The sequence below is a fragment of the Alligator mississippiensis genome, chromosome 7 (assembly GCF_030867095.1).
Source record: "Alligator mississippiensis isolate rAllMis1 chromosome 7, rAllMis1, whole genome shotgun sequence".
Lineage (NCBI taxonomy): Eukaryota > Metazoa > Chordata > Crocodylia > Alligatoridae > Alligator > Alligator mississippiensis.
This window is the reverse complement of record NC_081830.1, coordinates 6,337,554-6,399,439: the sequence shown is the minus strand read 5'-3', so window position 1 is coordinate 6,399,439 and position 61,886 is coordinate 6,337,554. Positions and strand designations below refer to the sequence as shown.

General features: G+C 52.0%; 1 protein-coding gene, 1 long non-coding RNA gene and 3 gene segments (V, D, J or C); 1 reads left to right on the top strand and 4 right to left on the bottom strand.

Annotated features, from left to right (window-relative positions):
• Positions 1–2,109: 2,109 nt before the first annotated feature.
• Positions 2,110–2,564, bottom strand: LOC132251344 (immunoglobulin heavy variable 4-61-like; the record flags this gene model as incomplete). The annotated part of the segment is given in 2 exon segments: positions 2,110–2,429; positions 2,519–2,564. Coding segments are annotated over 2 exon segments (366 nt in total), but the record flags the coding sequence as incomplete, so codon positions are not given.
• Positions 2,565–27,321: 24,757 nt separating this feature from the next.
• On the bottom strand, positions 27,322–27,774 carry LOC102568048 (Ig heavy chain V region C3-like). The segment is given in 2 exon segments: positions 27,322–27,638; positions 27,729–27,774. Coding segments are annotated over 2 exon segments (363 nt in total).
• Positions 27,775–28,463: 689 nt separating this feature from the next.
• LOC132251342 (syncytin-1-like) lies at positions 28,464–35,148 on the bottom strand. Its single transcript, XM_059730431.1, has 2 exons — positions 34,864–35,148; positions 28,464–31,432 (listed from the first exon to the last, which is right to left on the bottom strand). The coding sequence occupies exon 2, from the start codon at positions 30,377–30,379 to the stop codon at positions 29,321–29,323; it is 1,059 nt and encodes a 352-aa protein (XP_059586414.1). The 5' UTR covers positions 30,380–31,432; positions 34,864–35,148; the 3' UTR covers positions 28,464–29,320.
• LOC132251343 (uncharacterized) lies at positions 29,616–36,428 on the top strand. The gene is made up of 2 exons (XR_009463317.1): positions 29,616–29,705; positions 35,757–36,428. It is a non-coding gene; the product is annotated as an uncharacterized LOC132251343 (long non-coding RNA).
• Positions 36,429–50,124: 13,696 nt separating this feature from the next.
• Positions 50,125–50,622, bottom strand: LOC132251341 (immunoglobulin heavy variable 4-59-like). The segment is given in 2 exon segments: positions 50,125–50,489; positions 50,577–50,622. Coding segments are annotated over 2 exon segments (411 nt in total).
• Positions 50,623–61,886: the final 11,264 nt, after the last annotated feature.

Here is a 61,886-nt window from a genome sequence, read left to right as displayed (position 1 = left end):
ACCCACTCTGTGTCGCTGCTCAGCGTGTTTGGGAGCTTTGAGGCTGAGGGTTGTCCCTCACTTGGGTGTCTGCAGGAGCAGTGAATTAAGCCCAGGGCTTGCATTGCTGCCCCAGGAGTGCAGGTTTAGGCACTGGGGACCATGCTCCCAGGTACCCTGAGCCCCGTGCCCTGCATTGATGACCCCTGTGCTATGAGTGTTGTCTTGGGGTTGGTTGTTAGGTAGGCTGGATGCGACCAGTGGCCCACCTAACACAGGCTCCATCTCTGACCCTGGCCAGTCCCAGAGGCTTCTCCCAGTGCTGTGGGGACGATTCTTCAAGTCTCGCCATTGTGGGAGAGGTTTGGTAAGGAAGGCACCGGATAGGCCCCAGACAGCACTGGTTTGGGTCTTTGCTTCTCCCCTTTTGGGGCACCCAGTACTATGGTGCTGGAGCCCAGCCTGTGCCTCTTGGCATGCACCCATCACTGCCTCCAGACCCACTTTCCTGTTCTCCCACTTGGCAGTTTTCTCCCCGGCCTCCCCCAGGCTTGTGACATGCTGAGATGCTGCAGTGATGGGCTCAGGTGTGTCCCTAGATAACCGTGTCCCAATCTGTGGACATACAGAACAGTGCTGGGGAGAGCAGCGGTATCTCTGTAGGAGAGTCTGGCCTTTTGGTGTGTGCCCAGAGACATGGTGCACAGGGTGGTGCACAGAGCAGGATCTTTGGAGCCGCTTGGGAGGCTCGGGTCCCCAACCTCTGCATGAGGCTGGGAGCTCGGTGCAGGAGGAGCTGCATGGAGGGTGAGAGATCCTGGGAGCTGCTTGAGATGGCTCAGGACTACAGCAGCTGACATGGGGAAGCAGCTCAGTGCAGACAATGCTGCCCAGAGGGTCCAGGAGCAGACGGAGTACCGGTGCTGCACAAGGGTACCCGGGCCTCCAACCCCTAGCACAAGGTGAAGCGCCCACTACACAGAGTGGTGTACGTGGCCCTAAGCCAGGCCGGTGGCAGCAGAGTCGGGTGGCAGGAAAGCCTGGCAGGGAACAGAGCTCGACCTGCAGAATGGGAGGCAACCCTCTGGGCCTGTGGAGTGGTAAGTGACCCTGGAGAGAGGGTCTCCTCAGGACAGAGACCCCCAGGGCTGTGAAGGGACTCCACGTGGGCTACTCCTGGGTGACAGAGGGGTCCTAGGACTTTTTGGGGTCTGCCTCTCCTTTTCTTTCCCCCCACCTCCTTTCCTGTAGTGGTCCTTTGGGAATGGGGCCCCTGCCTTGGAGGGCACCTGGGTAGTCTAAGGATTGCTTCTGATATTTGTAGACTATACCGTAAAGTTTATGTGAATAAGTTGAAGTAATAGTTTGTATATTAATAGAGTTATAAGGTTGCCCCATCAATAGCCTTTGTTCTGGGTTGTTCTGTTGTTCATTTGTATTTTTTAATAATAATTGGGTGTATATAAATGGTATAGGATATATTTTTTTGTAAATTTGTACATATATGTATAATTTATGTCCTTACCCTTTAATGGTTTTATTGCAATAATAAATTTGCATATAGTTCAGTAATTGATTGACTGGGCCTGACACTATAGGGGGCAAAGGCAGCCGCTGGGCTGCTATGTCCCTCCACAGCACACTGCCCTGCCAATAATTCCCTCAATTGGAGAGGGGAGTCCAAACCTGTGTACACCTGGGCTACACTTAGCTGAATATAATGCCAGCAGAAATGTTTCTTGGAAATTCAGGACTTGGACTATCGTGCTGGTCCCCCTTTGGGCAGGCTGGGCTGGACATTGCACAAGGGCCCAAGGGAGTGAGGAGCCCCACTGCCATGGCCGTTCACAGGGATGAGGATCCCAAACACCCGATGATGGGGCTTCTGTGAGGTATGTACTGTTTTATACCGACTGTCTGACACATGCCCGGTGAAGCTCCCAGGCCTTTGCTCTCTGCAGTGTTACAGATCCAGATATAGCAAGTCCTTGGGTGGCCAAGGCTGATCCTGTCTGAGATTCCTCCCATGTGTGTGGGGTTTCTAGGTGGAAACTTCCCTGCCTGAGTTGCAATTCGGCTGCATTAGAAAGAACAGGCTTCCCGTTTTTGTGCAGCCCCTGCTCTGCTCTGTGTCACTGTGTCTCTGGCACAGTAATACGTGGCTGTGTCTGCCGCTGTCAGAGAGCGCAGCTGTAGGGAGAACTGGTTCTTGGAAGTGTCCCTGGAAATGGTGATACGGCTCTGGAGGGATGGGTTGTAGCTTGTGCCACCACTGCTGGTAATGTACCCCATCCACTCCAGCCCTTTCCCAGGAGGCTGCCGGATCCAGTGCCACTCGTAACCACTGCTGGTGATGGAGAAACCTGTGACAGTGCAGGTCAGGGTGAGGGTCTCTGCGGGCTTCACCACCCCTGGGCCAGACTCAACCAGCTGCACAGCAGAGAGCACACCTAAAAGGATAAAGAAAGTAGGTAAAAAAATAAGGTTCAAGGAGAAACCCCAGAGCCCTGGATTCCCCTGAACCTTCCTCATAACCTACATGGGGGAGTAGAGAGAAGCAGCAGGAATAGGAATAAGGAGTTCATTGCTGCTGCCCTATATCACGGGAGACTCAGCAGGCAGCAAGGGGCTGGGTACAGACTGAGGCTCCTGGATACAGGATCTCTATTTAACCAGTAGCCCTGGGCAGGAATTTGCATGCTGCTCCCAGGAGGGTATAAGCAGCCCCAGGCTGGGAGTGCTCAGCACGGGGTCCTGCTCTCTGCATGGGGCTCAGTCTCTGGCACAGGGGAGACAGTGGGGTCAGCACCACAAGAGGAGAAAGGCCGGTCCTGGGCTCCGTGGCCAGGGCCAGGCTGTGGTTCAGGCAGGGGCTCGGTTCCACCCCTGGGGGCAAGGAATGACTTCCTCCCAGGATCCAGGTCTCTATTACCAGGGAAGTTTGGAGCCTGAATGTCTCAGGGCTCTATAAATCTCAGCCTTAGTCCCTCTTGGCCTCCTCTTCTCAGTGGTGATGAGATGTCTGCCTCTGCCTGAGGGACCGGAGGTGCTGGTGCTCTGCGCTGATGAGGTCACATCAAGTCCAGGGAATTGTTTTGGGTGCTCAGCTGCCAGTGCCCTGGGCTGGAGTTGGGGTGCAGGTGCCCATAGGTGATTGCTCTGGACACTTGGGAATTCGGTGAGAAACCAGGGCCAGCTCTGGAGGCCTGAGGTTTTTGGTCCTGAGTCCCCAATGCTGGGGATTCCCCTGGGTGTCTGATACAATGGCTTTGCATGAGCTCCTCCTGAGACCCCTGCCCTGCAGCAGATCTAGCCCTGCCTGTGGATCCATGTGTGCAGCAGGAGATCTAGCCCTGCCTGTGCGCGCTCTGGGTAGCCGTGACAGCTCGTTCCATAAGAGCTGAGGGAGTCATAGTCCTGAAGTGTCAAAATCTAAGTTGGATACAGCTATTTTTGCGGGAAAAGAGAATCCTGGGGTGTGAGAGTTAAATGCCGTGCATTCACTTAGCATCTGGGAAACTGGGTTGAAAGCTAATAAACAGTTGGCATAACCTGGGGAAATGATGGAAATAGGGGAAAATGCAGCATACAAATTGTTCCTGTCCTCACATTCACGGTTAATATTTTGTAGTTCATTCTTTATGGCCATCTGTGCCAGTGGTGCTAAGCATTTTTGACATCTAGGCTGGATGGCCAGTGCAGTGGACCTGATTCTGTGCCCAGGGCAGGGGATGTGGACCCCATCCAACTACATAGCACAGGGCAGTGGGCAGCCTGGCTCCAATCCTGGCATGTAAGAGAAAGGGTCTTGCCCCAGCCTGTACCTCCACGGGGTGGAGAGGGAGCATGGCTGATCCACCTATTTTTTTTTTTTTCCTTCCAAAAATATTTATTTCTCTCTATATATAGAAATATAGATCTGGTGGATAAGGGTCTGTCATAGACTTTTACAGGATTAGCCCTTCTGACGAGGACAGTGGGTGGGGGTATGGATGTAGAGATAGGTGCATGGTCACATGATACGAACTGAGTAATGGATTTCTAGTGTGCTTTGAGCTGCGAAGTGAGCCACAAGGGCCACTTGACTGTGTTGGAGAAGGAGATTATATATCTATATCTATATCGATATGTAGTTATCTGTATAACTGTGTATCTATCTATATATATCTCCACCTCCAGCACGGCCAAGTGGCCCTTGTGGTTCATTCCAACCTTGCAGGACCGGGGGGGAGAGGAAACTGGGAGTGGGGTTGCAACTTCCTCTGCAATGGGGTGGCTGCACCTTCACCCACTTTTGCAAAATCCTGGATCCCGCCCTGGTCCTGCGTGTGGGATCATGGCTGTACCTCTCCTGGGGGACAGTCACTGCTTGCTAGAGAAATCCTCCTTGTTCCCACCACTTCCTTTTAGTCCCTGGGCATTTTCCTGACTATGAGAGTTCATTTCTGGCCCCTGAAAGAGCCTGTCCTGGCTTCTAATGAAGCAGATAAATAACCAACCTTGGTCTCCGAATCCCCCAGTGGGCACTGAACATGTAAAGGTCTGGTTCTAACACCTAGCAACTTTCACTTGCCAACCTGCTGTGGAGCAGCTAAGGTGGAGGGAATTGCCAGGTGGTTTGATCCCCAACCCCCTTGAGTTGCTCTGCAAATGCCAGTATGCAGAAGGGGGAGATTTGCAGAGCAACTCAAGGGGGTTGGGGATCAAACTGTGATGGGCCAGTAAGGGGACCTTCTTCATTGAGCCTCCCACCTCACTATGCCCGTCCACACACAGATGGTGCACAGGGCAGCTGGGGAAGCTGCAGGGCTGGGGCTGAACCTAGAGGAACCAGGGGTGGTGGGGCTCAGCATTGGGATGGGACACCCCATGGAAGGAAAAGGTTGGGGTGGAGGGTAGAAATCCTCCTGCAGGGGCTGCCCTGCTCTACCAGACACCCAGGGGGCCAATGGGGCAGGTCATCCCCACGTCCCCTGGGCAGGTTTGACAACTCCCTGTGGGGCAGCAGAGCTGGACCTGGGGGAGAGGTTACCTCTCTATCCCAGCCCCTCTGCCTGTGCACAGGCGTGTGTGACTGCAGGGAAAGATGAATGTGTTTGAACTGATGTCCTTTGGAGTTCAAATAGAAATCATGGGCACAGACACAGGGGAGCCCTTGGAAGTGGGGTGTGTGTGTATGTATTTGCATGTGTGTGTGTGTGTGCACGTGCATACACACATGCACAGGAGAATTGAATGTCCCTGCTAAACTAGCTCCTTTTGGTGCACAGAACCCACTGCCCCCTTTTTGTACTGGCCTTGCCCTGCTCTGTGTCACTGTGTCCCTGGCACAGTAATATGTGGCGGTGTCTGCAGCTGTCAGGGAGCTGAGCTGCAAGTAAAGCTCATTTTTGGAGGTGTCTCTGGAGAAGCTCAGGCGACTCTGCAAGGCTGTGGCATAGCCTGTGCTCCCTCCACTGCTGATGTACCCCATCCACTGGAGCCCCTCTCCTGGGGGCTGCCGGATCCAGTGCCAGCTGCTGCTGGTGATGGAGTAACCAGACACAGCACAGGTCAGGGACAGGGTTTCTCCAGGCTTCACCACCCCTGGGCCAGACTGGACCAGTGTCACTGAGGAGAGGACACCTGGGTAAAAGAAATACATATGAGAGAGAATTAGCCCCTGAACCACTCTCTCCACCTATTGCTAGTGTTGCCCCTTTTCCTAGAGACACTCACAGGGAAGACAGGAAAGCAAGGCAAGGACAAGCAGGGGAGCCTTCATGCTGATTTTCTTAAGTTAAGAAACCCTCAGCAGTAAGGAGAGGGGAAAGCAGTGTGTGGGCAGGGACTGAGCTCCTGGCATTGGGGCTTGGTACTTAAGGACATGACGCTGGGCAGGGATTTGCATGTGGCTTCTCTAGGGTGTGTACAGGAGGTGCCAGGCTCTGAGCGCTCGGTACATGGTGATGTCCCTTTGGGGCAGCCGAACACTTTGTTGCATCAACTCCAGATGCAGAGGAAACAGTCTGTGATGGGAGTGGGGGCAGCTGTGATGTAGGAGCAGAGAGAAGGGATCAGAAGTAGCCTTTGTTCTCCTTGCTGGAGCTGGCATCTTCCTTGGTGCGTGTGAATGGGCTGGTGTCAGGGGCTGGGGCTGTCAGTTCAGTACCCATGGATTTTGTGTGCAGGGTTTGGGCCTGCACGTAGTATTTTTGCCAATAAAAAAAAAAAAGGAGGATACCTCCCAAAGACTTGGAAACATCTGAAGCCTCAGGTGGGGCTGGTAGTAGGGTCACTTATGGTTCTTGACTGATTCACGGGTTTGGAATTTATTTGGCTTGGAATAAAATAATAATAATAATAAAAAAAATTATGATCCAAGGCATCATTTATCCTCCATGGCTCTTGGCTTCCCACTTGGAGAGCACAGGCAGGGCCTCCGGTGCCCTGGTGGGTTTTTTGTATGAGTAGGGCCCTGCCCTCCATCACTGTGCCCCTGGAGATATTGAATCGCCCCTTCACTGTATCCGAGTAATAATTGCTAATCCCACTGGGATCAGTAATGTTGGCAGCTCGCTCCAGGCCTTTCCCAGGAGGCTGCTGCACCCAGACTGTTTCATTACTGCTGTAGTTGGCTCCAGACCATTTACAGGAGAGTCCACCCGCTGCACCTCAGCCTGGACCCCTGGAAATAAAGGAAAGGACAGAGTTAGGGAAAGCTGGTAAGTCCACAGCGGGGTCAGGGGCTTGTTCTGCCCCAGAGTGTGTGAGATCAGGTTTGAGCTGTGCAGGCTTAGGGTTAAAAAAACTCCGTGGTTTTAAGCGGGAAATAGAGTCATAGCATTGACATGTGCTCGTTTTGTAAAGGTGCATTGCAGATCTCACTGAACACGCTGTTACTCTGTCTATTCACTAATAGGAGCTTTAGAAGCCAAGGGGTTTAGGAGCATGAAAAGGCAGGTAATGGCATAGAGGAATGTGCCTAAAGGGCAGATGTGCTGGGGTTTTTTGTTTTTTTCCAGGTGAATCCTTTCAAAGCTGTGGGCTTTCCCTTCCCTCCAAGGAATGGCCCCTTCCCTGAGATGTTCTCATGAGAGATGCGACAGTGAGGAATGTCTCCATGCTACTTCATGTGGACTAACTAATCCCTGGTACTCTGAGGATATCTTTATTCATTTAAAAGGCCACGATGCTGGGGTAAAAATGGCAGCTCTTTTATAAACGTTAAGTTTATGACACTCTGGATATACCCAAGTCTTTTAATGTAAAAGAGCCAGATGATTGTTCAGAGCTCCAGTATGAAATGGTTGAAAGTCTCTTGGTTAAGCTTAGAGGGGAGAGCAACAAGAGGGATGCCATGGTAGGGGTCAGCTGTAGACCATCACATGAGGGAAAGTGGTGGATGAAGCTTTCTTCAAACACCGAGTGGAAGTTTCCCGATCACAGGCCCTGGTTCTCATGGGGGACTTCAATCACCCTGACATGTGCTGGGAGGGTAATACAGCAGTGCGCAGGCAACCCAGGAAGATTTTGGAGAGTATTGGGCACAACTTTCTGGCGCAAGTGCTGGAGCCACTGACTAGGAGACATGCATGCTCTTCTTGACCTGCTGCTCACCATCAGGGAAGAATTGGTGGGGAATGTAATGAGGATGGCAACCTGGGCACCAGTGACCACAAGGTGATTTGAGTTCAGGATCCTGAGAATCCCAGCGCACAAGCGCAGATGTGCCCACAGGCATGTGCCCCTGCCCTTGGTCTTGGACTCGTGTCCAATGTATTGGAGAAGGCTTCACAATCCTGGCTGTGGTGAAAAGGTAGGCGAGGCACTTAGCAAGCATTGGGCACATAGGTTCCCGGTTCTTGAGCCTGGAACCTGTCCCTGGCCGAGGTGTGTACGTATGGGCCAGGAGGTGCGTGTCTAAGAGTTATATGGATCCAGTGTCATGCTGGGCCCCAGAGGTCTCTAACGAGTCCCTAGGAAGATAGGCGTGCAAGGGAGGAGGGGAAATTGTTGGCAAAAAGCTGGCACAATCATCACAAGTGTGCATCAGAAAGAGGGCTAAGGGAGCAGGGGCTGGTCCAGATGGCTTGGGCTGATGTGACCAAGGAAGGGAGGGAACGGCATTTCCATTTCCAAGCAGAACCTGTAAGGGGCTGGAGAGGAGACAGAGTGAATGCATGAAAGTCATGAGGGATGTGCGACATGTGAGGGACTGGAAAAAACATGCTGTGGTCAAGGTGCCCAAGGGGGAGAAGCAGCCACAGACTCACCCATACAAACCCAGGCAGAGATGAGGCCTGTGGGATCTCCTCATCGATTCCTAAGAAGGCCTGTGGATCCCCCAGAAGGAGTTTGTGAATCCCTGACTGCAAGGAGACGCTCTGCCTGCAGGATTATGTAAGACCTGGGCAAGGTTTTCTAGTATCTTTTTGGTTCACTATGTTACATTTTAAGTCAGGCTAAGGTTTGTGTGTTGTCACTGTGTCTTGCTGGGCTGTGTCTTAAGTGTAGGCAAACCTTTTTAATTGTGCTTGAAATTGCTAATGTCCATGCTCAATAAATGCTCTCTTCAGAGAACGGGCTATTCTTGTTCAAGCATTTCTGAATTCAGTCCACTACCCGACGTGTAATATTAAATCTGGTAACAGCGCAAGATGTTCTTCTGTGGTTGTTTGGGCGTCAATGGCAATAATTATTTTCTGTGACGTGCATGTGAAAACAGACTATTTTCTGTGGGGCATGCGGTGCCCTGGCTGAGGTGTGCGACACTCTGGGACAGATGTGCAGGCTCCGCAGATTCTGATGGGTTTTTTTTCAGGCAATATTATAAGCTGTGCAGAGGGGTGAGAAATTCCTCGATGATCTCAGCTGGTCCCTGCCCAGCCCCAGAGGCAGTGAATTGTCTCTGAAAGTGCAGCCGGGCAGGGAGAGAGACAGAGGCTTCCCTATCAGGATGCTTGGCTGAGACTAGCTCCTTCCTCTGAAGAATGCGACTCTCTTTGCTGTGATGCTGTGCGTGTTCAGCCCCACAGGCAGTGCTGGTCCTTCCTGACCTACCTGGGCCTGAGCAGACAATGCCAGGGCCTCCTTCCTTCCCTGAATTAGATTTGCCCACGTGTCACATGTCTGTGATCAGCTTAGCCCCCGGGCTGTCCCTGGGGGGGATGCAATTCAGGGTGACTGCCCCGTGCTTTGCGGGGCCCTGAGGAGCTGGGCAGAGCAGCGGTGGTGCAGAGCAGCAGCTCCACATCCACGCACTCGCTACCCGCCCCCCTTCCCTACCACAGCCTTCGATGCCAATGACGGCAGAAGCTTCTTCAGGTCTAGGACCCCACGTGGGCTGATTTCTCCCGGGCCTCTGCACCCTGCTTGGGTCAGCTGTGCTCAGCCCAGCATCTCTGCGAAATATGGGTGCCTGGAGGCAGGGTCATGTCCCAGCTCTCCCTGAAGGGCCTTGGCTGAAGCTGTCTCATTTTCCCCCTGGAGCGTGGGAAGGACGGTCATGGGGACGGGCTGTAGGGGCTTCACCAGGGTATCTGTGGCAGGGCAGTAGGTTCCTTGTGGCAAGGAAGGGGTCAAGGAGGAGCTGTGGAGCTGGGGCTTTGCCCAGTGCGTCTGCCAGTAGTGGCAGGTGTGGAGGGAGGATGAAGGGAAGGCAGCAGCTGGGGAGGGGCCAGGCAATACTGGAGGAAGATGTGATTCTCCTGGAGTGTGTTTCTGCCCAGTGAGGGGTGGGTGGGGGGATTTGCCTTGGAAATAGGCTGAGTGTGATCAGTAATTGGGCTGTGTAGGCGCTGCTTGGGGACTATATATAAGGAGCCTGGTGCTGCCTCAGGCCCACAGCTGTGGCTTCCCTTTCATGTGGCTGGTGCAGATGAGTGGCATAAAATATATAGAAATACATATAGTCTTCAGAGTGGGGGATACAGCCTTGAGAGGACAAGGGGATAACTTGCACTGCCTTATCGATAGGATGGTATCACCCCTTCCATGGTCTGAATGGGACTAGACAGCTGGGAGTGCAGCAGGCTTGAAAGGGTAAACACGGGACCTAGTGATCTCCCAGGGCTGCAATGGAGCTGATGATGGCATCCCAAGTAAAGGACAAAAGAAATTGTTTTTTAGATATATAGGGAGTAAAAGGAAGGCCCAGGGAGGAATAGGACCCCTGCTAAGTGGGCAGAAACAATTGGTGATGGACAGGGGGGACAAGGCTGAACTCCTCAACGAGTTCTTTGCCTCAGTGTCCCTAAGCGAGGGGCATGACAAGTCTCTCACTGGGGTTGTAGAGAGGCAGCAGCAAGGCTGGTATTTAATGAGGGACCCCTGAGCAGGATTTGCATGGGGTGTCTCAGGATGGGTAAAGAGGTGGGTGAGCGGTGCTGGCAGGGAGGAGTCGTGCTATTCATGCAACTTCCCCCAGGGATCCAGATGGATCCTGCAGCAGGGAGGAAATGCCCAGAGCTCTGCTCATGACAAGGTCCCTTTGATGGGTTTGGGGGAGCTGTCCTGGGGTTGCACTGACCTGGCACAGCACAGAGCTCAGGTCCGGGGATGCTTCTGAGTGGTGCAGACTGTCTTGGACTGACGGGACCTGCCCCAATCACCGCATGTGCTGAGCCCTGCTGGGAGGTTTCTGGGCATCCAGCAACTGCAAAGGTCTAGTGCTGAGCTCTCCTGGATGGGTTTCCTCAAGCTCTGAGGTGAGATCAGCTCAGTTCTCATGAGTGAATGAAATCAGTAATCCCAGCTCCTGGGAGGGCAGATGAATGAGATCTGTGGGCACGGGAGGGTGTAGATACCTGAGAACTGATGTAGAAGTGCCGCGTCCTCTGGGTGCCCTTTGGCCCTCACACAGCTCCCCTTTTGGGGGGCAATCTGACTGCCTGTAATCACGTCTTAGTGTCCTTGCTTATTCGTTGCTCCTTCCATCATTCAAAGTCCTTCCCTTCCTTAGTGTTGCAGTCAGGGACAGGGACATTTGACTCTTCACTTGTATCATTATCATTATACCAGGTTGTATCGGTAATTCCTCTCTTCAAATGTCCTGTTATGACTTGACGTAGGTTATGTCACCCAGGAAAAAGAGCTCAGATTGGACCCAGTCCACACACTGTACTGGGGAATAAATGTCAACCTAGGGCTCATTTAGAAATGGGCAGAATTGGAGGAGTGCAAGTGTCTCAGTGCTCCCCCAGCAGGCCCCTGCCCAGCAGGAAAGCCAGCACCCAGAGCAGCCAGAGATCTCCTGGTCCTAGAGAGATCAGGCTGGGCAGGGTGAAGAGGGAGGGACTGGGCACTGGGGAGATGGTTTGAAATAGCTTCTTATAGAGAGAAACCTGCCGTTTAAAGTCCTGCCTGCTGTCGGGAAAGGGCAGACCAGGCAGCAGCATCCCAGAAAGATGTAACAAGGGCTCTAGTCACCTCCCCATCTGCACTCAACCCCATAATTCCCAGCTGCTTCAGCAGGCTGGAGGGAGGCTGTTGGATATCCCTGGCAGGCTCCTGCCCTGCAGCTGAGAGAAGGAGAGGGGAGAGGTGTATCCGAAACCTGCTCTGGGCTTCAGGTTGCCGCCTCAGAGCTGAAGCCTTCCCTGGGGACTGGGGTTTCCCTCTACATCAGTGCTTCTCAAACTATCTGATGTGGCGGACCGGCAATTTTTTTCCCAGTGGGCCAGGGACCGAAGCCCCGTTCAGCTGGTGGCAGCAATGTGTGTAACAGCGCTACACAAATGCAGGACCAGCTGTTTCTTTCTATTTCCTCAACTTGCACAACGTGACGTCACCTGGAGTGTGGGAACGTATGAACTGTGGCGCTAGGATATATCAATGTTATGCTTCTGAAAATATATTTCTTTCTTTCCTGGCAAATTGCTGTGGACCATCGCCTGGTGGCTCGCGGACCTGCACTTTGAGAAGCACTGCTGTATATGACTCTCCTTGGTTCATGCATGGTTTGTCCTCTCTCTAGGGCAATGGGAGCTCCTTTGAGAGCTCCCTGGCTTCATCTCAAGGGAGACTTGTCTGCAGGCTCCTGGGTGCTGGCTCCAGGGGCTCTCCCTCCCACCAGGCCTGTCCCAGGATGGTTGGGGTGATGGGGCCTGAGCTTGGGCTCTTCCCCTGGAGTTGGAGCTGTGCAGTGCTGGAGGGGCAGGCAGGCCTGTGTGGGTTGGGGCTTGGACTGGCCTCAGCTTCTTCCCTTAGTTAATGCAGAGCAGGGACAAAGTGCAGGGCAGGAGCCTGAGATGCTTGTTGCATGTCTGTTCAGACTCTGCTTCCAGTTTTTCTGTACCCCTTGCTCTGCCCTGTGTTTCCATGGCCCCAGATATGGCATGTGTGGCAGGCCAGTAGGGGGCGCTCCTGGGTTGAGCCGCCCACCTCACTGCGTCCAACCACCTTCCAGGCTCCGAGTGCCTCCCTGGGGTGCCTCCCGTCCGGCCGACCCCTTCCCTGGAGCACACCCGCTAGCCTGGGGTCCCGCTGCCACCATCCAAGGCTCTGGACTCACTTCTGGCTCTGCGCGCCTTGGAGAACGCAGGCCTGATCGTCCAATGGGTCCTAGACCCAATACAAGCACTTGGGGCACTTCCCAAGTCAGGGGCTTATTAGGAAGCCTCCCTTAGTCCACAGACCTAAGGGGCCTCCTTGGCATAATTTAGACCCACCCCTCAATAAGTCTCCCACACCGGTCACAAAGGAGAACTTTACTGATTACAGGGGGTAGGGTGGAAACAGGGTAAAAGGTAGAGCAATATCATAGAAATCTTACAGGAATATCAAAGGAATCCCATAGAGCAAACCAGGGTGGCTGAGGTAGCCGTTTAAACACGCGTCTGAGTTACTGAAGCTAAATATCTAATCGGATCTTTAGTAGCTTACTCACACGCATCATCCAGAGGTGGTTGTTGTATCCTCTGGAGGCAGGGCACTCTTGGAGCATGCGGTGATGAGGAGAGAGCCAGGTTCAGATTCACCTGGATGACCGCATGGCTAATGGCTGACCCCCTTCTTCTTGGCCCAAGCCCTTAAATAACCTCTGACCTCAGCAGCCCGGTCCAATCGAAGCTGCCAATACTGGCCACAAGCCGACCAATCTCCCCAGCATCCCTGGCTACCTGGGCCCGCGCAGGGCCGGGTCTTTCCCCCCCTGCCCAGGTGACCAGAGCATCGCCTCCCAGGCACCAGGCTTTTGTCATGTAGACCAGGTGGGAGATCCCTGCCCTGAGGGATTCAACACCAGCCTCCCAGGCTGGCTGAGACAGGTCTCTGGAGAGGGGCACTGAGTGTGGCATTTCTGCCACAGCATGTACAGAGCAGAAGTGTGTGTGTGCATGTCACCTTGTCTCCCCTACACTAGCAGCCCTCTGGGGTTTGTTCAGCGGCCAAGACTGTGGCTTTAGCCCTAGGCTGGGGACAGGTTTGAAGAAGGCAGGGGTCGAGCTGTGCCTTATAGACTAAGTACTCACAGGTGCCAACATCTTGGAAGCTACAGGTGGCTTCACTGAATGCTGCATAGGGGCTTCAGGGGAAGCACAGCTGCAGGGCCCAGAGCCAAGGATTGCAGAGCATCTCTGGTGTCAGTCATCCTCCTTGAGGAGTGAAGCCCCAGATCCTCGCAGGCCTTGGTATCCCCAGGCTGGAGATCCCACCCTGTCTGTAGACCCTGGGAGTTTTAAGGGTCCCATCTGGGTTGGGACTGGGCTTTGTGTGTGTGCCCAGTAGCTGAAAAACCTCCTTTACAAATGGTCCCAGCCTCCACTTGGAAGTGATTACGATGTTTGCCCAAGTGGTTCTGATTCCTTCAGAAATTGTGGCCCAAAGCCTCTTCCAGGCCTCTGAATATCTCCAGAGTGTTTTATTTGTAGGAGATCAGATGTGCGCCATCTCCTGGCCTGCTCCCCTTGGAGATGCTCCCTTGCTATGATAACCTGGGCAGGTCTTTCAGGGGATGTAATTTCTGTGAACTCTCACAGCCCTTAACACTTTTTGGGCATTTTGACACATGCAAGTGCTACAGTGCTAGGTGCTTCGAAAAGCGCCCTGCACTGTGACGATTCCAGTTGTGTAAGCAGCAAAATGGGGAAGCAGGTGTGTGTGTTTTTGGTGGGTGGCCAGCACTGACGGTGAACGGCGGTGTGAAGCAGAGCCCCAGGCAGCAGTGGGTGACAGTGCCAAAGCTTGTTCAGCTCCAGCCTCTTCCACCCACCACGTCCTGAGCTGGGTACACCCCACTCTGCCCAGGCTGCTGCTGCCACTGGACCTGCTGTCCTCCTGGGACATGCACTGAGAAGGACCTGCCTGGGCTTTCCTGTGGCCTGGAGCCATGTCTGCAGGGTTGGGCCTGGGGGTGGCTTTTGTCAGGGCTCCTGGAGTGGAAAAGAGTCTCGAGGCTGGGGTCTGTTCTCCCCTGTCCCCTGTGTCCCCTCCTGCCTCTGTGCAGGGCTGTGCTGTGCAGCGTGGCTGCCCCCTCCTGGCATTTTAGAAGGGAGGATCTGAGCTGGGATTTTGTATTGCTTTGAATAGGGTTTGAGTCACTGTGTGTCTCCGGTACAGTAATACAGGGCTTTGTCCTCAGGTTTGAGGCTGCTCATCTGCAGGTACAGCATGTTCTGGGAGTTGTCTCTGGAGATGGTGAATCGCCCCTGAACAGCCGGGGAGTACCACTGGGTGGATCCATCACTGTTAATTCCACCCACCCAGTCCAGCCCCTTCCCAGGAGCCTGGCGGGCCCAGTGCATGTAGTTGCTACTGAAGGTGAACCCAGAGGCTTTGCAGGAGAGACGCAGAGAGTCTCCAGGTTTCCTCACGTCTCCTCCAGACTCTACCAGCTGCACCTGGGACCAGGCACCTGAAAAGCAAGGTAGGATCCAAGAGTAACTAGTATCAGGGCAGCATCAGTGCAACGCTCCCCTCCCCTACCTGTGGGAAGATGAAATACCTTGCAGAGCTGTGGCCAGGACAAGCAGGTGGAGCCCAAGTCCCATCTTCCCTGGTGCTGGGGGAAGCTCTTGTGTCTTGGTGGTCACTGCGTGGACCCGAGGGCTATGGGTTGTCTGTGCAGGTGCTGCCTGGGCAGCAGGACAGAGTGATTTATACTGGGCCCCTGCCTGTGATTTGCATGTCCCCTGCCTTATACCACCCTGCTGATTTCCCCAGGGAGGGGGATCAGTTGTGCCGGGCACAGACAGTGGCTGGACCCTCCCATCCCTTGTGTCTGGGTACCTCTCTCAGCAGGCTCTGGGGCCTTATTCCCTTGCCCTTTTCTGATGGGACCTGTTACTCTAAGCCACACCATTGTGGAGCCCCTGGGCATGGATTTGTATGTGCTTTCCCTTTTGGGGATAAGAACTGAGAGCATTTGACTCCTGCCAGCACTGGTCAGAGTCTGTGTGAAGCAGGGCAGGGAGCTCAGCAGGAGGTGGGGATTGCTCAGGCTGAGGAAGGGTTTCAGGCACCCACAATCCATCAGGTGCTGGGGATCCTTCCTGTGTGTGATACCGTGTGCTGACCTGCGTCCCTGCATGTGGATGGGAACTTATCTGCTGTCTGGGATAGAAAGAGGGCTGGGGCAAACCTTTCCAGACTGGTGGGGAACCAGACCCACTATAAAGCAGACTCATGGGCTGAAACACGCAGATCTGTTGCTTTCATCGTCTCCTTTCTCCCCTCCTGTCCCATTCCTGTTGGGGCTGGGTGGGGCCTGTTTCCCAGGGGGATGCAGGGAGCACATTCATGCCCGGAGCTGGTCTCTCCTGCTGCACTGGAGAAACCCAGCAAACTCCCGCTGGGCACCACTGTGGGGTGGCATGTCCCTGCCCAGCTCAGAGGCATGAACCCACATTTTTCCTCTGCCCCAGGTGCTCAGTGCTACCAGTGACTACTGCTTTCTGCTGGCTGGCTGTCATCTGGGGTTATCTTGTCATCGTTGCTGTTGTCCTCGTTGGGTGTTGTCAGTGTTGAAGTCTCAGGAACAGCAGTGTGACAAGCCGCAGCCAAGAGATATCAACACCAATCTTGTCTTAAAGAAGGACCAGAGGCTCATTTTGGTGGCAAATATCTGGCCAGTTTTATTGTCTGCAACCACAGCCCTAACACATTTTGGCCTAACAAGTACATCAAACCAGAAGCTAAATCATTTGTACTTGTGACAAGGTAGTCAACACAACACCATGCAGGCTCCTCCAGGTTACTGCAAAGTTTCCCTGATTTCCAATTCTCCTTTTATACCAGGATTTAAACAAGTCATGTGTTACACTCCATCTGTATCTTGAACGTCTCAAACAGTCCAGGGTCTGTACCAGGGTCTTCTTCCATATTCTGACCTACAAGTTCCTGTTCCAACTTCAGCCTGGTTCTGGACTACCCTGCCTTGTACCATCATTTCTGCCTCCCGTCTCTGCCCATCTGGCCCGCATGCCAAGTTTTGGTTATGTGAGGAGTTCATGCATCGGTCAGGTTTGCTAGTGAGACATACTCTTTCCAATGCTTTAACAAAGCCTTTGTGTGAACAGCACACGTTGATCAATGCTCCAGCGAGGCGACACCTGACTGGGTCCAGTGATCTAATAGCCCTGATGTGTCTGACCCAGCAGGCTGAGCATGGTGCTGCTGCCTCTCACTCTCACACAGGCAGGTGGGTCCTGCAGGGCTGGTTTCTGTGCAGGCTCCCTTGGGTTTTTGTTTACTGTGTGCATTTCTGGCACAGTAATACTGGGCTCTGTCTCCAGGCTGGACCCTGGACAGGTGCAGGTGCACTTGACTGCTGGATGTGTGTCTGCTGATATTGAGGTGGCTTTGGAGAGCACTGTTAGAGATGGTGCCTCTACCAATGCAGATAACTTAGTCCCACCACAGCGCTTCCCCTGATGCCTGGTGAGCCCAGTGCACATCTCAGCTGGGAAGAGAGAATCCAGACACGGTGCAGGTCAGGCTGAGGGTCTGTCCAGGCTTCACCCCACCAGGGCTGGACTCTTTAGCATTGTAGCATAGAAAATTAGGGTTGGAAAGGACCTCTGGAGGTCATCTAGACCAGTCCCTGACTCGAAGCAGGACCATCCCCAACTAGATGATCCCAGCCAAAGCTTTGTCTAGCCGGGTCTTGAGAACCTCCAAAGATGGAGAGTCCACATCCTTTCTGGGTAACCTAGTTCAGTGTTTTACTACCCTCCTCGTGAGAAAATTCTTCCTAATAGCTAACCTAAGATTCCTTTGCTGCTATTTGACACCATTGCTCTTTATACTGTCATCTGCCACTACTGAGAACACTCCAGCTCCATCCTCTTTCAAATCCCCTTGGGGTGGTGGGTGCAAAAACTGAACACAGTACTCCAGATGTGGCCTCACCAGTGCTGAATAGAGGGAAGAATCACTTCCCTTGACCTACTGGCAGCACACTTAGCAGTGCAGCCCAGTATGCCGTTAGCCTTCTTGGCAACAAGGACACTCTTGTGGCTCATATTCAGCTTAATTTCCACTGTAATCATACTGTGCTTTTCAGCAGAGGTGCTGCCCAGGCAGTCAGCCCCCAGCCTGTACTAGTACTTGTCACCTTTCTGTCCTGAATGCAGGACTTTCCATTTGTCCTTGTTGAACTTCATGAGATTCATTGTGGCCCAATCCTCCAATTTGTCCAGTTCATTCTGAATCCTTTCCCTAACTTCTAGCATGTCCACTGCTCCCCCCAGCTTGGTGTCCTCTGCTAACTTGCTGAGCGTGCCCTCTATGCCATCTTCCAGATCATTGATGAAGACAGTGAACACAACCAGCCCCAGGACCAACCCCTGGGGCACTCCACTTTATACCAGCTGCCGACTAAACCTCAAGACTTTGATTATTACTCGCTGAGCCCATTCCTCCAGCAAGTTTTCTGTCTGCCTTACTGTCCTTTCTTCATCCCATACTACCTTATCTTTCCTGGGAAACTCTTGTGGGAGAGCATATCAAAAGCCTTGCTAAAATCTAGGTACATCACATCCACCCATCACCTCACATCCACAAAGCCAGTCATTTCATCGTAGAAGGCAATCAGGTTGGTCAGGCAGGACTTGCCCCTGGTGGGTCCATGCTGACTGGTCCTAATCATGTTCTCCTCCACGTGGTTAGAAATTAATTCCTTGAGGATCTCCTCCATGATTTTTTTTCCAGGCAGACTGACTGGTCTGTAGTTCCCTGGATCCACTTTCTTCGCTTTCTTAAATATGGGCACGATGTTTGCCCTTCTCCAATTTTATGGGACCTCTCCTGATTGCCATGAGTTTTTAAACATGATGGCCAAAGGCTCTGCAATCACAACAGCCATCTCCCACAGCACACCTGGGTGCATCCCATCCGGCCCCATGGACTTGTGCATATCCAGCTTTTATAGGTAGTCCCTAACCTGTTCTTTCAGCACTTATGGCTGCTCACCTCCTCCCCAAACTGTTCTGCCTCATGCAATAGTCTGGGAGCTGACCTTGCCTGTGAAGACAGAGGCAAAAAAGGCATTGGGCACTTCAGCCTTTTCTGCACCCTCTGTCACAAGGTTGCCTCCCCCTTTCAGTAAGGGACTCACACTTTCTCTGATTCTCCTCCTGCTACTAACATACTTGTAGAAAATCTTTTTGTTCACCTTCACTTCCCTTGCTAGCTGCAAACCTAGTTGTGCTTTGGCCTTCCTGATTTCATCCCTGCATGCCACAACAATACTCTTGTACTCCCCCCTAGGTGTTTGTCCAAGTTTCCACTTCTCAAAAGCTTCCTTTTTGTGATGTAGTTTACTGACAAGTTCCCTGCTCAGCTCAGCTAGTTTTCTGCTGTACTTGCTAGTCTTCCTTGAGTGCCCTCTGTCTGGCTGGCGTTGGGCATCAGGAGTCCTACTAAAAGACCATGCAGACCCGAACTTGCCAAGGTCTAAAAAGAGCAGGATAGGGAAAGGTCTGGTGCTTTCCCTAATGTCAGTTTGTTAGCCCCAGGATCAGTGCTGGATGAGCGCTCGGTGACGATCAACCAACACTTCTGCCTCCTGGTCAGGACGCGCCATGAAGGTGTCTGTGCCCACACGTACCAAGCAGCTGTGTCCTGGGCAGAGCCCTCATGCTCTCCGAGCCCCAGGACCCTGTGCACAGGCAGCGGGGGCCACATGTGGGACGGCCTTGCCTACAGATTATGTTGAGCACCAGGAGGCTGTTGGAGGGGTTTTTGGGGCCCTGATCCCAGCAGGGCAGAGTGTCCTGGGTCCTTCTCTCTCCGTGTGTCTGGGATGAGGAGCAGACCACTCCGATCTGCAAGGGACGGGGCTGATTTCTGAGACTGCTCCAGCTCTCGCTGAGATGTGAAATGCTTTTTGTCTCCGCAGTGCCCAGCAGAGGCAGGCGAAGTTGTTGGTGAGCATGTGTGTGGGGGGGGGGGGGTCCCTCTGTTAACCAGGACAAGTTTTGTTTGGTACTTGACTTGGGGGTTGGTGCCACGCTGACCTAACCTCGTTCCTGGGTTGGCGTTCCCCTCGACCTACCACTTCACTTTTTCTTTTTTTTGTCTTCTTTGCAAGTGCACCCCATGCATCAGGAGGGGATGGCCCTGCAGGGTAAGTGCAGGGTTAGGGAGGGGACAAGAGTCTGGTCCCACAGGGGCATGTGGGGAACCGAACAGGTCGTGGGGTGGGAAGTGGGGTTATGGTGTGTAGTGTTCTAGCGCCGGGGCAGGATGGAGGTGCTGGGAGCAGCGGTGGGTACAGGTAGGGGAGCTCTTCCTTCAAAGGAGCTGTTGGGGTTGAATTCAGTCCATGATCCACCTCTGACCAGTTACTTCTTGTACAATCAGGACTAGATTCCCTCCCAGTGGATGGAGGTAGGGACCCAGGCCAGCAGGCCCCTCACCATCGAGGCCAGCACTCGGGCACAGGGACCACAGCATGAAGACGAGACACAAACGGTAACCTTGTGGCTACACCAGACAAGAAAGCTGATATTTTAAATAGTCCCTATGTCTGGTAGGTGGGATACCCCGGTCCCTGTTCAAGAAAACAGAGGCAAAGAAACTATCTTGGAGATAGCTCTGTCAGGCCTCCAGTCAGCGCAGATGTCTGTCTAGTTGCATTCCCATGTCTCTCTCTATTCTCAGGTGCCCGGTCCAAGGTTGAGCTGGGGGTTTTGGTTCCAGACTCCAGTAAAACCCCATTGTAATGGGTTATGAGCTGGGTAATCCCAGGGAGGGATGTCTGCAGTGCATCTGCAAAATCACAGGGTCAGTCAGGGCCTTGGTGGTGTTCTCTGGTGGACAGGATACAAATACGTTTGCCAAAAATTTCCAGGGCAGCCCCCCATTGAATAACTCTGTTACAGCAGTAATAGGGAGGTGTCCCCTCTTCCACCTCCTCACCCCAGAGGCAGGACCAGGTCCATCTCTGGAGGTGCTGCGTAGCCCAGGGTGAGTGGGGCACTGTGAACTGTTACTTGGTCTTGACTCTGCAAAACTTATTTTCCAGAGGGCTTTACAGCAGCTGCAGATGCGCCAGCTGCCTGACGGAGGGGAGAGGCTGAGAGTCCCCAGGCTTCTCACTAGAGAGAGCTGGGAGAGCAGCCCCTGCCCTTGCCCTCCTGTCAGGACTGGCTCCAGTGCTGAGTCTGGTGACCAGTGCAACCAGTAACCCCATGCAGAGGAATGTGTGACTGGTGCAGTCAAACAAAGTGTTAACTCTTGACACCAACAGGTGGGCTCCCTCCAGCACTGGGCCTGGCCTTGTGCTGCTCTGGTCCCTGCAGCCTCCTGTGGCACAGGGCACAAGTGGAGTTTGTGCTCAGGGTTTTTTGCATTAGCTCTAATAGGATTTGCTTCACTGTGTCTCTAGCACAGTAATACCGGGCCGTGTCCTCTGCTCTCAGGCTGTTCATCTGCAGGTGCAGGAGGCTGCTGGAGTCATCTCTGGAGATGGTGAATCGCCCCTTAACACTGTCAGCGTAGTATATGGGAGAGGAGGATGTGCTAATATAAGCAACCCACTCCAGCCCCTTCCCAGGAGCCTGTCGGACCCAGTTCATGCGATATCCACTGAAGTCGAACCCGGAGGCTTTGCAGGAGAGGCGCAGAGAGTCTCCAGGCTTCCTCACATCTCCTCCAGACTCCACCAGCTGCACCTGGGACCAGGCACCTGAAAACCAAGTTATGAAGCAAGAGTAACTAGTATCAGGATGGTATCGATGCAGTTGTCCCCTCCATGTCCTGGCCTCCAAGTGTGCCAAATACCTTCCAGCACTGCTGCCAGGACAAGGAGGTGGAGCCCAGGTCCCATCTTTGTTGGCTCTGGAGGTGATGGCCAGTCACTGCACAGACCCCACAGGCTTCAGGCTGTCTCTGTGGGTGCATCCCGGTAAGACAGACACACAGCTTTATATGGGACGGCCTGCCCCTGATTTGCATCTTGCTCACCCTATAAGCAGCACAGCTGCTTTCTCCTCATGGTGGGAAGAGATTGTGCTGGGGTGTGAACAGGGGCAGTCAGGCCCTGCTACCTGGTGCCTTGCAGCCACTCCCAGACAAGGCTTCATGGCCCTGGTTGTGCACAGCCTGCTCTTCACCCCTGTGGGCAGTTGGTGGGTGCTGGTTTCCTCGGATGAGATGGAAGGGAGAGGAAATTTGGGGATGGGAGTGTTTAAGGGGAAGTGGTAGCAGGTGGTTCTTGTGTAGCATCTAGAAGGCACAGCAGAGGGTGAGATTTTCCAAGGGGGTGGGGGTGGGGGGCAGTGACAAGCTGGTGCCCTGCCCCTGCCCATTAGCTCACTGACCATCCACCACCTCTCAAGCCCTGCTGCTGCCCCTCACTCTGGACCCACTGACCCCAGCCCCTCACTCCCAAACAGCAGTCCCCTGCCCCCCACCCCGTGCTGGTGCCCCTCACTCCTGACCTGCAGCCCCTGCCCCTCCAGTACTGCCAGTATCCCACACTAGACCCACAGCCTCTGCTCCCCCAACCCTGCTGGTGCTCCTCACTCCCGACCCGCAGACCTCTGCCCACCCCACCAGCCCTGCTGCCCAAGCAGCTCCCGCATTGCACATGTGCCCGGTCTCTCTCTCGCTTTCTTTACCTTGCTGGAGCTGGGACGGGGAGCATGTGACCCGCAACTGGCAATCACCTTGCCTCAAACAGCCCGTCTTGGAGAGCAGAGGAACAACAAAAAACACAGACATTTACCTGTATTTTAAAAACCCACCCAGACGCAGCACAGGGGACCTGAAAAGAGGACATATCTGCAAAAACCCAGACATATGGTAACCCTTCGCTGGAGCCCCCTCCACGTGCGCACCTGGGTCCATTGCCTGGCAAGGCAACAGGCCCAGGGTCTCCCTGGGTTCAGATATGCTCTCCAATGCCAAGGTTCCCGTTATGGGATGGGAGGGGGTTTGAATGTCAGCCCCCAGCCACTGTCCACAGCATTGATTGGTGCCATGTGTGCAGAGATGGAGAGAGCCCCGAGGCAGACAGTGGATCTCTGGTCTCCAGGCAAGGCACAGATGGGTGGGGGAGGCTGAGAGAGAAGAGGGAGTGCTCAGGTTTGTACATGGGCTATGGGCTTGGCTGAGGCAGCATTAACATGAGATGTAGTCCCTGCACAGTGAGCAATTCAGAGCTCAGGGCCTGGCAGAGGGGTGCAGTCTGGGTTGGGGAGGGGAGGGAGTCTAGGTGATGGCAGTCCCTAAGAGATGTGAGTGGGAAATACTGCAAGTGTAGGTGCGCTGTTGCCACCGTACAATCCAGTCTTCCAGATGGGGGCCGGGTGGGGCTAGGTACAGCTCAGAGGCCCAGTTACTTTTGGGCGAGGGGTCCCCACCCTGTCCCAGCACCAATCCCAGAACACCTGGTCTTGCTTACTGACATCAGAGGGTGACGGAGATAGGGGGAGACCAGAGTAAAGATCTGGGTGTCTCAGTCCTCTCAACAGGTAGCCTGAGCCTTCTCCATCAGGTTTATCCTCTTGGTGAAAATATTCTGGACGAAATTATCAAGGTTTTGCTCAATCCGACCTTAGATGACTGTGTCCTTATCTGGGGGACCTGGGTCATTTTGGTTCATCAGTTGGGGGCTGTGAGCTTTGGGGAGGAAGCAGGAGGAAGAAGAAAGCATCTGGTCCATCTGTGAGTGGATCCTATGTGTTTGTGCAGGTTTTTTTCCTTGAAATATCATGCTATTTCCTTCTCCATAAATGGAGAAGAGCAGTCAGAGCTCCCTCAACCTATTTTCTTTTTCTCCATTGAGAGTTGTAGTTTAAAGACCGTGGGTGTCACCGTGTGGCTGTTGCTTTCAAGGCAAGAGGAACTTTTTCTATGAGCTGACATGGATATCTCACTGCTGTGAGCTGCACAGTAATACTGAGCAGGGTCCTCAGGTCTCAGGCTGCTCATGTCCAAGTGTGCCTGGCTCTCGGAGTTGTCTCGGGAGATGGCAAATCGTCCTTTCACAGGGTCTGCGTTGTATTCTTTACTGCTGTCCGAATAGATGACTGCAACCCACTCCAGCCCCTTCCCAGGAGCCTGTGGGACCCAGTCCATGCCGTATCTCCTCAAATCAAATCCCGAGCCTGTGCAGGTGAGGCACAGAGAGTCTCCAGGCTCCCTCAAGGCCCCTCCAGACTCCACCAGCTGCACCTGAGACCAGACACCTGTAAAGAGAGTCACTTTTATCCATGAGTATGTTATGGTGAGTAGAACAAGGTGGATCAGCCTCAGCAATGATCTGAGAGCAGAGAATACCTTCCAGACCTGTTGTGATGAAAAGGAGGTGGATCCGAAGCCCCATGGCCATTGGGGTGGGAACAGACGCTGTCTCTGGGAGTGGTGGGAGAGGAGCAGGGACAGGGGAGGCAGAAGGTATCTGTGTACAGCCTGGGCAGAGGTGGGCAGACAGAAACAGAAATGTCACTCTGTTTTGCATATCCCCCTCCATAAGAAACACGGGTGCCATCCCTTCTCAGGGCTGATTAGTTTGTGAGAGGGGCTGGGGGAGGGAATAGGACTGTCCCTCCTGCTGCATCCAGTCCTTGCCTGGCACTGTGCTGGGCCCTGCTTAGTGTCCTGAGTGAGGGACATGTCACCACTGCCTGGAAAGATCAAGCCCCTCTGCCCCCTCCCCACTCCCTCCCTCCCTCCACTGACTCTCCCAAAGGGAAGGGGACTTGCAGCCCTGCCTAGTGCAATGAGGCAGAGGCAGGGCCGGCCCATGGGGAGCAGGTGCTGGGCCACAGGGCTCAATCTCAGATGTGCCTTGGCTGGGGAAGAGTGCGGGGGTTATGTCAGTCGGACAGGTCTTGGCCAAGGGTCCCAGATGCCCTCCTTGGAGCTCCCGGGAGCTGAATGGCCCTGGTGCTCTCAGCTCCTGTCTGTCATTTCGGAAACACTTTCCTTTCTTGGTAAACCCCCAATGACAGAGAACATCCCTGGGGTCGACCCCCTGCTACTCCCCTGGCTCAGGGAGTTAGGTGGCCATGGCTGTTGTGTGACTGATTGTGTGTGTCCCGCGGGGTAGAGCAAGCAGGGCCTGTCCTTAACACATCCCACCCGGCTCCCCTTGTGTTTGTGGCAGCCCTGGCTGGAAGGCCGAGAGAGCCCGGTCTTCTGCCTGGAGGTGTGAGGGCTCCTCCATACACACTCTGCCTATGGTTTGTAGGTGACATGAACATGAGGGTAAAAAAGGCAATGATGAGTATCGGGCTGTGGGCAATATGAGGGCTTGTTCTTAATGGGCTGAGGGTCCTGTGTGGCAGAAAGCCACCTTTGTCTCTCCCCACAGTCTCTGCTCTGTGACAATATGATAAGGAAGGGCCCAGCAGAGAGACACATCCTTACCCTGTCTCTTTAGGAAACCTGAGCTAGATACTTTCCTGGGGGAGCGGGGAAACCTGCTCTCTCTGCCTACGTGACTGGTATCACATACCTGAGAGAGGGGCTTCCCCACCTGGTGGGCTAGAGTCTGCCTGGCAACTAGTGATGTAATTCAAATTGGTTCGCTTACAGCCAACAGGTGCTGGCCTCCATTGGACCAGGTAAGTGAGGTCACAAGGGCTATATAAGTTAAGGACTGCCCGGGAGGAGGGGGGCAGCAGCCATGAGGGATGCTCAGGAACGAAGAAGAGCTGGACCCTCTGAAGCTTGCTCTCTCTCTCAAAACTCATGATCAAGGAACTGCCTGCCTTCAGAGCGATTCTCCAACAGCCTCTGGATGATACCTGTGAGTAAGTTACCTGAGAGGTGGGCAGATACAAAGAGAAATGTCACTCTGTTTTGCATATCCCCCTCCATAAGAAACACAGGTGCCATCCCTTCTCGGGGCTGATTAGTTTGTGAGAGGTGCTGGGGGAGGGAATAGGACTGTCCCTCCTGCTGCATCCAGTCCATGCCTGGCACTGTGCTGGGCCTGCTCAGATTCCTGAGTGAGGGACATGTCACCCCTGCCTGGAAAGATCAACCCCCTCTGCCCCCTGCCCCACTCCCTCCCTCCCTCCACTGACTCTCCCAAAGGGAAGGGGGCTTGCAGGCCCCTGGGAGTGTTTTAGGGTCCCATCTGGGATGAGACTGGCTGTTGTGTGTGTGTCCAGGAGCTGAAACACCTCCTTTTCAAATGGCCCCAGCCTCTTCTATGTGGAAGTGGTTACGATGTCTACCAAAAGGGTTCTGACTTCATTAGAAATTGTGCCCTCAAGCCTCTCTAAGGCTCCTGAATATCTCAAGGTAAGTTTTATTTCTAGGAGAGCAGATGGGCTCCATCTCGTGCCCTGCTGCCCTAGGAGGTGCTCCCTAGCTATGATAACCTGGACAGGTCTTTCAGGGGATATAATTGGTGTGAAGTCGCACAGACCTTAACCCTCTTTGGGGGCATTTGTACGCATGCAAGTGCTACAGCGCTAGGAGCTTTGAAAAGGGCCTGCACTGTGACCATTCCCGTTGTATAAGCAGCAAAATGAGTGTCACCACTGAGAAAATGGTGGTGTTGCACTTTTGAACTAAAACACCTTAAAGGTGCTTTAGTTCAAAAGTTCACCACTGCCATTTCCTGTGTGCTGCCCTGCCTTCTGCCATTTACACAACTGCACGTGGCGCAGCACAGTTCACCTCAGCGTGTGTGCAGAGTAGACTAGATTAATTCAATCTGCTCCAAAGCGGGAGATCTCCAGTGTGTCATTGGGGGGGGGGGGAACGTCTTTTGGTTCTTGTATCAGCTTTTATCTTAAAGTGCCCCAAACCAGCAAACAAGTTCTCCCTGGAGCCCAGAGGCAGGTGAGCTCTGCCCTGCCTCCTTTCCCCTCTCCCCTGGGGCCTTATCCAGACCTGAGGATTGGATCCTCCACAGATGGGCTGAGGGGACAACAAGCATGAACTGAGCCCCAGACAGTCTCTCCCCTGGGCAGCTTTTCCCGTCTGGCTGGGAGCAGGCCCCCAGGAGAGAGGGGAGCAGAAGACAGGGAAGCAGGAGGGGCAGGGAGGAGTGGCCTCAGCTGCTTCATAAAGGGGTCCCTGGGCTGGGCTGGGCCTGGGTCCCTCTCCTTGGTACAAGGGCATCCTCCAGGGCAACTGGTATCGTCTGCTGCACAAATCTTTGCAATTGGCTTCACGCTATAGATGAGGGGAGTTGTGGGGACAGGCAGCACCCAGAAAAACACCAGGATCTAGAGAGGGATCCTTGATTACCCTGTTCTCACAAGACACACACTTTCTCCTAGTGTTGGCTGTGTCCAGGGTTGACAACATGCCAGGCAGCAGTTGCATTGTCTAACCAGGGTCTGAAATCTAGCGCTCTGCCCTGGATCTGGGTCAGACTTTCCTGTGGCATGAGCCCCAGCTCATCAGCCTGAGGCAGCAAGAGCAGGAGTCAGTGCCAGTCAGCCAGGGTGGGTTTGCCGTGGGGAGCAGGGGAGCAGGCTGGGCCTTGGGAGGCTGTCTGCTGAAGCAGGTGTGTGTGTTTTTGGTGGGTGGCCAGCAGTGAGGGTGAACGGCTGTGTGGAGCAGAGCCCCGGGCAGCAGCGGGTGATGGTGCCAAAGCTTGTTCAGCTCAAACCTCTTCCTCCCCCCACATCCTGAGCTGGGTACACCCCACTCTGCCCACGCTGCTGCTGCCACTGGACCTGCTGTCCTCCTGGGACATGCACTGAGAAGGACCTGCCTGGGCTTTCCTGTGGCCTGGAGCCATGTCTGCAGAGTTGGGCCTGGGGGTGGCTTTTGTCAGGGCTCCTGGAGTGGAAAAGAGTCTCGAGGCTGGGGTCTGTTCTCCCCTGTCCCCTGTGTCCCCTCCTGCCTCTGTGCAGGGCTGTGCTGTGCAGCGTGGCTGCCCCCTCCTGGCATCTTAGAAGGGAGGATCTGAGCTGGGATTTTGTATTGCCATGAAGAGGGTTTGAGTCACTGTGTGTCTGTGGTACAGTAATACAGGGCTGTGTCCTCGGGTTTGAGGCTGCTCATCTGGAGGTACAGCATGTTCTGGGAGTTGTCTCTGGAGATGGTGAATCGCCCCTGAACAGCCGGGGAGTACCACTTGCTGGATCCATCACTCTTAATTCTAGCCACCCAATCCAGCCCCTTCCCAGGAGCCTGGCAGACCCAGTTCATGTAGAAGCTACTGAAGGTGAACCCAGAGGCTTTGCAGGAGAGGGTCAGAGAGTCTCCAGGTTTCCTCACATCTCCTCCAGACTCTACCAGCTGCCCCTGGGACCAGGCACCTGAAAAGCAAGGTAGGATCCAAGAGTAACTAGTACCAGGGCAAGATCAGGGCAGCACTCCCTTCCCCTACCTGTGGAAATATGACATACCTTGCAGAGCTGCGGCCAGGACAAGCAGGTGGAGCCCAAGCCCCATTTTCCCTGGTGTTGGGGTAAGCTCTTGTATGTTGGTGGTCACTGCCTGGACCTGAGGACTATGGGTTGTGTGTGCAGGTGCTGCCTGGGCAGCAGGCGGAGAGATTTATACCGGGCCGCCTGTCTGTGATTTGCATGTCCCCTGCCTTATACCAGCCTGCTGCTTTCCCCAGGGAGGGGGATCAGTTGTGCTGGGCACAGACAGTGGCTGGACCCTCCCATCCTATGTGTCTGGGTACCTCCCACAGCAGGCTCTGGGGCCTTATTTCCTTCCCCTTTGCTGAAGGGCCCTGTCTCCACTAAGGTACACCACTGTGGATCCCCGTGACAGGGTTTTGTATGTGCTTTCCCTTTTGGCGATAAGAACCGAGAGCATTTGAATCCTCCCAGCACTGGTCAGAGTCTGTGACGGAGACTCATCCTCCTGAGGCAGGGCAGGGAGCTCAGCAGGAGGTGGGGATTGCTCAGGCTGCAAAAGGGTCTCAGGCAGCCACCATGCATCAGATGCTGGGGATCCTTTCTGTGTGTGATCCCTTGTACCCATCAGCCTCCTGCATGTGGCCGTGAACTTGTCTGCTGTCTGGGATAGAAGAAGCACTGGGGCAAAGCTTTCCGTGGCAGGTGCTGTGGTGGGAGAAACCTCCCTAAGGTCCGTTGTCTAGCTGTAATTTGATTGACAGACAACGCGGGTAAAGAAAGACAGCTGTTTATTTGCTCGAGCAAAGACCATAAAGCCAGCAAAAGGCAAAATGGCCCCCCCTCAAGGGTGAGGCGATCTTTTATATTTTTTATAACAAAGCAAGACTATATGGTTAACAAAAAGCAATACTTGGGGCGGTGCTCTATAAATCTTTGTAACAGCATATTTTTATTAAGCTGAACTAGCACTTTTTAAAAGCTAAAAGTTAAGTAACAGTAACATTATGTTAGCAAAACCTTACACAGTAGAAGATACTTCTCAAGGACACAACCAGTAAGCTCAAACAATGGTTTCTCTGTCTTATCTTATTTCTTGCTGTAGCTGATTTTTTTTAGCACACAGACACAGATTCACTTTTTAACTCAGAAAATGCTTGTTGCAGTTAAAATGATTACTTGACACAAGCAAAGGCCTAGCTATCATTCTGCCTTGTGGTCAGCTGCATTACTAGGCCACAGGTCACTCCTTGTATTCAGCTGTAAAGCTAATACTTCTTAAAAATCCAAATTATTGTAAACCTAACAGTATGCTATCAGAAAACTATTCTATTTCAGGGTAATGACAAACTTGCACACTACAATTCCTCCCTTTGTTCCAATTTTTCAGAGGAAATTTTGGAACACACTTTTAGGTATTTAACTTCTTGTGGGGTTAGGTTTTGATGATTGATGCTGGATATTTGTACAAACTGACCATACATTTTTACTTGCCTTTGCATAAACTGTTGTCCTAGAGAGCATAGACACTGAAAACAGCACAACAGGCAGATTATAGTTATAACAATTCCAATTAAGCTTAATACAAAAGGTCTAAGCCATCCTGTAAGGGAAGGCAACCAATTTGTGAGCTAACTAAGAGATGTATCTTTGGGGATTTTTGCTATATCTTCGGCTTTTTGGATATGGACAGCTGCATCATTGAGGTGGGTTTGTACTATTGTAAAAGAACTGTTAACCCAAATGCAACATTCTGGTCCGATAACTGCGCAAGCTCCCCCTTGAGCAGCGAGGAGAAAATCAAGGGCTATACGGTTTTGAATTACCATTTGTCTGAGTTCTTCTTGGGTGTCAGCCAAGGCAGCAACGGCCTTCGAGAGTTCCTTGTGACCTTCACTGAATTCATGAGCCATGATTTCTATCACAGCTTGTAGGCGTAGTGTAAGTCTTCCAAGACAAGCAGTGCCTACTCCTGGGAGTATACCTGCTAAAGAACACCCGACTAACACTCCTTTGGTAAGCGGAGTTTTTTGATATTTATCTACTATATCACAGCTTTCTTGCAAATCCCTCTTGTTTCGCCACCTGCCCCGTGGAAGGTGCGTGGCAAAGGACGTAGAGGGTTTTAGCATCGCTGGATAGCAGATACCTTTTCCTTTGGCGGGGATTTTATGGTAGGCGTGGGAGCCACAGACCCAGTATTGTCCTTTTAAAGCAGCGAGGTTTGAATACTTAGGAGGTATTCGGCCCCCGTTTCCTAACCCTAGCACCCCGCGTTCACCCTTTGATTTAAAGGAAGGATTTGCAGTTCCATTGAAGAAGCATTGTCCCCGGGAGGTATCAGTGTACAAACAATACCACAAGGTATTATTTAAAGAGGAGATGGGGGTGCAGATAGGATTAGTGCCCTTGGTTAAATTTTTGCTGCTGTAGAAATCATTGTAAGAGCTGCAATAGGTAGGAGTTGCTGTGTTATTATTACGCCAGTCTCCTCCACTAGAACTAGTAAAATAGTGGTGACATATGCTTGTGCCTAAATTAATGCAGTCTGCTACTGAGCAGTTTACATAGAAACACCAATCTCCAACAACAGGCTTTACTAAAAGGAACTCTTGTTGACTTTGGTCCCAAGCTTGGTTATTAGAGGGGTTTAAAAGTGACTCGATGGGGCCCAAGGGGATGGGAGTCATAGGAATGCCTCCTTGGGTGTGTAGAGGAAAATGACTGCACACCCAACAATCACTTTGTTTTTCTGCTTTAGCGGCTCTCTCAACGTATTGGAGGTACGTATTATTATCAGAGATGTGGGCAACATTAGGTTTAAGAGTAGTCTTAGCCTGAGGAGACTCTGCAAATTGTTTGAAAACTGGGTGGCTAGGCTTTACACAATATTCTGTTCCATAAGTAAATACCCGAACTTCTGCTGAACTACAGCAATGTGAGGGAGGATACCAACGGGCAATGTTGACCTTCCCGTCTATATCAGAGAGTTCGATTGAATCGCTTATCCAGACAGGAAAACCTCAGGCACCAGGATTAGCACATCTGCAGCAACTGGCAGCTATAGCCGACCCCTGTGAGAGACTTATTTCTCCAGCAAAGAGAAAGATTAGAAATAACATAGTTATAAAAACCATATTATAACCAAAATCAGCACAAACAGTATGCACAACCCTGCAGCTCCAATAACTGATCTTCTGGGACATGTTACAGTCTCAAAGTGCTCAGTTTCAGCTCATCCAACAGTGTCTAGAGGATGCAGTACTTGGAGTTTGGTGCTTTCTGGGCTGGGCAGGACCCCAAAAGGGTGACAGTTCATTAGTGGACCTTGGTTAGTTTGAGTTTTATATTATCTAACGGGCTGCAGGTCCAGGAGGTGTTTGTTTTTATTTTTTTCGTCTGCTTCTGGCTCACCCTTGTCACAGTCAGGTGGGCATGCGGTGCTCCCACGAAGTCCGCAGTCGTCTTCTTCTGGCTTCCCCTTTTCCAGGTCAGGGAAGCTCGCGTTGGAGCCGATCCTGAGCTCTGGTGAAACTTCTGTCTTTTTTGTACTAGTATAATGAATCCAGTTGTCCTTCTCTGCTATTTTTACGGCGGTGTGGGAGGTGAGGAGGACTTGATACGGTCATTGTCACTTAGGTTCAAGGGGAGACCGTTTCCAAGTTCTTACATACACCCAGTCTCCAGGCTGGATGCGATGTGCTGGGACATCGGCAGGGAGGGGTTGGCTTAAAGCAGCATACCTATGGAGAGATTTTAACTGAGACTGTAGAGATAAAATATAAGAGGTGAGTCCTTCATTGCCTAAAAGAGAAGAAGTGTGAGCCGGTAGTAAGGGGAAATGTTGGGGAACAGGGTGTCCAAACAGCAGCTCATAAGGGCTGAGCTTTAGTTTTCTCCTGGGGGTAGTTCTGATGGACATAAGGGCCAGTGGGAGAATCTTAGTCCATTTTAACCCGCTCTCAGCACATAGCTTTCCAATTTTTTGTTTCAGGGTCTGATTCATTCTCTCTACTTGTCCTGAGCTTTCTGGGTGCCAAGGGGTATGGAATTTCCATTCTATTCCTAGGCAGCTGGCCAGTGTTTTGTTTGTCAGCAGTAAAATGCGATCCTTGATCACTTTCAATGATACGTGGAGGACCAAACCTGGGTATAATTTCATTAAGGAGTATTTTTACTACTTGCTGTGCTGTAGCTCTTCTGGTGGGGAAAGCTTCTACCCACCCCGTGAGTTGGTCAACAATTACTAGGAGGTTTTTGTATCCATTGTCTTTAGGCATATCAGCAAAATCTATTTGTAGTCTTTCAAAGGGAGTATAAGCCCAGGGGCGGGCCCCAGGGGGTCCTGATTTTTCTCCCTTGATATTAAACCTTTTGCATATACTGCAGTGTTCTAAAAGCCTTTTTGCTTCCTGGTAGACTCCGGGTGCATAGAACAGCCTGTTAGTGATAGTGGCAAGTTTTTCACAACCTAAATGCTCGCTTTGATGGAGTTGTTGCAGATAGGGTCTAAGAGCTGCTTTAGGTAACACTATCCTTTCATCTGGCAATCGCCATATTCCATCTTTTTTACAGGTGGCTCCTGCCGCTTTCCATCTCTGTTGTTCTAAAGGTGGTGCAGACTCGTACATTTTTGGCTCTAGCAATATTCCCAAATATGCCTTTGACTGGGGAATTTGAGCTTGGAAGGCTAGGGTGGATAGTGGTTGTAAGGCTGCTGTTTGAGCTGCAGCATCGGCCAGGGCATTGGCTTTTGAGACTTGATCTCCCTTTTTGGTATGAGCTGGGCAATGCATTGCCGCTAATGTTTTTGGCAACATTACAGCTTGTAGGAGATCATTAACTTGTTTAGCATTTGATATTTTAGTTCCAGAAGCTGTCATAAATCCCCTCTGTTTCCACAATTGTCCAGTGGCATGACAGATTCCAAAGGCATACTTAGAATCAGTCCAAATATTTACAGAGTGGCCCGATGCTAATTGACAAGCTCGTGTAAGGGCAGTAAGTTCAGCCGCCTGCGAGCTCAACTGCCCAGGCAGTGGTTCAGCTTCAAGTACTTCAAATGGAGTTACTACTGCATAACCCGTTTTTCTAACTCCATTTACTAATTTTGAAGAGCCATCTACAAAAAAAATCAAGTCAGGGTTGTCTAAGGGTAGGTCACTAAGATCTACCCTGGGTTTGTCTGAAAATGCTGCAACTTGAAGGCAATCGTGAGAGTCTGGTTCCCCGTCGCTGGGTAGAGGTAATAGAGTAGCCGGATTCAGGGTATTGCATCTCTCTATGACCAGGTTTGTAGCCATTAAAAGTGTGGTTTCATACTTGTTCATTCTCTGATGAGAAAAATGTTGAGTATTTTTCTGGAGTAGAAGTAGGGCAACTGCATGTGGAGCCTTGAGGATAAGGGGATATCCGAGGACTAATTCCTGGGCTTTCTCGACTATGATTGCAGCTGCTGCCACTGCACGAAGGCAGCCTACTCCCCCCTTTGCCACTGGATCTAATTGTGCAGAGAAGTAAGCTACAGGCAGCTTTATAATCTCAAAAGACTGGCTCTTCTGCATCTTTTTTTTTTTTTTTTTCTTCCTTTTTTCTTTTTTTTCTATTTAAAAGTTTTAGTAGCAATGGCTAAGATTTATTTATTTATTTTTTTTAAATATCTTTGCTAGCCTGACTTATGAATACAAGTTTTAACACAGGCAAAGTGGCAGGTGTCTCGGGGTCTATGTTTCCATACTGACGTATAGCTTTACAGAGTCTTTCAAAATAGTCTGAAGGGTGTTCTTCGGGACCCTGAACAGTAGCTGTCACTTTGGACCAGTTTGTAGTTTTATCTCCCGCTTTCTTTAATCCTTCTAAAATGCTGTCTTTCAGCATTCGTATTGAATTTTGCCCCCTTTCCTGATTGTAATTCCATTTCGGATTTTGCCTGGGCACGCCATTAGGCATGGGGTGGTTTTCATGGGGCTGATCGGCTAGAAATTGGTCAGCATGGCGTAGTACTTGAGTCTTCTCGTCCATAGTTAAGAGGCTTTCGAGAAGCTGCATGACATCTGACCAGGAGGGGTTATGAGTCATGAAAATGGTTTTGAAGCGTCTTAGAACTACTTTGGGATCATCTCTGAGCCTGGAGGTGTTTTCTTGCCAGTTTAAGAGGTCTGTGGTGGAGAACGGAGCGTGTGTCCAGTGACTGATAACTTCTCCACCCTCGCCAGGCACAGGGTATTCTCTTAGAGGCAACTGAAGTTCAGGCTTAGACAATTTTTGACGAGTGCGATTTGAAATCGGAGTGGAACTGGAATCTGGAGAGGGATCTCTTGACCCATCTCCAGATCCGGGACTCGGGGATTCTGAGAGAGACAATCGAGGTGATGCCTCCCGAAGACTTCCCAGTCCCTCAGCCGGCCCAGGGGCAATGTTTTGGGGTTTAAACATTTGGGGTGGTATCAATGGTAGGTTAGGGGGCCTAGGCATGGGTCTAATCATCTTCTGAATATGATGGTGGTGCAGCAGGTTTTGGATATAGAAGGGGAGCTAACAGATTTGGAAAAGGTACAGGGGTCTGGGAAGCTAAAGGTTTTAATTGCTTGCTAGCAACGTTGTCCCATAAATACCAATAACTAATTTGGCCAGGGCGGAGGTCCTCCAAGATCTTTCGTAAGGCAGCCAGATGATTTAGGTCAAATGATCCATTTTCTGGCCGTTGTCTTCCCAAATCTAACTGAGACGTATGAGACGTCTAATTAATTAAACAGAGTTCTGCCATACGAGACTTAGACAGTTCCGCCCGTCCCTCCAAATGTTTCCAATTCTTAATCATAAAATCAAGGGGTGAATCAGGAATAACTATCCCTAGACCAGAACCCATGATTATATCCAAGCACAAGCAGTCTTATTTCCCTAAGTTCTACCTGCCTAGAAGCTGTTTCGTCCACGTACAACAACCGGTGTTCTCGGCCCCCACTGGCTTTCTCCGTGAGGAGGGGCGTCTTGAGTCCGAGACCCTAGTCATTGGCCGTTATAACAGCATTTCTACCTTATATCTGTGTCTTTTGCCTTTCGGCGAGGCTGCTGGCTCTATCAGCGTTTAGATCAGCAGACAGATACCCTCAAAGACTGCTTCCAGAGACCTCTAGAGGTAAAACCAGAAACCAGATAGAAACCAAAAACATACCTGACCTGAGGTACTCGCCGGTACCGTTCCTTTACCCGACTTGAGGATCCCGCCTTATTGGTCCTGAGGGGACCGTCCACCTCCCGAGACTGACCCAAATAGGTGAACTCACCTGGTGCGCGCTGGGGTGTCGGGGGATGGAGGTCTCCAAAGGCATCAAGCTAGACGGGTCCCATCTGGGTCGCCAAATTGTGGTGGGAGAAACCTCCCTCAGGTCCGTTGTCTAGCTGTAATTTGATTGACAGACAACGCGGGTAAAGAAAGACAGCTGTTTATTTGCTCGAGCAAAGACCATAAAGCCAGCAAAAGGCAAAATGGCCCCCCTCAAGGGTGAGGCGATCTTTTATACTTCTTACAACAAAGCAAGACTATATGGTTAACAAAAAGCAATACTTGGGGCGGTGCTCTACAAATCTTTGTAACAGCATATTTCTATTAAGCTGAACTAGCACTTTTTAAAAGCTAAAAGTTAAGTAACAGTAACATTATGTTAGCAAAACCTTACACAGTAGAAGATACTTCTCAAGGACACAACCAGTAAGCTCAAACAATGGTTTCTCTGTCTTATCTTACTTCTAGCTGTAGCTGATTTTTTTTTAGCACACAGACACAGATTCACTTTTTAACTCAGAAAATGCTTGTTGCAGTTAAAATGATTACTTGACACAAGCAAAGGCCTAGCTATCATTCTGCCTTGTGGTCAGCTGCATTACTAGGCCACAGGTCATGCCTTGTATTCAGCTGTAAAGCTAATACTTCTTAAAAATCCAAATTATTGTAAACCTAACAGTATGCTTTCAGAAAACTATTCTATTTCAGGGCAATGACAAACCTGCGGACTACACTACTAACATATCTATTTCTCTTCTGTTTTTCTTGCCTTTTGCCCCAAGGGCACTCGCAGGTTAGAGAACAGGGAAAGGAGCAGCAGGGGAGTCTCCATCCTGGGCTTCAGAAGAAATGAATCTCGCAGGAGGCAGGAGGAGGCGGCGTCCGGGCTGGCCTTGGACTGAGGATCCTGAACTTGAGACCCATATTTAAGCAGGCCGGCTGAGAGGGGGCATTTGCATGAGGGTCTGCAGGAGGCTACAAACAGGGCCAGGCTAGGAGTGGGGTATCCCCAGGGGGAACCACTGGCATCTGGCTTTGAGTCCTTTGGATATAGGTGCCCTGGAAACCTGCTGAACAGGGACACAATTCAGTTAGCCCAGGAAGCAGCAGGGGCCAGCCCCTCGGTGGGCTTGTGGGGCTGGGTGTGCAGGGGCTCCAACAAAGGCTGCATCGGCATTGCTTTCACAGAGACCAGCCCTTGCTTGGACATAAGGATTCAACCACGTGAGGAAATCTATTGCACGTGATGATGGGCCCAGTAATGGGACCAAGCTGGGCTATTCCACGTGGGGAAGGTGGCTGAATCCACTGCTCCCTCTTGAAATCTCTTCTCTGCTGAATACGCCAAAAAGGACCTGCCCGGGATTGCCTCGGATGGGAGCGATATTTGTAGAGCTGGGATGGGACAATTTTTGACAGGAGTGATGGAATTGAAAGTGTGATTTGCTCTCCCATGGGCCGTGCATCTTCTCCTGTCTCTCTGCAGGGCTGTGCTGTGTGAGGTGCTGCCCCCATGCAGCACCTTTAAAAGGGAGATTCTGAGCTGGGATTTGGTATTGCCTGAAATAGGGTTTGAATCACTGTACCTGGCACAGTAATATGGGTTGTGTCCTCCAGTTTTAGGTTGCCCATCTGCAGCTGCAGCAGGCTCTGGGAGTTGTCCTGGGAGACGGTAAATCACCCGTTCACAGCCAAGGAGGGCCACTAGCTGGATGCAGTATTCCTTATCTCAGCCCCCCAGCCCAGCCCCTTCCCAGGAGCCTGCTGGACCTAGACAATGTAGCAGTCCATGAAAGTAAACTCAAAGGATCTTCAGGAGACATGCAGAGACTCTTGATGCTTCCTCCTGTCCCATGCAGACTCCCCCAGCTGCAGCTGGAACCCGGCACCTGAGAAACAGGGTAGGATACACGAGTAAATATTGTCAGGGCAGCATCTGTGCAATGCTTCCCTCCCTCACCTGTGGGAGGATGAAATACCTTTCAGAGCTGCATCCAGGACAAGGAGTTGGCGCCCAAGTCCCTTCTTTGGTTCTGGGGAAAGCTCTTGGGTGCTGGCAGCTCACTGCATAGACCCGAGGGGCTGTGGCTTGTCAGTGCAGGGGGCATCTGGGCAGCAGGAAAGAGCAATTGAAACAGGGCAGCCTGCCCCTGATTTGTATTTGCCCTGCCTTACTCCAGCCCTGCTGTCTTCTCCTGTGATGGGGATCAGCTGTACTGAGCACAGACAGCAGGTAATGGACCCTCCTATCCCACTTCTGTGCAACTCCCACTCCAGGCCCCGGGGCCCTGATTGCCCTTTTGCTGAAGGGACCTGTCCCCACCCCTGGCAGAGTAGTGCCTCCTGGTATGGAGGTGTCTGAGGCCAGGGGGAGGCAGCCTTGTCCCTGTTGGGTGCAGAGGAGCAGAGAGTCAGTGCTTGGCTTGCTGGGTGCAGGGAGTCACAGTGGTGCTGAGAGCCAGAGGCAGACTGTGTGTATTTAGGGTTTGGTCAGAGGATGGAGACATAAGGGTCCTAGCTCAGGGCAATGCCAGCTGTGCCTAATGCCTCCAGGCTGATTGGAAAGCCAAGGGTTGGGTGGTTTCTGGAAGGGTCCTGTCCATGGAGATATGGGGGTCCTGGAGATGCAAGAGCCCGTCCTGTTGCAGCTGGCCTTACCCATGGGAGGAGCAGCCTGGGCCTGCTCTCAGGTGCCAGGCTTGGCTGGTGCTGAGCAGAGAGCAGGGTCCAGGCCCTTACTGTGTCTCCCTGCCTGCTGCTCCTGCTTTTCTCCCTGGTGACCATTGTGATCCCTTCCCCCATTGCTGCCCGGGTGCAAGGGTGCGGCTGTTTGGGCACAGAGCAATCTCTGCCCTGCAGGTGCCCAGGGCCTGCTGCGTGAGAAGGAGCTGGAGCCCGGGGAGGCAGCAGGCTGGAAGAGAGCTACAGAGCCGTGTCTTTGCAGGGAGGTGTCCTTGTGCAGGCTTCCCCGTGAGAACGGTCCCAGCAGAGGTTGTCACCCGAGAGAGTCTATTCAGCTCAGTAAAAAGATGAGCTTCCAAGATGCCAAAGGTATTTGGCCACCCCGGTTCCATAACAACCTTTGGGATCGCTGTGACAAGTATTCCTGAGTGGGGTTTGAAATATCTGATGAAATACAGAAGCAGGAAGGAAGGTCCTGAGTGGCTGCTGAGGATGTGATGGCCTGTGAGGATTCAAAGACGTGTAGGAGTTTCTTTTGTTTGGTGGCCGTGAAGATGAGTGCTATGGGAGCAAAGGGGAGTTAGGAACACTGTCATGAAGATAGAGAACTGGCAGTGGCATCACCCAAAAACCAGAAAGAACCGGGAAAAGAAAAGAGGAAACTGCATTTCTGGATCAGCTGCTCGATGCACCTGGAGCATCACCAGACAGAGAGGAGGAGAGAGGCATGACATGGAAACAAAGAGGCACTGTTTATAAAGGTGGGGCAGAGAAGAATCAACTCTCAGGTGGCTGGAAAAGACAGGAGACCGCGTCGAGTCGAGGGAAACGGAATAAATAATCACCGACAAGAATACTCTCCTGGAGTCAGCGTGACGTTGAGAAAGTGACAGTCAGAGGAGGAGGGACGGCAGAGTCGCACGGTGACAAGTAAAAATTTTCTTAAATCCTTCATTTGGGAAATCGGTTCAGGCTGAAGTATCGTTGTAAAGGAGAAACCTAAAATAAAATACAACAAAACCAACAGCTTTTAAAGCACTTAAAGGGGAAGTCACCCTGTTTTGGAACACTCCAATTTTACAAGAAAAGACAGAATCTCATTTGAGTTTACACTGCTTGAGTTTGTTTGGAAGGTTAAAGATTATAAGGGACATAACACTTACCTGTACTGGAGAAGGCATTAATCAGTAGCTTGGGAAAGAGGCTTCTGTCAGTTCAGCCAACTCAGGCGATGCTGAGACATAAGAATCGATGTAGAAAAATTAGATAGACACCTAATAAAAGATCTTCAGCACAAAGAACACCCGGTGAGTTTTCATTTCTGGTTTAATACAAAATTAAAAAAAAAAAACTTGTGTTTTTTTTTCTTTTTTTTTTTTTTTTTTTGAGAAAGTTCAAAACCTCAATACGATAGACCAGTACTTCATCGCTTAGTGGTATTTAAATTACATCCTCCAAGACAAACTCTTTTTTACAACAAGACATGGGAGGCAAGACTCAGGGTCACCAGTGAAAGAAAGAAATGAGTAATGATCTGGTAATTTGAGACTCAATATACTCAACTGTGATTTATATACGTCAAGAGATTAGAGTGAATACTCCACAAACCCTCACACTGTGCAGGAAAAACTGGAGTGGGAGAGGAAAACCTGAGTACTTCTTCTCATCCATTTTGGAAATGTTTGGTGAATGCAATTGCAGGAAAGTTGTGTTTTTTTGAATTCAGGAGTATTGTGCTGGTGGCCCTTTGGGCAGGCAGGGCCAGGCAGTGAGGAGGAGCCCCACTGCCATACCCATCCATGCTGACAAGGCCCCAAACACTCTGTGATCAAGGCTTCTTGAGACTTGTACTGCTTGATAACCTCTGTCTTGTCAAATGCCCAGCGAAGCTCTCAGGCCTTTGCTGTCTGGACTGTTATAAGTCCAAATATAACAACCCTCAGATGGCCAAGGATGATCCTATGAGAGTTTCCCTCCATGTGTGTGAGGTTTTCAGGTGGAAACTTCCTTGTCTGGCCTGTTGTAATTTTGCTACATTAAGAAGAACAGGCTTCCCCTTTTTGTGCAGCCCCTGCTCTGCTCTGTGTCACTGTGTCACTGGCACAGTAATACGTGGCGGTGTCTGCGGCTGTCAGAGAGCGCAGCTGCAGGGAGAACTGGCTCTTGGAGTTGTCCTTGGAAATGGTGATGCGGCTCTTGAGGGATGGGTTGTAGCTTGTGCTATCAATGCTTCCAATGATGTACCCCATCCACTCCAGCCCTTTCCCAGGAGGCTGCCGGATCCAGCTCCAATAGTAACCGCTGCTGATGGAGGAACCTGTGACAGTGCAGGTCAGGGTGAGGGTCTCTGCAGGCTTCACCACCCCTGGGCCAGACTCAACCAGCTGCACAGCAGAGAGCACACCTAAAGAAAAGAGAAAGGTAAAGAAGAAGGTCTAGGGAGGAAGCCCCAGCTCTGGCTTCCCACCACCCTTCCCCACAACCTACATGGGAGAGAAGAGAGAAGAAAGAGGAAGAGAAATAAGGAGCTCATTTCTGTTGCCCTATAACAAGGGGGACTCCCAGAAGGCAAGAAGGAGCTGGGCTCAGACTGAGGCTTCACGGCCCAGAAGCTGTATTTAAGCAGGAGCCCCTGGCCAGGGATTTGCATGCAGGTCCCAGGAGGGTGTGAGCAGCCCTGGGCTGGGAGTGCTCAGCACAGGGCCCTCCTCTCTCTGCACAGGGCTCTGAGTCTCTGCACAGAAGAAGGTGGTGGGATGAGCACAGACAGAGGGGAAGGGCCGGTGCTTGGATCCATGGCTGAACCAGGCTGTGGGCAGGACTCTGGCTTCAGTTCCCTGCTCTTCTCCCCCCTCCTGATGACAGGGCACGAGTATCTCAGGGGCCCTTGATCGTCAGCCTTGGTCCATTTGGGCCTTCTCTCCTTAGCTGGGATAAGACATCCCCATTTCCCGGTGGACAGGAGACGATGGCACCTGGCAGGGATGAGGCCAGATCCCAGCAGGTCATGTTGTGTGCCCGTGTGTCAGTAACCCGAGTTAGGGTATGGGTCCTGGGTTTTGTAGGGATTTGGGCACCAGCGATGTTCCCTGAGGTGCCAGTGCTAGCTCGGGGAGCCTGCAGGTCTTGGGGCTGAGGCTTCCAGTCCTGAGGTTTGTCCCTGATAGTCAGCCCCCTCTGGGCTTCACCGACCCCTGAGACCTTCTGAGAGTTCATAGGATCGTCTCTGACAAATGTTGTGTAAGTTTCTTTTGAGGATCCGAACTGAGAGGTTGGAGAGAGAGTGGTTTTCTTGTGAGAAACGTGCCCCACATGAGTAATTGGGTATTCTTGTCTTTGATAGATTTCCGGCGTGCATTCATTCTGGGGCGCAGTTGTTGTTTGGTCTCTCCTACGTATTGTCCATCAGGGCATTTGGTGCATTGGATGAGATGTACTACATTTCTGGAGGTGCAGCTGTTAGATCCGGGAATGCTGATGGCTCTCTTCTGGGGTGTAGTAATCGTGAGGGTGGTGGAGATGTTTTCACAGCCCAGCTGCGTGCTGTGAGTATATCCATTTAGCCACTGGGCTCTTTGGTTCGGGATCGAGGAGGCAGGGTTGGGAGTAAAGCATTGCAAGTTTATTATAGGTTACACACACACACACACCAGTTAACAGACAGATAAATGTGATAAGCAGATAATGCAGTATCGAGCACTGCAAGGGTATCAGCCACAGGCTGTTTAAAAGAACAAATAGACAGACATGGGTTGGCCAACTTATCCATAGTCCCTCAATGCCAGTTACGCGCCAGGTAATCCCAGAGAAGTCAGGCATCCCTGATTGACACTGTCAGAGGGATTACCGGGGAAGTTCCCTTGATCAGGATCCGATCCTCACTCGCACGGGGAGTCCGGGGTGCGGGCGTGGAACAGCAGTGACCGTTCTGTTCCCTCCTTCCTGTGGGTCACCTGATGCACGCACTTTTTATACCTAGTCCTATGCTGATCTGTTGGCTTGAGAGCCATGCACAATCTTGTTCTATAGCTGTTTACCCTAAGGGATAAAAAGGTGTTAAAAGTTATGATAAAAGGTTACTACCCAGACTTGGGTTTATCCAATGAGCAAATTACACCTCAGCATCTTCAGGTTTGAAATTAACAGTGCTGCGCCTAAATCCAACCCCTTTAGATCTCTCTGATGATGCTTTTTTGAGACGTGCTTTGCTGGAATGTGCTGGGTAGGCCAGGTGGTTGAATCCAATTTTCATCGAGGCTAATTTCTGAGCAAGAAAAAAATGTTAGGTCAGCTAATTTTGCAATTATAGCTTTGTCTTTGAGGCCTAGTTAGTTTTACAAACAGTTACACGTTACATTTGCAGGTTACTAAAATACAAGCTTTATATTGGACAAAATTTCCAAATGGCTTTAAAAAGCACAAAGCTTATTAATTTCTTTGGTTCTGGCCATCACAATTAGGAAAAAAAAAAATCTCACTAAGAGGGTGGCAAAACAGTGGGAGAGGTTACCTGGAAAGGTGGTGGGCTATCCACCCTTCGAGGTTCTTAAGACTGTCGCTGCATTTCTGGAGATCTGACCCTTCAGCCTCTCCTTACTTGCAGAGCCTTGTTGACTCGCTGCATGAGTTGGCCCTGGAGGTTTTCAGTAGGTCCAACCAGTACCGAATAACGAAGTAACAACTGAGGAAAATGACAAATCGTTCTGTCTTCAGGTATTTGTGTTCTGTCTTGGGGAGCTTGTCTTTTCCTAGATTGCATGCCATGGTTTGCTATTCTTGGTGGCCTGAACCAGAGATTTGGAGTAAATTCCCCCGATATAGTCAGAATCGGGAGTGATTCTCGGTTCTGGTTTGATCGTGGAGAGCTGGTTTGAAAAGGGAGGCTCCAGCACAACTTCTTTTCTGAGAGCAGCTGATTTTTTTTTTTCTTCTCAACTTCACAGGGATAAGGCTCTTGGGAAACGATATTAGAAATGTTTAGGGTGTGATTATTGTCAGTAGCTCTGTTCTGTCTGCTCTTCACATGCAAGATCATGGCAGGAAGCATCATACTTTCCCAACTGGAGGGGGAGAGCAGAACCTGGGTACTTCCTCTCAAGCATTTTGGAAATGTTTGGTGAATGCAATTGCAGCAAAGACATGGCCTCAGATGGCCAACATGATCCTGTTAGAGTTTCCCTCCATGTGTGTGAGGTTTTCAGGTGGAAACTTCCTTGTCTGGACTGTTGTAATTTTGCCACATTAAGAAGAACAGGCTTCCCCTTTTTGTGCAGCCCCTGCTCTGCTCTGTGTCCCTGGCAAAGTAATACGTGGCGGTGTCTGCGGCTGTCAGAGAGCGCAGCTGCAGGGAGAACTGGCTCTTGGAGTTGTCCCTGGAAATGGTGAAGCGGCTCTGGAAGGATGAGTTGTAGTATGTGCTACCACTGTAGCTAAAGTACCCCATCCACTCCAGCCCTTTCCCAGTAAGCTGCCGGATCCAGCTCCAACCATAACCACTGCTGATGGTGTAACCTGTGACAGTGCAGGTGAGGGTGAGGGTCTCTGCAGGCTTCACTACCCCTGGGCCAGACTCAACCAGCTGCACAGCAGAGAGGACACCTAAAGGAAAGACAAAGTAGGTGAAGAATAAGGTCCAGGGAGGAAGCCCCAGCGCTCTGGCTTCCCACCACCCTTCCCCACAACCTACATGGGAGAGAAGGGAGAAGGAAGAGGAAGAGAAATAAGGAGCTCATTTCTGTTGCCCTACAACAAGGGGGACTCCCAGAAGGCAAGAAGGGGCCGCGCATAGACTGAGGCTTCACAGCCCAGAAGCTGTATTTGACTAGGAGCCCCTGGACAGGGATTTGCATGCAGCTGCCAGGAGGGTGTGAGCAATCCTGGGCTGGGGTGGAGCAGGGGGCCACATTGCTTTGCCTTTTGTCTTACTGAGTGCAGCCAGGGGAAATGCTGACAAAGGCACTACCTGCCTGTAAGGGACCTGCTTCCCGTTGGCCCAGCGCCTGCCCTTCTCTGTCCCTTGGACTAGGTTCTGGAGGAGCAGGGGGCAGAGGAGGGCACTACAGGAGCAGAGGCCAGAGCCCAGGAGGGAATCTCAGCTCCTGGGTGTTGTAGCACTGAGTTTCCAAAGGCAGCTACATGGCCTGGTTTGCTAGGTTGAGCTAAGCTTACACAGAGTTTACCAGGGTCTGATCTAGGAATAATATGGAGGGGCTTATATGTGTATGCGTGAGTGTGTGCATGTGTTGCTGCTCTATGTGTGTGTACTTGTGCCCCTGTGCTATAGGCAGTGCCTGTAACTCCGTATCTGTACCCTTTGCCAAGGCGCACACACAGTGACCCTGCTGATATTCTCTGTGCTCTTGCTGGGGGTCTCGCTGCCAGCAGAAAAAGTGTTTGGTGTTGTGCTGATGACCTCCCGAGGCATAAGTGCACCAGGTCAGGGCTGCAAGAATCGCTCTGGCTGGGTAGGACTGAGAGACTGGGACTAGCTGAGCCCTGCCTGGCTGCAGGCTGTGGGCAGGGGCTGCGTCTGCATCCCCAGTGAGGAATGCTTAGGGGAAGGGGCAGGAGGCTGTTTAGGGACCTAGCATACACAGTGCAGGGTGTGTGGTGCCGTCCCTTGCTGGTGGGAAGGAGCCGGGTCCCCGTGTGCTGGTGCAGTGGGACAGGAGCTGCGTGGGGGTGTGGGGGGCGGGGGGGACAGGTGGGTGGGGGAGGTGCTGCCCCCTGGTGGAGGAATCAGCCTGGTTCAGCCTGAGTCTCTGCAGGGTCGGGGTAAGGGCACAGGAACGTCCCTGGTTCGGGCTGTCTCTGCCCCGAGGGCCCTTGTCCCACATGCTGCAGAAAGCTGTGACCTGGCAGGGCACTGAGCCTCTCTGGACATCTCTGCCTCTCTACATAGGCTGTGCTGAGCTAGAGGATGCCCTCTCACTGCAAAGCAATAAGGGGCTGGTGGGAGGGTGTCTCCAGATGTTGGAGCTGCAAGGGCCTAGTCCCTGGAAGTGTGTGCAGAGGTGGGACCTGGTCCTGCAGAGGCCAAGGGGACAACTTCCACCCTCCTGTGCATAAACACACGCCTTGTCCGTGCTCTGATGGAGACCAGACTGCTGGAAGAGCAGTAACTTGGAAAGGGTTAATGGGGCCCTAATTACATCTCAGTTGCAGTCATTACCTGCCCATCAGGTCCAGATGCCCCATCAGACTCATGCCAGGGAGGCTGTTTCCTGCTTTGGGCTGGCTCCTGTCCTGCAGCTTAGAGAAACTGTGGGAGGAGGAGTTTGGAGAGGAAGGTGTCCATGTGGGAGGTGAGAGTGCTGCACAAATTACCAGTTAGGTCACATGATGAGTGAGACTTTATGAGGGAGATAAGGCAAAATGCCTCGTTTATGGATAATAATACGAAAAAGAGTGCTCATACATACACACACACTCACTCTAAAATCACCCTGCGGATGTTATAATTACCAAAGTTTGTTGCTCAAATACTATACGTGGGCAGCCTAGTTAGCATGAGATCAGGAATGGGGGAGACAGACTGCTCCAGTGAAGTTCACAGAGTGTTACCCCACCTCTTACTGCTAAGTCTCTCTCCTTTAGGGATTTTCAAGTTGGTGTTGGGTGACGGGTCCACCTTTCCTGACTCTGTAACTTCTTTATCTAAAATCTCAGTACTTTTCCATGTTGACAAGCGGTTCGGCTCATGCATCGTTGTCTTGAAGTGTTGCTCTTCAATCACTCTGTTTTACGACATCCTTCCATTATTGCTGGTGTGTGCTGTGTCCAGAGCCTTTAGCTTTGCGATGTTGCAGACCTTGTCTTTAATCTGATCTTTTCTGTTTATCTTTATTTTTTGCCTGGTACAGTCCGAGATCTTCAACCACTTCAGCATGATTCACCATTTGGTAACTTTTTTGCTGATATATAGCTTACTCTGCTTTTACAGCTCACTCTTCATTTATTCATCCATACATCCAAATATATAAGAACACAATTACAAAAGATAAGGATACAATAAGTAGACAAGGTTCTTTGGGTGAATATGATATCTTTTATTAGACCAACTTAAATATTTGGAAAACAAAAATTAAGTAAGCTTTTGGGTTTAAAATCCTTCATGAGGCTGAGAAAGTTTCTGGAATCGGTGTGTGCTCTTCCTGGATGGAACGAAAAGTAAAGAAGCCAGAGGCTGGGCTAGCCTGCATACAAGACAGGCAGTCAGTGAAGATGTAAAATGAGGAGCCAGGGCGTGAGAGACAGGGGTGGGGGTGGGTGTACAGAGAGAAGGGGGATGAATAGTGGAGAGGTACCTGGGGGTTCAGATGTCAGGCAGGTTGTAATGTGTCATAAATCCAGGGTCTATATTTAGTCCATGATTTTTAGTATCCAGGAAGTTGCTGAAGTATAGTTCATAGGCTCATCTCTGACAAGTGTTTTCTAAGTTTCTATTGAGGATCAGGACTGAGAGTGGTTTTCTTGTGAGAAATGTGCCCAAACGTGTAATTGGGTATTTCTGTCTGCTAGATTTCTGGCACGCATTCATTCTGGTGCACAGTTGTTGTTTGGTCTCTTCTACGTATTTTCCATCAGGGTATTAGGTGCACTGGATGAGATGTGCTACATTTCTGGAGATGCAGCTGTTAAATTTGGGAATGCTGATGGCTCTCTTGTGGGGTGTAGTAATCGTGGGGGTGGTGGAGATGTGTGGGCAGGTTTTGCATTTCTTGTCATGGCACGGTCTGGATCCAGTTGGTGTGTTCTGGGCCTGAGGAAGTTTGCTTCTGGTGATGAGGTTAATGAGGTTCGATGCTTGTTTGAAGGCTAGGATGGTTGGCTCTGCGAAGAACTCTTTAAGAATAAGGTCTTTTTCTGGTATGGGTTGCAATTGTTTGAGGATTTTTCTTATGGATTTGAGGGAAGGGTGATATGTCATAACTGCAGGTATGCAATTTGTTGGGGGTTTTCTTCTGTGTTGCAGCAATTCTTCACATGGTATCCAGATGGCTCTTTCAAATGTGCGATCTATCTATCTCTCTGGAGGAGTTTCCTTGTTGGGTGAAAGCCTTTTTTAGACTGGTGATGTGGCAATCCCAGGTATTCTCCTTCGTGCAAATTTGGGAGTATCTGAGGGCTTGGCTGTATATCACAGCTTTTTTGGTGTTTTTAGGGTGATTGCTTGTTCACTGCAGATACACACGTTGGTCTGTGGGTCTCTTGCATAATGAGGTCTGTAGTTGGCCCTTATGGATGCTGATCATCATGTCCAAGAAGAAGATGTTGGTGCTGGAGTATTCAAGAGATAGTCAGATGGAGGGATGGTGATTGCTGAATTTCTGATGCAACTCAATCAGAGATTGCAGGTTTTCAGTTCAAATGATGAAGATGTTATCGATATATCTTAAGTACAGCAAGGGTTTGGTGGTGCAGTCCTTGAGGAATTCTTCCTGGTGGTTATACAAATCTCGGCATACTGTGGGGCCATTTTGATGCCCATAGTCGTGGCGATCATCTGGAGGAAGTGTTGGTTATTAAAAGTGATATTGTTGTGTATGAGGATGAAGTGTATGAAGTCAGTAATATCTTCGGGTCTGTACCCTGAATTGTAATCTTGCTCTTGTAGATTTGTAAGGCAGGCTCGGATGCCATCCTGGTGTGGGGTGTTGGTATACAGGCTGGTAATGTCCATGGGTAGCTAGGGGCAACCTGCAATCACTGTAAAGATGCAATAACAAACTTATTCATAATAACAACTTAAAACCAATACATTAAAACATACAATAAAATGACTGCTATATTCATGCTAAACATTATTGATTTATGTTAAAGCTTAATTAAAATAAAATTTAATTTAAATAGAACAAATGTAAATGAGTTTACAGACAGACAAACCAATGCTGGTGCAACAAGAGGTGTCTCCTCTCCATATCTTGGGCTCCAGCGTTTCATAGATGTTAGAGCTGGAAGGGACCTCAAAGATCATCAAGGCCAGCCCCCATCCCACGGTCAGGAAGTCAGCTTGGGTCAAAGGACCACAGCAAGATAAGGATCCAACCGCTGCTTGAATAAGTCCAGAGTAGGTGCCTGCACCACATCTGGGGGGAGTCTATTCCAGGTCTTGGGGGCTTGGACAATAAAGACTTTTTTTTTCTTATGTTCAGCCTAAAACGGTCTTGTAGGAGGTCTTGTGACCGTTGGTTCTTGTTTTTCCTTGGGGTGCTCTGGTGAGCAGACATTCTCCCACATCCTGATGAACACCCCTTGTGTACTTATAGGCAGCCACCAGGTCCCTGCTTAGCCTGTGCTTTTCCAGACTGAAGAGTCCCTTGGCTCTCAGCCTCTCCTCATAGGGCCTATTCTCTTGCCCTCTGATTATACACGTGGCTTTCCTCTGGACTCTCTGAAGCTTCTCAACATCCTTCTTGAATTGCGGAGCCCAGAACTGGATGCGGTACTCCAGCTGCGGCCTTACCAAGGCCAGGTACAGTGGGAGGATGACAATCCTGAGATTTGACGTGAGAAGCATCTATAGATACAAGGCAGGGTTTTGTTTGCTTTACCAGCTGCGACATTGCATTGGTGGCTCATGTTCATCTTGTGGTCAGTCATGACCCCCAAGTCTCCTTCAGTAGTGGTGCTAGCAAGTGTAGCACTGCCGAGCCTGTAAGTATGCTGTGGGTTCCCCCTCCCCCCCAATAAAGTACCTTGCATTTATTAGTATTGAAAGTCATCAGATTTGTGTCTGCCCACTTACTAAGTTTATCCAAGTCAGCCTGCATCACTAGCCTGTCCTCAGGTGTGGACGCTAGGCCTCAAAGTTTAGTGTCATTGTGAAACTTAGCGAGTGCATTTTTGACACCAATGTCCACATCGCTGAGAAAGGTGTTGAAGAGAACCGGGCCAAGGACAGAGCCTTGGGGGAGGCCACTGGTTTCGGCGTGCCATAATGACTTGCTGCTATCTCCTGCTACTCTCTGGGTCTGACCTCGGAGCCAATTTCCCAGCCATCAGACTGCGGTGTAGCCGAGGCCGCAGCTGGCCAATTTTTCCAACAGGAGGTCATGGGACACCAGATCAAAGGCTTTTTTAAAGTTCAGGTATATGACATTCATCTCTTCTCCCTTGTCCAGGTGATACATCACCTGGTCATAGAAGGAGATGAGATGGGTCAAGCAAGACCTACCCGTGACAAACCCGTGCTGGCTGTACCTCAGGATGGGGCCCCAGAGCTAAAGAATTGCAGTGAATCCTCCCCTGGAGCCTGACACCACCAGGCCTGAGGCTGGGGGTTTCCTCCACGTGTCCCTATCTGGACCCTGGGGGGTTGTTCACTGACAAGAATACTCTCCTGGAGTCAGCGTGACATTGAGAAAGCGACAATCAGCGGAGGAGGGACGGCGAGTTGCACAGTGACAAGTAAAACTTTTCTTAAATCCTTCATTTGGGAAATCGGTTCAGGCTGAAGCACCATTGAAAAGGAGAAAGCTAAAATAAAATACAACAAAACCAGCAGCTTTTAAAGTACTTAAAGGGGAAGTCACCCTGCTTTGGGACACTCCTATTTTAGGAGAAAAGACAGAATCTCATTTGAGTTTACACTGCTTGAGTTTGTTTGGAAGGTTAAAGATTATAAGGGACATAACACTTAGCTCTACTGGAGAAGGCATTAATCAGTAATTTGGGAAACTGGCTTCTGTCTGTTCAGCCAACTCAGGCGATGCTGAGACATAAGAACCAATGTACAAAAATTAGATAGTCACCTAATAAAAGATCTTCAGCACAAAGAACGCCTGGTGAGTTTTCATTTCTTGTTTAATACAAAATAAAGAACCTTTTTTTTTTTGAGACAGGTCCATACATGCATAGGATAGACCAGTACTACATTGCTCAGTGGTGTTTAAGTTACATCCTCCCAGACTAACTCTTTTACAACAAGATACTGGAGGCAAGACTCGGGGTCACCAATGAAACAAAGAATGAGGAATGATCTGGTAATTTGAGACCTAATATACTCCACTGTGATTTATATATGCCAAGAGATTTAAGTGAATACTCCACAAACCCTCACACTGTGCCAGAAAAACTGGAGTGGGAGAGGAGAACCTGGGTACTTCTTCTCAAGCATTTTGGAAATGTTTGGTGAATGCAATTGCAGGAAAGACGTGTGTTTTGAATTCAGGAGTATTGTGCTGGTGGCTGTTTGGGCAGGCAGGGCCAGGCAGTGAGGAGGAGCCCCACTGCCATACCCATCCATGCTGACAAGGCCCCAAATGCTTCTTGAGACTTGTACTGCTTGATAACCTCTGTCTTGTCAAATGCCCAGCGAAGCTCTCAGGCCTTTGCTGTCTGCAATGTTATAAGTCCAAATATAACAACCCTCAGATGGCCAAGGATGATCCTATGAGAGTTTCCCTCCATGTGTGCGAGGTTTTCAGGGGGAAACTTCCTTGTCTGGACTGTTGTAATGTTGCTACATTAAGAAGAACAGGCTTCCCCTTTTTGTGCAGCCCCTGCTCTGCTCTGTGTCACTGTGTTTCTGGCACAGTAATACGTGGCGGTGTCTGCGGCTGTCAGAGAGCGCAGCTGCAGGGAGAACTGGTTCTTGGAGTTGTCCTTGGAAATGGTGATGCGGCTCTTGAGGGATGGGTTGTAGTACGCGCTACCAGTGCTTCCATCTATGTACCCCATCCACTCCAGCCCTTTCCCAGGTGGCTGCCGCATCCAGCTCCAACGGATGCTGCTGATGGAGGAACCTGTGACAGTGCAGGTCAGGGTGAGGGTCTCTGCAGGCTTCACCACCCCTGGGCCAGACTCAACCAGCTGCACAGCAGAGAGCACACCTAAAGAAAAGAGAAAGTAGGTGAAGAAAAGGTCCAGGGAGGAAGCCCCAGCGCTCTGGCTTCCCACCACCCTTCGCCACAACCTACATGGGAGAGAAGAGAGAAGAAACAGGAAGAGAAATAAGGAGCTCATTTCTGTTGCCCTATAACAAGGGGGACTCCCAGAAGGCAAGAAGATGCCAGGCACGGACTGAGGCCTCACAGCCCAGAAGCTGTATTTAAGCAGGAGCCCCTGGCCAGGGATTTGCATGCAGGTCCCAGGAGGGTGTGAGCAGCCCTGGGCTGGGAGTGCTCAGCACAGGGCCCTCCTCTCTCTGCACAGGGCTCTGAGTCTCTGCACAGAAGAAGGTGGTGGGATGAGCACAGACAGAGAGGAAGGGCCGGTGCTTGGATCCATGGCTGAACCAGGCTGTGGGCAGGACTCTGGCTTCAGTTCCCTGCTCTTCTCCACCCTCCTGATGACAGGGCACGAGTATCTCAGGGGCCCTTGATCGTCAGCCTTGGTCCTTTTGGGCCTTCTCTCCTTAGTTGGGATAAGACATCCCCATTTGCCTGGTGGACAGGAGAGGATGGCACCTGGCAGGGATGAGGCCAGATCCCAGCAGGTCATGTTGAGTGCCCGTTCAGTAACCTGAGTTAGGGTATGGGTCCTGGGTTTTGTAGGGATTTGGGCACCAGCGATGTTCCCTGAGGTGCCAGTGCTAGCTGGGGGAGCCTGGGAGCCTGAGGGGCTTAGGGTTGGCGCCTCCAGTCCTGAGGTTTGTCCCTGATAGTCAGCCCCCTCTGGGCTTCACCGACCCCTGAGACCTGCTCAGAGCCCCACCTTGTCCCGCTCGTGTTCTGCCCTGGGGGCACCAGCTCCCCTCACTCCTGCCCCCCTGCAGTTACCTGCTTGTTGCCAGCTCGGGTCTTCAGAGGGCTGGGCTGGGAGTGGAGGAGAGGTCCCCCCACCCTGGTCCTGCTTCATGTCATGGTGCCCCAGGGTCCTGCTTGCTCCTGGCTAGGCTGGCAGCTCAGGGCCTGAACCCCAATATGACACCTCCTCTTGGGACTGGAGTGGGTCTCAGTTATTGCTTATGATGGCAGTCATGAATATTATGCAGATTCAGTCTTTACACAACATGGAGGAAACATGGCAAAGTTCCCCACACGTGTCTGAAGGAAGAGACATGCGCAAGAGCTGAGTTTGCTCTGTGGGCATTGTTCATTGGAAATCGGGGCTGGGGCTGGAAGGGGTGCAGTGTTTCTTGGGGGAAGGGTATGATGCAGCACTGGTATAAGCATCACCCCTTTCCCAGGAGTGTTAGCGGCACAGGCCTCTCTAGGGATCGGAAAGCAGCAGCACAGAGAGGTGAGATGAAGTGATATGGCCACGGCCTCCCAAGCTGAAGGCGCAGAGTGTGCCGGTCTCTGGACTCGTGGGCCAGTGCTTGGCAATGACAGACAAGTCTCTGAGTGGCCCCCGTGGCCCCCAGGGCAGGTGTCATGCAGACAAAAGCAGACGGTTGTTTCTGTGTTGAGTGGTTTTCTACCCGAAAGCATCTCTAACTGGCAGGAGGGTTTTGGCTGCAGCCACAAGGCAGGTGAGCTCTGCCTTGGGTTCCTCTTCCCCTTCCCCTGGGGTCTTATCCCCTCCCTTGCTGGATTAACTACACAGGTACTGAGAAGTTAAACACACTGGTCACAACAAAAGTTTATCAATCCCATCCCTGTTTTCTTGTGCTGGGACAGTTTCTCTATCGGTGTCCAGCTCGCCTTCTTGCCCTGGTCAGACCCCCAGCCTCTCTGCCCTCCCCCACACTCCCCAGACCCTGCTCTGCCCCATGTTCATGTCCCCAGCCCTGCTTGGGTTTCCAGGCATTTGGATCTGCATCAAACCCCAGTGTCACTCCAGGCCAAGGCTGGGCCTTTGGGTGTGGGGGGCACCCCTCTCCCCAACACTCAGCTCGTACAGGTGGGGGGTGGTGCTGGGGCCAGGCTCAGGTCCCCCCACTGAAGGCCTGGTCTCAAGTGCTCAGAGCGAGCAGCTGAGGGTGAGGGGATAACAGCTAGTATTTGTACGGGGGCCCATGGCCGTGTCTCTGTGCTCTGGCACAGTAGTAGGTGCCGCTGTCTCTGGCTTCCAGGCCTCTCAACTCCACATACACCTCCTTCTTGGATGTGTCCTTGGAGCTGGTCAGGCGGGACTTCAGAGTGTCCTGGTAGCACTTGTCATCATCCCAGGACATGAGGCACAGCCATTGCAGGCCTTTCCCTGGGGGCTGCCAGATCCAGCTCACAGCGTTCCCATTTTCACTGAGGGAAAGCCCAGACCCAGGGCAGGTGATCTCAGGGGCCCTGAGGGCTTCCCCTGGGCTCCCCCAGGCTGGGTCAGCTGCACCAGGGAACAGACACCTGAAGAAAGCACAGAGATGCCCCGTCAGGGAGATGGCAGCAGGACCGGGGCAGGCTGGGAGAGACACTGAAGGCAATGGTCAGGAGGAAGGGGCACAGGAGCAAAGGGCCCATGTTCCCTGGGGGCTGGGATGTGGGTGAAGGCACAAATGCAGTGGTGTCACAAGGGGCCTCAGCTTTGCAGACCTGTGTTTATGCAGGGGGCCATCCCAGTGCTGGGCTCAGGATTCCTGGTGTGTGCAACTTCTGGCCCCCTGCAGCAGAGAGATGAGACTGTGGAGTGGTAAGTAACCCTGGAGAGAGGGTCCCCTCAGGAGAGGGACCCCCAGGGTTGTGAAGGGACACCACATGGGCCACTCCTGGGTGACAGAAGGGTCTTAGGAGTTTTGGGGGTCTGCCTCTCCTTTTCTTTCCCCCCACCTCCTTTACTGTGGTGGTACCTTGGGAATGGGGCCCTGCCCTGGAGGGCACCTGGGTAGTCTTAGGATTGCTTCTTATATTTGTAGACTATTCCTTAAAGTTTATGTGAACACGTTAAACTAATAGTTCGTATGTTAATAGAGTTATAAGGTTGCCCCATCAATAGTCTTTCCTCTGGCTTGTTCTGTTGTTCATTTGTATTTTTGAATAATAATCGGGTGTATATAAATGGTATAGGGTCTATTATTTTGTAAATTTGTACATATATAATTTATGTCCTTACACTTTAATAGTGTTATTGTAATAATAAATTTGTATATAGTTCAGTAATTGATTGACTGGGCCTGACAATATAGGGGGCAAAGACAGCCGCTGGGCTGCTGAGTCCCTCCACAGCACACTGCCCTGCCAATAATTCCCTCATTTGGAGAGGGGAATACAAACCCCTGTAAACCTGGGCTACACTTAGCTGAATATAATGCCAGCAGAAGTGTTTCTTGGAAATTCAGGACTTGGACTATCATGCTGGTCCCTCTTTGGGCAGGCTGGGCTGGACATTGCACAAGGGCCCAAGGGAGTGAGGAGCCCCACTGCCATGGCCGTTCACAGGGATGAGGACCCCAAACACCCCATGATGGGGCTTCTGTGAGGTATGTACTGTTTTATACCAACTGTCTGACACATGCCCAGAGAAGCTCTCAGGCCTTTGCTCTCTGCAATGTTACAGGTCCAAATATAGCAAGCCCATTGGGAAGAACAGGCTTCTCCTTTTTGTACAGCTGCTGCTCTGCTCTGTGTCACTGTGCCCCTGGCACAGTAATACGTGGCCGTGTCTGTGGCTGTCAAGGAGCCAAGCTTCAGGGAGAACTGGTTCTTGGAAGTGTCCCTGGAAATGGTGATGCAGCTCTGGAGGGATGGGTTGTAGCTTGTGCCACCACTGGAGTAAATGTACCCCATCCACTACAGCCCTTTCCAGGAGGCTGCCGGATCCAGCTCCAATAGCAATAACTGGTGGTGATGGAGGAACCTGTGACAGTGCAGGTCAGGGTGAGGGTCTCTGCAGGCTTCACCACCCCTGGGCCAGACTCAACCAGCTGCACAGCAGAGAGCACACCTAAAGGAAAAAGAAAGTAGGTAAAAAATAAGGTCCATGTAGAAACCCCAGAGCCCTGGATTCCTCTGAACCTTCCCCATAACCTACATGGGGGAGTAGAGAGAAGCAACAGGAATAGGAATAAGAAGTTCATTGCTGCTGCCCTATAACAAGGGAGACTCAATAGACAGCAAGGGGCTGGGTACAAACTGAGGCTCCTGGATACAGGATCTCTATTTAACCAGTAGCCCTGGCCAGGGATTTGCATGCTGCTCCCAGGAGGGTATAAGCAGCCCCAGGCTGGGAGCGCTCAGCACAGGGCCCTGCTCTCTCTGCATGGGGCTCAGTCTCTGGCACAGGGGAGACACTGGGGTCAGCACCGCCAGAGGGGAAGTGCTAATAGACACTTGGCATTAAACTGGGCAAATGATGGAAATGGGGGAAAATGCAGCATACAAATTCTTCCTGTCCTCACATTCACAATTGGTCCTTTGTGGTTCATCCTTTATGGCCATCTGTGCCAGTGGTGCTCAGCATTTTTGGCATCTAGGCTGGATGGCCAGTGCAGTGGACCTGATTCTGTGCCCAGGACAGGGGAAGTGGGCCCCATCCAGCTGCGTAGCACAGGGCTGTGGGCAACCTGGCTCCAATCCTGCCATGTAAGGGTAGGGGTCTTGGCCCAGCCCCAGCCCACACCTGCAAGGGGTGGACGGGGAGCATGGCTGACCCAGCTACTTATTTTTTTCTTTCAAAAATATTTATTTCTATATATATAGAAATATATATCCAGTGGAGAGGGGTACGGAATGGACGTTTTTAGGATTAGGCCCTCTGAGGAGGGCAGTGGGTGGGGGTACGGGTATAGGGATAGGTGTGCGGTCGCATGATGCAAACTGTGTAATGGGTTTCTAGTCGGCCTGTGCAAGTCGGCAGCGATCTGATCCGGCTTTGAATCTGCCCACTTCAGATGGCCACAATCCGATCCGATTCAGATTTCCCCCCAAACCCCTGCACTGATCTTCTTGAAACTTGGCAGGCTTTGTGGCCTCAGTAAGGGTTACCAGCCCTGCAGTTTTCACCCTACTGTGTTGTAACACGTGGATGTGACAGGAGTTTTGCTTTCAAGAATCTGGGGTGATATTACCCCCAAACCACTGCACTGATCTTCTTGAAGCTTGGTATGCTTCATCCATTCTGCAGAGTTTACCATCCCTCAAAATTTCATCGAAATTGGAGAAACAACAACAAAGTTACAGGTATTTTCTTGCTTCCCCATTATACCCTATGGCCGGATCTCCAAGGCGGCTCCGAAGCTCTTCGGGAAGCCGAACGAGGCAGCGCTTCGACCCGGATGTGCTGCTTCAGACCCTAACGCGTGGGAAGCTTCTCCGGATCCGAAGCTCTGTCTGAAGCCTCGCGCAGCCCCAGTTTTTAGTGTGCTTTGAGCTGCCGAGTGAACCACAAGGACCGCTTGGCAGAATGTTGGAGGTGGAGATTATATATCTATATTGATATATACAGTACAGTCATGTCATACACACATTTAAGTTGCGCAAATTCAACTATATGTGGGGGAGCTTGAATTTGCGGTGGCCGCAGGAGGTTTTGGCAGCTGGTGGTGGCCTGGTGGCACGCAGCCAGCCCCCCCCACCACCCCACGCTGCGCCGCTGCCGCCGGCCGCACAGCTCCAAGCACGGCTCTGCAGCGGCGTCGGGAGGTTTTGGAGGCAGAGGCAGTTGCCACTTCTCAAGTCACTGGTGATTTGACTATATGCTATTTTCGCCCTACGCAGAACCTCACCCCTGCTTAAGATGCGACATGCCTGTAGATATCAATATAACTATATATCTATATCTCTATATCTGAGCAGACTTAGGAGGTGCCAGGGTCTGAGCACTCACTACATGGTGATGTCCCTTTAGGGCAGCCGAGCACTTTGTTGTTAAACTCCAGATGCAGAGGAAACAGTCTCTGATGGGAGTGGGGGCAGCTGTGATGTAGGAGCAGGGAGAAGGGATCAGAAGTAGCCACAGAGCTGGAGCAGTTTGGGTGAACAGAGGACCTGAGAGTGTCCCAAAACAACCCTGTGTGCGGGGGATCAGAGGCCTTGTTCCCTGTGCAGCTCAGGGCGGGGGGAAGAGAGTGCAGGTGGGTCAGGCTGAGCCTGGATCTCTGCTGTGCATTGTTTCCATGGGATTTGGGGTTGAGCACAGCAATGGGGGTGTTTTCCCCATACCCGTGTGCTGCGGGGTTTGTCTCCTCGGAGTGCAGAGCCGGGAGCTCAGCAGTGTAGCGCTGCAGTGACTAGCGCTCTGCTCTGGGTGCTCAGGGGTCTCTGCCCCTCATCCCTGCCTCAGGGAGTTCATGCTAGAGTGACTGTCCAGGCCAGGCGGGTCATGGTTTTTGTGCAGGCTCCCATTGGTTTTCATTCACTGCGTCTGTGGCACAGTAATACCGGGCTGTGTCTGCAGGCTGGAGCCCGGTCAGACGCAGGTGCACTTGGCTGTTGGAGGTGTCTCTGGTGATGGTGAGGCGGCTTTGGAGAACACTGTTATAACCAGTGCTTCCATCATTCCCGATAGTTCCAACCCACTGCAGCCCTTCTCCTGCTGCCTGCCGAACCCAGCTCACAGCATTGCTAATGAAAGAGAATCCAGACACGGTGCAGGTCAGACTGAGGGTCTCTCTGGGCTTCACCACCCCTGGGCCAGACTCCTTCAATATTGACTTACAGGGGGTTAAGGCCCAAGGGGTTTAGGGACCTGGGGAAGCCAATGAAGACCCAGAGGATTCAGGGAATCTGCTTATGACCCCATGTTGTCAAAGCTCTGGTACTTCCTTCCCTCCCAGGGAACAACCCCTTCCCTTGCATGCTCTTGTGATGGCCTCAGGCTAGGGTGGGTCAATGCACTTAATTGTACAGTCCCTGGACTAAGCCTCATCAGCCTGGGGGTGCCTTGATTTGTTCAGCAGGTCCCTGCTCTGGGGAGCAGTGCCAGGTTGTTCCCAGCCCCAGTCACTGCCCTGATGTGCCCTGACTCCACAGGGCAGTGATCAGACAGGGCCTGAGGTCCTGGCACCAGGGGCTGCTGTTTAACCAGGTCCTCCTGAACCAGGGATAGTCCTGTTGTTAAATGCCAGGCGGGTGGCTGAGCAGCTGGTCCTGGAAGGGCGCGAGAGCCATGGAGACAAGTAGGAGCCCAGACCATGCCCTGCATATGGACAGCAGGACCTGCCTGCCTGAAGCTGAAGCGCTTCCCCAGAGCCTGAGAGCAAGGCCAGGGTGTCCCAGGAAAGACACAACGTACCTTGCAGCAGGGAGCAGCAGCCCTATCCTGGCAGCACAGTGTTTCTGCACAGGGATTCAGCATCAGGGGCTGGGGCAGGACCCTAAATACCAGTGGAGCTGGTCTTCCTTGCATCTGACGTACTGGTGCATGACAGCACGATTGCGGAGCCTTCCACAAGGAGAATAAAGGAGGACACGACCAAAGAGTTCAGGGGCTAAGGTTGTCCCAGGCTGGTACCACTCCCAGGCCAGGCCAGACCAGAGGCGCCCACAGCCCCAGCACTCAGCACCTTGCCCTGTGGGAGGGAAACCCCTGGTTGCTGTGGCAACAGTGCTGCTCCCTGCAGTGACATCACAATGCCAAGCCCCAGCGTCAGCTGCTGATGTTCCTGATGCTGATGCCGATGTCTTCCTGGCCGAGCGCAGACGGCAGGGAGTCACAATACGGCGCGTTGCAGAGGCAGCACACAATGAGCCGTCATACCCGCCGTTCAATGATGCCTACTGCAACAGGAGGATGAAGAGACAGGTGATGACCACTCCCACGTGCAAGCCCTTCATCACCTTCATCCATGCAGATTCATCAACAGTAGGAGCCGTCTGCACATGGGCCGGGAGTAAGAGGCCTAAAAACAGGTATTACAGCAATGACAACTTCTGTGTCACCTGGGAGCTGAGCCCTGCTTGGTTCTTGGCAGGAGGGGGAGTGAGGCATGCATGTCTGCAGGCCAGAGTGTCACCCTCTGTGGAGAACCTCAGCTGCAGGGTCCTGGCCCCTGGGAGCGTCTGCAGAGGAAGAAGTGTCTGACCCTGGAGAGAACGAGGGGACAATGTCCATCCCACTATGCATAAACCTGATGGACCCTTTCCAGGCTGTAATGGGGACTGACAGGTTAGAGAGCAGCAGGCTGGAAAGGGTTAATGAGGGAGAGAAATACCTCCCAGCCCTGCAATCCTTTGCCCATCAGCTCCAGCTGCTCCAGCACGCTCAGCCCAGCTGCCCCTGGGTTGCAGCAGGGAGGCTGTTTGCTGCCATGGGTGGGCTCCTGCCTTGCACCTGGGAGAAGCTGTTTGAGGAGCGGCCTGGAGCAGAAGTTGAGGGGAGAGGTGTCTGTCCTGCCCTGGGCTCCAGGTTGGGGTCTCAGAGCTGGAGTCCTGCAGAGAGGCTGGGGTTTGTCTTCATGCATCCTTCTTTTATCCTGGAGATTTTGTTCTCCTGGATGGAGCTGGCAGCTCCCTTGGGTGCTGTGCTCAGTGTGTTTCCCTTGCTGCACTCATTTTAATCCTGTCACCTCCTTCCTATTCCTGTTGTACTTTCAGTTGTGGCCAGAAATCAGGTGATGTCGACCCAGTGGCCTACCTTAGTAAGGAGAGCTGATAGTGTGTTGCAGTGGGCCGTGGCCCATGTTCCTTAGGCAACAACTAGGCCTTGCTGTGTCTGGGCTGGTGGCTGCTGCTTGGGCCATTGCTGTGGTGCTCGTGGGATTTGCATGTAGGAATAATCCTATGTCCTGGTGTGAATGGGTGCTAGTGTGAGAGGGCTGTAGAGAGACTGTGCTACAAGACGGTAGCTGCTGAACCTATGCTGGAAGGCAGCAGGTGAGTGCAGGGATTTTCAGCCGAGTTGATGCCAATGTGCTCTCCATCATGAAGGTGCTGTAGAGGGATGGGGCTGCTTTTTATTCGTAGTGCTTCTCCCGGGTGGTTCCTGCAGAGGCTGGCATCGTGGGGGCATGTTGGTGCCCACGGTTTGGAGGCAGTTTTGGTTGTGGAAGGGGAAGTTGTCATGAGTGGGGATGATGCGCTGTGACCCATGGTGCCTGGGGGATGCTGGGCTGATCTTGCTGCCCAGGTGAAGCTGAAGGGGCAAGTGATGATGCATCAGGATGAGGGCTGTTTGTGGGTGTAAGGGTGTTGGGGAAGCTGGCCTGGGCTGAAGGCAGGGCTGTGGGCAGTCACTCGCACGCCCAGAGGCTGTGACAGGCCACGAGCTGTCCCTGGTGCAATGGGTAACCCCAGCTTTCCCTTCAGATCCCAGAGCTCTCAGCTAGAGCAGCTGTAGGGAAGCTCAGCCCCTGGGAACAGTGGTCCTGAGTGTCCCGGGATGGCTACTTGAAGAGGGATTCACAGGGGGGATTTGCATAAAAGGAAGAGCCAGGGGCCTGGCCTGGGGGAGATGGTTAAAAAGCATTTGTATGTGCATGCACTTGTACATGTGTGAGTATGTGTTTCTGGCCTGTGATGTGCCTCCCTCTATCTCCTCCTGGCCCCTTTCCTCTTGAGACCGCACACTGGCAGGAGGTGGCAGAGCTGCTGCAGCTTCTTCCTCCCTGTCTGCCCTCTCAAGGACATGGGCTGGATCCCAGCCAGGGCCTTTCCGGAGGAGTTTGGCCCTGGGCTCCAGGGGGCTCTGGGGCTGGCCCTGCCTGAGCAGCTGGAGCCCTGTGGCCTGAGGAGTCTCCTCACTCCTCTGCTGGTTGTGACCAAGTCCACTCTGAGCCCTGGTCTGGATCCTGGGAGACGCTCACAGTTGCTTATAGATGATATGCTGTAGTTCTCTTTTAACAGGAGAGATATCTGGGGGGTGGAGGGGTCACTGATGGGTCATAAGAGCATGGAGTGAAGCCTGGCTGGACCCTGCAGGCCCCTTGAAGCTGCTCCCCGCTCTGCCCTCTCAGGCAGGCTGGGCCTGGCAGGGCCCCTCCTTGTGCCCTTTGGGCTCCCCAGACAGACACCTTGGTGGGGCAGAACGGACGCTGGGGCAGGACTCCTGGGCTCCAGTCCAAGGCCTGGGAAGTCTCCCCACTCCTTGCTTGCTAACCACACTTCGGATTTAACCCGCAGGCATGTAAGTGGACAGGGGTACCCATGGGGGTAATTGCTGCCCTTTGCAGCTCCTGCCTGAACCAGCCTGCCATCCAAGGGAGGGTATGTGCTGGCCCCAGGATGTGTCCCTGATCAGCGTGTGTCTGGTACAGTGATACGGGGCCATGTCTCTGGGTTGTAGGCCTGTCCCTCGCAGGTGCACATGGCCTCTGGCGGTGTCTGTGGTGATTGTGGTGGAGGCTGCTGGAGCCAGCTCCAATCGCAAGCACTGTTGGTGGAGTCACCTGGGACAGCGCAAGTCAGGGTGAGGGTCTCTCCAGTCCTCACCACCTCTGGGCTGGACTCATCTAGCCAAGAAGACCCTAAAGTGAGGAAAAAGTAGGTAAAGAATAATTATGGTCCAGGGAGGACGCCCCAGAGCCCTGGATTCCTGTGAACCTTTCTACAGAAAGGGAGTTGAGAGCCCAGGAGGGAATCTCAACTCCTAGGAGCTGTGGTCCTGAGCACCCCAGGGTGACTATTTGACTGGGATTTACCACAGGATTTGCATAAAGGGGTGAGCCCAGAGCCTGGCCTAGGGGAGGTGGTGAAAAGAGCAGCTGTGTGTGTGTACATGTGTGTGTGTTTCTGGTCTGTGATTTGCCTCCCTCGATCTCCTGCTGGGACCCCTGTCTGAGACCCCACAATGGCAGGAGGATGCAGAGCTACTGCAGCTCAACCCTCCCTGTCTGCACTCTCAGGGGATGGTGGATGGATCCGTCAGGGGGATTCCCAGGGAGTTTGGCCCTAGACTGGAGCAGCTGGAGCCTTGTGGCCTGAGGAAGATGGTTTCTGTTGGCAAATCTCCTTGCTCCTCTGCTGCCTGGGGCTGGATCAGCTCTGGCTCCTGGCCTGGGCCCCTGGAAGATACTCCCTCTGGCATGTACACAGTACCTCTGAGTCCCTTTTTCATATTTGCGGGGGATGAGGGATCAGTAATCGCTGATTGTAGCATGGAGTGGAGCCTGGCTGAAGCACACAGACCGCAAGCAGACAGCCAAAGGGCTTGCAGCAGCTGCCCTCTCAGCCCACCCAGGCACCACACGTGGCAGCCCGGGCCTCCAGCCCCCAGCACAAGGCAGAGCCCTCGGTGCACGCGATGGTGCACTGGGCTACCTGTGAGCGGCAGCCCAAGGGGAGCCAGTGGCCTGGGAGGCCATGCCCATGAGGAGCAACTCAGCCAAGAGGATGAGGACCACCCATCCAGGCCCTGGAGCAGTGAGTTGTTGGGGAAGGGATTGCCACAGGGGAGGGGAGCTGCCCTGGCTGTGGGGCAGCTTATCCCTGGGAAAGCTTGAGCTGATTGGCTGTTGTGGTGCCTTACATTTTGCGGGA

Coding starts and splice junctions, on each gene's coding strand:
- LOC132251342 (XM_059730431.1), bottom strand. CDS start 30,379: ATGACTCCCATCCCCTTGGGCCCCATCGAGTCACTTTTAAACCCCTCT.